We start from the raw sequence: 72089 nt of genomic DNA, 5'->3' as shown, positions 1-72089 counted from the left end.
AGTGACCGCAAGAAGAAACAGAGCATGACAGGGGCTGGATTATACTGCCAGAAAGGGCAGGCTCATCGCACACTTGTTGGCCCGCCTCTACTGCAAAGCCTAACCAACAACACAAGACAGCAAAGGCCCACGGCTCATAAACACTTTCCTAGGGACAGTCAGCATTTCTAAGATATCAACATAAAATGCAGAGTTTGCCTGGAAAGCATACAAATCTATCAGCTTTGAGTCAACATGTTAACAATTTTTATATGTGACAGCATAACCAAGCATTGGTATGCGGGCTCTGTCCTGAGACAGAGAGGGTCTGTGTCCATGCTGACCCACAAGCCTGCTCTCTTCCTCCTCCACGAGGCTAGGATGGGGGCAGCTACGGCCAGCATTGGCTGGGTGCATTCCTGGCTCCCTTGGCAAAAATCAGAGTCCTGTCCTGGGATTTTTAAAACTGGAAGTGAAAAAAGGAATCTTTACCGTCCCACAGGCAGCAGAGGAGGGATGGTCACAGCTGTTGTGCTTCCCACAAGGAGTAAATCGGTCTGACACAGAAGGTAAGAAAGGTGAGGGAGAGCATAGGAGAGCGTAGGGAGAGCTCTCAGATGCTCCGTCCTAGTGGCTCCTGAGGCCCAGATCCAGCCCTGACCAGTCACAAGTTACGTTCAACAGTAGATATTGTGGGGTAACAAATTCCCCCTTTGCCTAACCTTGTTTAGTTAAGTTTCTAACACTTGTCACCAAGAGAAGTCCTAACTCCTACAGAGGAAGTGTGAAACGTGAATTTAGAAAATCTACACTTTATTTCCAGGGTCATCTCCTCTGAAGTAGACACGCCATGCATTCCTGCAGGGGACACTGTTTTCTCCCCTTTCAAAACCAGCAGGCTGATGGCTCCTTCCCAGAGGCTCGGACCATCAGCTTTCTATGGTTTTAAAGAAAAAGCTGAGAATTTCAAAATTCCTCCTTTGGGGAAAAGCTGCAATTTCTTTAAGAACAGAAAAAGGGAACACCTGGGTGGCTCAGTCAGTTAGGCATCCAGCTCTTGATTTGGGCTCAGGTCGTGATCTCAGGGTCGTGAGATGAAGCTCCCACATTGGGGCTCCCTGCTCAGCAGGGGGTCTGCTTGAGAGTCGTTTGCCCACCCCCACCGACTCTCTTGCACTCTTTCTAAAATCAATAAATAAAGGGGGCGCCTGGGTGGCTCAGTGGGTTAAGCCGCTGCCTTTGGCTCAGGTCATGATCTCAGGTCCTGGGATCGAGTCCCGCATGGGGCTCTCTGCTCAGCAGGGAGCCTGCTTCCTCCTCTCTCTCTCTCTGCCTGCCTCTCCAACTACTTGTGATTTCTCTCTGTCAAATAAATAAAAAAAAATCTTTAAAAAAATCAATAAATAAATCTTAAAAAAAAAAAAAGAATGGAAAAAAGGAATGCATTTTAACTCTATCAGCTGATGAGTGCAGGTCCTTAAGGAAAGAGCAGGTCTTCTGGCTGTTGTCCACATGACATCACAATGTCACACCTAAACATTTAGAAATGGAAAGGAAAGGGCATTTATGGAACATGAGGCACGTTTTATAAAATAATCATTACAATCACAGATAAGAATTCTAGTCCATTTTGTAATGGAGCTGAGAAATACTATGATTTTAACTATTTTCTGATCCTTTGCCCATATCTTTTGTTTTATCATTCAAGCATCCATGGGGATTTTCTTTATGGATAGGACTAATATCCATAGAAAGAAAGAAGAAAATTCTTGCTGTTTGGGTTCAAAGACAGATTTTTTAAAAAGTTTATAGTAGATATCAGACTTTCCAATGTGAGAGCCAAGCACTTGAATGATTTTTGTCTTTCTAATTCTAAATTCTTTTTTCCAAGTTAAGGGCCAAAGATAAGAATACCTAGAGTCTAGACTTTATTCTATAAATCAGGGGTCAGCAAGCTATGGCCTGCAGGGGTAAAGCTCTTATAAATAAAGTTTTATTGAAACAGTCACACCCATTTCTTAATGAATTGTCTATAACTACTTTTGCACTACAACAGCAGAGTTGAGTGATTGCAACAGAGACTGGAATGCAAAGCCTAAAATCGTTACTTACTATCTGGCCCTTTTCAGAAAGTTTGTTGACCTCTGCATAAACCATAGAAAGGAGGAAGAATATAAGAAGAGTTGGTGTTTTCTCCTCCACAAAAGAGATAAGGGTTTGACCTGCAGGAGGAAGAAGAAATTTAAGGATGGGTACTAGAGCTTAGAGACTTCTGGGTCATGTGGATGGGGCACAGAGCCCACCATCCTGAGCTAAAGTCCAAAAGAGGGAGTAGGAAATAAAAACCATAGATTGACTTGGGAGCAGAGAGCAGAGAAACTTTTGGCTACAGGGGATCCCATGAAGGGTCTGCGGTCAGCCTCAATACTGAATGGTCTATACGAGTTTCCAGAAGTTTCCTGTGTCTCCTAAAAAGGGCTGGATGTGGGGGCGCCTGGGTGGCTCAGTGGGTTAGGCTGCTGCCTTCAGCTTGGGTCATGATCTCAGGGTCCTGGGATCGAGTCCCGCGTCAGGCTCTCTGCTCAGCGGGGAGCCTGCTTCCTCCTCTCTCTCTCTGCCTGCCTCTCTGCCTACTTGTAATCTCTCCCTGTCAAATAAATAAATAAAATCTTAAAAAAAAAAAAAAAAAAGAGCTGGATGTGACTGAGAGGGCTGCTAGCCTGGATGAAGTAAGTCTCTCAGTTATGACATGGGAATGCCTTCAACATTCCCTGGACCATACATGCTGGACCATACATGCTGGAGACCCCAGCAGGACTGAAGCATCCTTGGAGACTGAACCAATATCCAAATGCTATCAAGGATAGAGGATGTTACATGTCTTGGATGTGTCACACTTAATGCCAGGGTAATTCTTGGAGCTCCTAATTCACCCTCAAAACTCAGATTACTCCTTGGACAGAAAGAGATAGAAGATGGCATCGTTGTTTTAAGTTGTCTCCAAGAAGTGCTGAATGGTTCCCAAAAAGTGTCTTCCAGGCAGCCCACTCTCACTACTAGCAATATCTTTTAGCTCGTCTGTCCGAAGTTCTGCCCCAATGAAGTGTCATCAGCATTAGAAGAATAATATTGGTGTCTAAGACAGGACTGTCCCACAGAGCTTTCTGCTGTAGTGGAAATTTTTATATCGCACTGTCCAATAGGGCAGCCACGGACCACTTATGGCTACTGAGTGCTTAAAGTATGGCTGTGCAAGTGAAGGACAGATTTTTTTAAACTTGCATTTAATATTTATTAATTTATGTTACAGCCTAAATAGCTACAGTTCAGGTCTAAGAGATTAGATCATTTTCCAGGTCAAAAGGAAAAGGAGTCACTGAAGAAATCCAGTTTGAGCGCTCGTGGACATGGTGATGTCTGTTCTCTAGTCCCTCCAGTTTGGTCCCTGGATTAAATTCCTTGAGTGTTCCTGGCATGTTCTCACACAGAATACAGATTAGAGAACCCAAAGGAAGAAGCAAAACACAGATTGTTTGAGATGAGATGCCTCAAGCGCTTGTATTTTGGTCCTCACAGGCCATCTGGAGCTGGCGTGGGAAGATGGACAAAGAGATCTGAGATGAGGACAAAACACAGATCAAAAAAAGAAAGGCCAGGTGAGAAGAAAAGGTAGAGGGGCAAGGCAGGGCTGGGCGAGCATATAGCGTCCCAGGCTCCCCAGCACTCTCAAAACCCTCCCCAGACGCCTGCATACCCAGCTGCATTTGGGCTGCCCTCATCCCTTCTTTCCTCCCCGTCCACGCCTGTAATTATTGACACCAGGTGCACTGCTCCCCCCCCCATCTCCTTTATCGTTCACAGAACCCCGAGTGGAAATTTGCCGCCTCCATGGAAGTTTCTTTTTGAAAGCAGAATACACTGGGTATGATGTTACATCACCAAGAATCCTTAGACAATAGAAAAGGAAATGGAATTTACCCAGGCAACAAAGGAGTCTGCGGCTCACTTCTCTTTAGGCCTCCACGACACTGTGGGGTTGACCGCAGGGCTCTGGGAGAACGGAGACTGCTCAGAACAGGAAGGGGCTTGTGGCAAGAGGAGCTCCTGGGGTTGGTGCTGAGTAGCTCCGAGATGCCACATTGAGATTAAGGCAAGGAAGCCAAAGGCTGTGGTTTAGCGACTCAACAGATCACCGGGGAAGGCCACAGAGTAGTTAGAAGGCTCGATTGGAAGGCTTACTTCCCGGTCTCCAGCCCTGGCTTGACCAGTTAGCAGTGGAGCACCCTGGTAGAAGTCAGGCACCTTCTCTAAGCCTCAACTGTTCGTCGGAGTGAGAGTGAGAGGACAATTATGATGCCTCTGCCATGTGTTGTTTTAAGGACTGAAAGGAGCTGCCGCAGGAGAAGCACTTAGCACACTACCTGACAGAATCCGCACACGGTGGCGGCAGCCATGGGGTGCTGCTAGTTTGATGTGCTTTGCCCAGCTCCGTGCAGAGCAGTCCCGAGACAGAGGCCACGTTTTGGGGGGCATCTCCCTCTAAGCCTGGCATGTTCAGTATCTTAAAGAAGAGAGTGATGCCCACGGCTGGTCTCTGGCTTCTACGGGCCTCTGTGCCAGGGAAGGCAGACTGACAGGGACTCCTTCCTCCTCTCAGCCCTTTCCCTGGCTCAGAGGACCGACCGACTGCTCCAAACTGAGAGGTTGGGGAGTGCGCTCCAGGGAACTAAAAGAGAGAAGAAAAGAGCCATTAGTAAATAACTTCCATCTTGGATGACAGAGGGAGGAAGAAATTACAGATTGTGACTCAAATACAAGGGACTCTAAGCTGTGTGTTCAGTGTGTCTCCCTGCTTTGGGGCTTCCCAGGAGCAGGAGAAGGAGGTACAAACCCCAAGGGTCTCGGGTAGCATCTCCAGCCTTTTCCAGACCAATGCGTTTTCTAAGAAGCCCATTCTGAGGGATTTTAAAATCTTACTTTGGTGACCAGGTTTCCTTACCACCCCTCCCCATCAGCTTTTCTGTGGACTAGGTTGTCTTTGAGGGCTCTACGGGAATACCTGTTCTCCCGGCATCTTCCTTGCTCTGAGAGAGACTTAGGAAGAATTTAGCAAGGCAAAGATTTAGAAATAAGGTGGAGTAGCGACGTGGGACACGTGGGAAGGAGCAGCCATGAGGAAGGAGCAGACGTCCGCTCCCAGAGGAGAAGCCTGGCGGTCACCAGCGCCCCCCCCCCCCCCGTATTTATCCCAATACACCAACTCTCCCACCCCCGTTCCTGAACTAGCCTGTGAGACTTCATCTGAACCACTGGCATCAACCGGAAAGACTGCCTGCCCTCCATTTAAAAAAACAAATAATCATGGCTCACAAGTTAGAAATTAGGCCAACTTTAGTCATAGGGATATAATTCATATTCACAGCCCTTGAAGAACTGCCTACAGGGGCAGTCACTTTGGATGGCTGCTAGCCCACCTCCCCTCCTCCCCACCCCCTCACCCCAACCTCCCAGTTCCTCACAGCCCGAGACCACAGTGCTGGCTTCTGTGCTTCCCAAAGGCTGAGAACCTGCCGAAATCTATTTCAAAGGTGATTTTTCAAAAGTCGTGCTTATGTGGTGATCTTGAGTTTTTGTGGTGAAAGCATTAATACTTGGCCAATTTAAATGTAAGACCCAAATGGACTTTACAAGCAGTGTCTGCCGTGCTCCATGAAATGTTCCTTCTTACTCATTCAACTAAACTCACACCGACCTGGGAAGCATGCATCTGAAACCCAGAGCTCACCCTGCCTGCAAAGCAGTAGATGGGAACCCCCATGTGAACCTTTATCCTGCCAGTGGGGAACCACAGGGCTGGCTCTGTAAGGGCAGGGGACACCCAGGGAGACACAGGCACTTGCTGTTCAGAAGGAACCTCCAGCCAGCTCCTGTGGTTTATGGCTTTGAGGAAGTTGAATGTGGCCCAACAAACCTGGCAGAAATTTATCCCAATACACAAACTCCAAGACAGACCTCGGAGCTGTGCCCACAAAAGGAGGGTGCCCGCTATCGTGCTGACAAGCCAGGGGCAGGGTGTGGGGACTACAGAACCGTATGCACTCGAAGCTTCCTCAAGTCCCAGGTGAGCATCTCCCATTAGCCCTGTCTAGTGTCCCCCCCACCTCAGCGCAGCTCTGAGGCAAGAGTTAGGAGCTTTCTGGAATAAGAGTGGCAGCCCCTGTGCTCTCTGCCTCTGTCCAGTTCTCTCCCACATGCAAAAGTAGCTGCACCCCCACAGACTGGCTGTGCCTGCTCCCCAGCCATTGCTGGTCCCGCAGAACAGGGTGGGACACAAGCACATGCCTGGGAGGCTCCAGGATAGGGTTGCATCTGCTGGTTCCCTAGTATAGTAACAGCTGTCACTTACTGAATTGTCATTGACCTGTGTGCTTAGAGGTAGCCAACATCACGCACCCATGGCATGCTGCATCCTTCCCCTCCCCCCGTTCATTCATAAATGTGAGCAGCCTCCATCACTGTTTCTCGATGACAAGAAGCAAGCCGTTCTCCCATCTTTCTCTCCCACAGAGATCAGCTCAGGGACTGGCATGTACCATTGGAAAAGTTATGTAAAATCCTCGCCTCGTACTCTGGATGTCATCTCCCGGGTGCCTGCCGTTCTCACAGAAGATCTTGCCTTACCCCCTGTGACTCTGCTGCCCTGTGTCAGGGGTTGGCACCGAGTGGAAGGCCTCTTAACTCGCAGGTTGGCCATGGGCTTGGAGGGGCTGGCCCAGAGAGGGGGCCCAGCCTGCTCCGCCCCTTGAGAACGGATGCTGACTAGCCAGCCCATCAGAGCCTCTCCTGGGGTATCTGGAGGAAAGGAGCTCATCAGTTGGTGGTAGCAAGAGCAGTAGAAATAAGTTGAGTCTCATGTGTAGTGGAATCCTGCAAGTGAATGACAACAGCTGCCCACGTCTCAGGGGCTGGAGCTGGGATGTCGTTGGATGGTGTAATCCTGAGGCTTGGTCTAGCTAAAATTAAATTCTATGCCTGGGAACATGTGGACTCTTCCACAACCACCACCCGAACTTATAAATGCTATAAAAGAGTTTGGGACTATAAGCTGAAATGAAAAATAACCAGAAAGTCAGGATGAGCCCATGCACTGTCCAGTGCCAGCACCTGCTCTCTTCCTGCCCTTCCTCACCCAGCTCCGTGGTCTCATGTGGCTTACTGGACTGGGATCTCTGAGCACACAGGCCACTATACCCAGACTATGGGTCACCGCCTTGTTCTCCAGAGGGGCTGTGGGCTGAAAAGTCCAACTGCCTGACTGTTGTATTTCTGGTTGGCCAGGGAGCAGCAGTCCCAGGGTGGGGTAGATCTAGCTTGGGGTCTACTGTTCCCATGTAGTGCCGAACAATGGCCTTCCAACCGGTAGGTGCTTTTTGTCAATTTCTAGGTGATATTTTTTCCCAGGGTGCACTGCTTTTTTCTATCCTCATTATAGTTTACTTCTCTCTGGATTAACAGGGGAATTGGGTATTCTCAGTAAATCTACATATATCCATACACATCCACATAGGGTGAAACATGTTTACATGATGGGCATTACCAACAAATATAATGTGATAACCAACAATAATAACTACATTCTAGAAAATAAGCATTGGGTTCAGCTAATACCATGACCAGCTAATAACATAACATCATTTTTTTTTTTTTTGCCATGAAGTGAAATATATTGGTCCAAACACATACGCATCGCAAACATGTATTGCCAATTGTCCACAGAAATCATGGCTGTATTAATCTACATTCGAGAGTTATAAGTTCATTTGTTCTCATACACTGACCAACACAGGATCTTATTCTTTCTTGTTTTTGCCCATCTGAGAGGTGACAAAGAGCACCTGTGTAGCAGCCATTAAGTTGTTCTTTTCTTAATGGGTAGTAGTTGTATCAGTCATTGTCTAGTCAGGGAAACAGAAAATTTACTACAGCTTTCCAGTCCATCTCCTATAATCGGTATGAAGTAACATAGAAAGGAAACAAAATCTGCTGACAAAGGAGAAATGTAGTCGAAGGGATTGGAGGCCTAGCACCACAAGGTGGAGTTGGAAAGAACAGATCTGGAGCCGAGACTTGACTTTAGCTTCAGATCAGCATATTTCCGGGGTGCCTGGGTGGCTCAGTGGTTAAAGTCTCTGCCTTCAGCTCAGGTCATGATCGCAGGGTCTTGGAATCGAGCCCCGCATCGAGCTCTCTGCTCAGCGGGGAGCCTGCTTCCTTCTCTCTCTCTGCCTTCTTCTCTGCCTACTTGTGATCTCTGTCTGTCAAAAAAAAAAAATCAGCATATTTCCATCATCACTGGAAGCTCATATTTCTCCTGTGAATTTCCTATCCATAGACAATGCATGTACTGCTTTTGCATCGTCTTTTATTTAAAATTCATGTATAAGTGACATGCAACATTACGTTAGTTTCAGGCGTACAATGTAGGGATTTGGTTGTTATCTTTAAAATCTCCTTTCCCAACTCCCTGTGGATCTAAGGACATCCCGCCTGAATGCAATTAGAGGAAATAAAATGTCATGGAAGTTCTATTGGGATTTTTTATATAAATATTGCTCAGAAGACAGTGGTTCCTGAAAGTTCTGATCACAGGTTGGTGCATACAGGCTAGGACTCTGAAGTGTCGGGTTGCCAAGAAGCAAAGGACTTCAGGTTCTACTCAAGATGGAGTATTGGGGACCAGATTTATCGTTCCACATGAAATAATTAAGGACATTGACAAAATATACGCAACAAAGGTTTTCAGGACATTGGACAATTGGGCGGTAAACCATGGGGATCCCTGAGGAAGAGAAACATAAAACATGAGCCCGAGAGCACCAGCTCGTTGCCTGGGAAGAGGCTTCCTCACACAGAGGGGGAATGGGGTGGAGCCTGGTGATCCCTTCTCATTGGGCAGAGTTTGGGGTGGGGGAGCTCAGGCTCCAGGGTTCTCAGGAGAGAGTGTCTGAGAAAGTTGACAAGAAAGGGCTCTAGAGAGCAGCAGAGGCTCCTCAAGTCTCCAGCCTCCAGTCTCCCGCAAGTCTCACAGGCATGTAAGGAAAGCACACACAGCACCCAGCACCCTGCACTGTGTATTCTGCATATACCACATTTCAGGAACCACTGTCTTCTGAGCAACTGAATTTGACTTTGGTATAGAGAATTTAAAAAGTATCACCCTCTATTTGATGAATGGAGATGACTAGGTCATGATAAATTTCCCTTTTGCACTGGCTCCTAGAAAGTCCCAATCCAAGCAAAGGCTCCATGCCACGCATTCTATATACTAGCCTTACTCCAGGCTTCGTCTTACTTTTGCCGTTCTTACTTCCCGTCTTAGTTGGGGCTGCCATACAAACATACCACACATTGAGGGGCTGATACAGGACAGAACCGCATTGCTCACTGTTGTGGAGCTTGGAAGTCCGAAGCCAAGGTGCCACAGTGGTTGGGTTCTGCCGAGGGCCCTGTTGTGGGGTGCAAACTGCCAGCTTCCTGTATCTTCACACGGTAGAAAGAGAGCCAGCCTGCTCTCTGGCCTCTTCTCATGAGGGCATGAATCCTACTTCTGCAGGCTCCACCCTTGTGACCTAATCACCTCTTAAAGTCCCACCTCCAAATACCAGGACGTTGGAGATTAGGGTTTCAGCCTATGTATTTTTATATACGAACATATGAGACACTTGAACATTTAGCCCATTGGATTTTCCCTCATCCCCAATCTTCCTCTTAGAGTCATTGGTTTATTTCTGGAAACTACCGTTTTAGAATAAGGCACAAACAAATAGTCAAATCAGGGCTCATGTTTTGAGAAAAAAAAATTCTAGTTTTGACTTTTAGAAAAGCCAGTGAGACAAAGACTAGCAACGAAACTCTGTCTAAAATGGTTAGGGCTGATGGAAAACAGTAGAAATCTACAAGATGTAAGAGAGGGAATAAAATACTTAAAAGGAGGTGAAGAATGACGTAATGTGCTCTCTGAGGTAAGTGCTTTTAGCAACACATTATCAATGTCCAGTCTGCTCTCCAGGGTACATTATCTAGACTCAAGACCAAACGCAGGGTGGGGTGAGGGGCAAAGCTTGGGGAAGGGTGACGCTCAGAGATGGAGCAGGCATCATGGTGGGAAGGCCAAGCTCAGGACTGGAGCAGGAGCCCATGATGGGCTGACGCTCACAATAAGGAACTCGAGGATCTGGTGAGAATATGCTGGGGACACGTATGAATTTTTATTTTATTTTTTTCAAAGATTTTATTTATTATCACTTCTCGGCCTTTTGGCTAAGATCAAGTATAAAGATTTTATTTATTCATTTGACAGAGATCACAAGTAGTCAGAGAGAGAAAGAGTAGGAAGCAGGCTCCCTGTTGAGCAGAGAGCCTGATGCGGGGCTCCATCCCAGGACCCCGGAATCATGACCTGAGCCAAAGTCAGATGCTTTAACCCACTGAGCCACCCAGGCGCCCCGTGTATGAATTTTTAAAAAGCTAATAGAAAGAAAAAGGAAAGCCTTTCCTCATGGTAAAATATACAAAGTATGGAGTTATAAAATCAGTTGATGCTAAAACTGGTGGGCGGAGTTAGATGAGGAATAGACTATTTATATGGTCTCAGATAATCTCCCCACCGATTACACATTTATTACAAAGGGAAAGTCGGGACCTTCACAGCGGAGAAAACCAAAAGATACCACCTTAACTGAGTGATCTAAACCTAGTAATGAGAAAACACCAGAAAAACCCAAGTTGATGGATATTCTCAGAACAACTGTCTTCTATTCCTCAAAAGTGGCAAAGTCACTCAAGACAAAGGCAGGCTGAGGAACCGTTCCGCAGTGAGGATGTGAAAGCAACAAGACTACGGACGGCCATGCGGGATCCCAGGTTGAGCCCTGGGGTGGGAAGAGCTAGAAAGACATTTTGGATTAAGTGATGAAATTCAAATGTAGACTGTGGGTTAAAGAACTGTATTTTATGAATGTGATATTAACTGGTGGAGAGAACTGGCCTGCGATTCTGTAAGAAAATGTTCTCGTTCTCAGGAAACACACACTGAAGTATGCAGAGGTGGAGAAGTGCAGTGTTTGCGACGAAGTCTTGGTCGGTTCAGAGAACGGTATTGTCGCTACAACAAAGAGTGATGCCACTGTTTGCCCACACACTCTTGCCAGTTGTTGGTTAAATTCACCAGTTAGTATGGTAGCTACTGAAGGCGAGGACTCAAGAGTAGATTATCACAGAGATTTCCTGCACTTGGTACAGTAACTGATGACACTTTGTGCTGTCTCCCTCTAGGGACAAGCTAATGCATTTTTTTTCTTTTCATTCCATTCAATTAGCCAACATATAATACATCATTAGTTTTTGATGTAGTGTTCAATGATTGATTAGTTGTGCATAACACCCAGTGCTCTTCACATCCCCTGCCCTCTTTAATGCCCATCACCCAGTTACCCCAGCCCCCATCCTCCTCCCTTCCAGCAACCCTCAGTTTGTTTCCTATAGTTAAGAGTCATTTATGGTTTTCCTTTCTAAAATGTTCTCAGGGGAGGCAGTTGTTGCTGGTCCTAGGACTGCACTTCCGAGAGAATCACCACCAGATTAAATCAAGTGTGGTAATTCCTTCTTCTTTGGCCCCTGGTTGATTCAGATCTGGCTAGACTACTGCATGGAAGCCCCTCCCCCTCTGTTTCTCCCCCTAGGAAGCCAAGATGCCTCAGTGCGTGGTGGCAGCCACTTTGTGACCACGAGGGGAGTCACAACTCAGTGAAGCTGATGCTGTAGACTGCTGAGAAGGAAAATGAAATGAACCCTCCTCTCTGTTTTTATCTTATTTTCTTTTTCCTTCCCTTCCTATATGTTCATGTGTTTTGTTTCTTAAATTCCACATATGAGTGAAATCATACGGTATTTGTCTTTCTCTCACTTATTTTGCTTAGCACAATACCCTCTATTTCCATCCATGTCGTTGCAACTAGCAAGACTCCATATTTTTGATAGCTGAGTAATCTTTTAAACAAATGGTTTTGGGAAAACTGGAGGTCCATATGCAAAAGGATGAATTTGGACCCTTATCTTATGCCATATATAAGAATTAACTAAAAATGGATCAAAGACCTAAATTTAGTAACTATACAGCCCTTAGAATAAAACAGTTGAAAATCTTCATGGCCTTGGGTCAGGAAATGATTTCATAGGTATGTCACCAAAAGCACAGGCAATAAAAGAAAAAGTAAATCAGGCTTCTCAAAATTAAAAACTGCGCATCAAAAGACACCATCACAGAATGGGAAGAAATATTTGCAAATCGCCTATCTCATAAGAAATTAATATCCAGAATACATAAAGAATTCCTACAACTCAACACACCAATAAAGCCAAACAACCCAGTTAAACAATGGGCAAAGGTTAAACTAGACACTTCTCCAAAAAAGATACACAGGTAGCTAGCACAGAGGAAAATGCTCACCATCACTTGCCATCAGGGAAATGTACACCCACAGCAGTGAGACACCAGCAAGCCCATCAGGACAGCTGTTACGCAAACAAAGAAACAAGTGCTGATGAGGGTGTGGAGAGCTGGAACCCTCGTACATTGCTGATGGGGATGTAACATTGTGCAGCTGCTATGGGAAACCATCTTTCAGCTCCTCAATAAGTTGGACACAGAGTTACAATATGACTGAGCAATTCTACCTCTAGATACATACCTGAAAGAATTGAGAACGTGGATTCAAATTTGTACACCTATGCTCATAGCAGCATTATTCACAATAGCTAAAAGGAGAGAAAAAAAGAAAACCTGCCCACCAATGTATAAATGGTTAAACTGTGTATACACATTGTAGGAATAATAGCCATAAAAGAGAGGGGTGCCTGGGTGGCTCAGTTGTTAAGTGTCTGCCTTTGGCTCAGATCATGATCCCAGGGTTCTAGGATTGAGCCCCACATCAGGCTCCTTGCTCAGTGGGGAGCCTGCTTCTCCCTTTCCCACTCCCCTGCTTGTGTTCCCTCTCTGGCTGTCTCTCTGTCAAATAAATAAATAAAATCTTTTAAAAAAAATCCGTAAAAAAGAATGAAATTCTGATACATGTCAGAACATGGATGAAACATGAAAACATGATGCTAAGTGAAATAAGTCACACAAATAGACAAGTAGTGTATGATTTCATGTATATAAAATATCTAGCTTAGGTAAATTTCTAGAGATAATAAAGTAGAATAGAAGTTGCTAAGGTCTGAGGGGAGGAGACAATGGGAAGTTCTTGCTCAGGATACCAGGTTTCTGTTTGGGGTGATGAAAGCCCTCTGGAGATGGGAGGTGGCCATAGTTCAACAACACTGCGAATGTACTTAATGCACTGAATTGTACCCTAAAAATGGTAATTTTGTTATGTACATGTTGCAAGAAAGAAATTATGTCAAGATAATAAAGCAGGTGAGATCTTCCCTGAGAAGTAAATTCAGGTGGCTAACGACCAAAGATGTGTGGAAAAAGTTCTTGGTTTTTATGAGACTCTTAATCTTGGGAAACAAACGGAGGGTAGCTGGAGGGGAGTGGGGGAGGCATGTGGTGGCTGAGTGATGGATATTGGGGAGGGTCTGTGCTATGGGGAGTGCTGTGAATTGTGTAAAACTGATGAATCACAGACCTATACCCCTGGGGCAAATAATACATTATATGTTAATTTTTTTAAATTCTGGGGTTCCCTCCCCCCCCCAGCTTGAGGTTTGTTTTTGTTTTTGTTTTTTTACAGGTTGCTATAAATCATGGTTGGAGGTAAGTCTAGTATATCTTAATTATTAATATTCCTCAGTTTATACAATAATACACACACACTAGAATTTCTACTTGATTTGTCTTTTCCCCGAATCACAAGAAAATGATTGGAAAGATCGTCACCAAAGTCAGAGATTTAAGTTAGTTTAAGTTAAACTAGTGGTTCTGTGGGCCGCCTCAAATTCACTCCGATGCTCCCAGAAGCGCCGGGGAGAGGCGCGGTCATTACCTGCGGAGGAGACTGCGGCCGTGGCCGGGAGGTGCTGGCCGGGGGCGCGCGGTGCGCGCGGGCGGTTTCCCCGGGGGCAGACTACGAGTCTCAGGGCGGAGACTCCAAGGGCAGCTGATGGCAGAGGGGAGGCCGCTGGCCGGGGCGGCTGAAGCCTGTGTCGGGGTTAGCGACAGCAGGGGCGTCTTTATTTCTTTTTTTTTTTTTTTTTTTAAGATTTTATTTTTTTTATTTATTTGACAGAGAGAAATCACAAGTAGATGGAGAGGCAGGCAGAGAGAGAGAGAAGCAGGCTCCCTGCCGAGCAGAGAGCCCGATGCGGGACTCGATCCCAGGACCCTGAGATCATGACCTGAGCCGAAGGCAGCGGCTTAACCCACTGAGCCACCCAGGCGCCCCGGGGCGTCTTTATTTCATTCCAGCCGGCGACGGAGGGCGGGGCGGCTGGCGCCGCGGGAAGGCGTACCCTCCGGGCAGCAGGCAGAGCCCACGTCGGTGGGTTTGGCTTTTGTGTTGTTTTTCGCTCCCCACTGGGATTCAGAGACTGTCTCCTCCGAAGAATCACCTTCACGAAGACAAAACGTAGGACTGGTGACCCCATGTCCTGGCCACCGCCGGCACGGGTGACTGTCTTCGAGTGGAAGGGAGGGGGCGTGGGGAGGGAAGCCTGACAAAACTAGGCCTCTCGCAAGGTGTACCCCCAAATTGTCAAAGTCACGATGAGCGGGCCTGGGCAACCGCTTCCGAAGCAGCTCCAAAACACAGAGTAATTGCACATCTTCAGGGAGTCGCCTCGGAAGTGAGTTGCCGATGAATTAGAGTCTGTATTTTTTTTTTTAAGATTTTTTTTCTTTTTTAATTTGACAGAGAGATCACAAGCAGGCACAGAGAGAGGGGGAAGCAGCCTCCCTGCTGAGCAGAGAGCCCGTGCGGGGCTCGATCCCAGCACCCCGGGATCACGACCTGAGCCGAAGGCCGAGTCTTAACCCGCTGAGCCACCCAGGCGCCCTGGAGGCTGTTTTAGAAAGTGTTTTTTAAAATTAGTAAGTGTGCTATCCATTGTTAAAACGTGAAAAATGACGAGCCGTCAGACGCTTCCCGGCCCTCCGCGGCCTCCGTGACTCTGGGCTCGGGGGTGGCGGTGGCGGAGGGCAGCCGCCGCGCAGCTGCAGCAAACAGGAAACCTCCAAGAGCCTTTAACGCGGTCCCCGCCTCTCGGCTCCCACGCACTTGCCTCTGAGCCCACAGTTCCAGTTCGTCCCCGGCTCGCGGCCCGCGCTGGCGGCGGAATAGCGAGGCGGGTCGGGGGCAGGATTGGGGGGTGGGGGCTCGGCTCGGGTCGCCGCCGTCGTTCACGCGGCCGCAGTCCTGCCAGAGCCGCTCCAAGGCTTCTCTACAGCCCGTGTCTAATCCGGCGGCTCCAGAACATCCTGGGGGGGGGGGGGGGAGGACGCAGCAGATAAACCTTCCGACTGGGCAATCAGCCCAAGTGACGGACAGACGGTTAGGTCCGGGGCAGCACCGCGCTGGTGGCCTATGAGGGGTGGGGGGGCCCCAGCACGTGTGCCTGGGGTGAAGCTGATTTGACATAAACAATGCCCTATTCCTGATGCAGACTTACTGAAAAGCTCTTCTCAGGAAGCAAAGGACACGAAAAGCAGGCCTTCTTAAGTAACGTCTCTTTAACCCTCTCTCATTCCCCGTCGGGGGTCCGGGCGCGGGAAGTCCCTGCAAACCGGGTATCCTCACCCGCCTCGGCTGACCTTTGCGTTCCGTTGCTCATCGGTTTCCTCTGCTTGGAAACCTTCCTGTTCAGCTCTGGTCTATGCAAATCTGACCTCCCCCTTAAGGTCAGGTGTTTCACTTCATCCCCAAAGATGCAGGAACGTTGACCTCTCATAATTATGAGCACTTACAACATGGAATCATCCCACGTGGTCCCAGCCTCTCAATGGCCGGCACTGGTCTCGGAGTGCACAGCTCAAAATAAGACCACCTCTCCCTGAGCATAAAGACCAATCTCATTTTCTGCAGGCACAGACACACCCACAGGCTTATTTATCCAAGTGCATATTGTGCACCCAACACTTTTTTTTTTTTTTTTTTAGATTTTATTTATTTATTTGACAGAGAGATCACAGGTAGGCAGAGAGGCAGGCAGAGAGGCAGGCAGAGAGAGAGAGGTGGAAGCAGGCCCCCTGCTGAGCAGAGAGCCCGACGCGGGACTCGATCCCAGGACTGAGATCATGACCTGAGCCGAAGGCAGCGGCCCAACCCACTGAGCCACCCAGGCGCCCCACCCAACACTTTTTATGGTTATTCACGAATATTCTGGTTTGTTCCTTTCAGGTCTCCTAACGTTAGATGTGACTTGCTTTGGCCAATGAAACCATCCAAGTGGAGGGAACAGTAAAGCAAGTTCCCCTAAGACCCCAGGATTTGAGTGAGACAGGCATGTTCTGGGGACAGCCAGAACAGTATGGGAGACGCAAAGCAAAGGAGGTGTGTCCTAGAGGTCTCAGGGACTGCATCACATAGGGGGGTTTGTAGGCGGCTGTGAAGGGCTTTGGCTATTACTGAGTGAAACTGGAGCCATCTCAGGAATTTGAACCAAGGATCTGAGGGGCAAGGGAGAGTGCAGGCATTCCCTGGGGATGGCGGTGGAGCCTTCCCTGATAAAAGATTTTTTAATTTTCCAGATCATTCTGTCTTGTAGACAAGTTAGAATCAGTGCTTCAGAGAAGCCAGGGGACCAATTAATAGAAGGGAAACCTACAATCCTTATCTAAAACTTCATTTTTATTGCGTTCCTAATCCAACCTATAACTGACAGTTGACAATTGACATTGGGTCATCCCCTGCTTCCCATTACATAAGGCCTTTGGAGGGACATACTGGAGGGAGACCAGAGATGCCTAATCTGCCAAGCAGGGATGCATATTGACTGCTATAAATCATAAGGATTTATGGAGGCTAAATTGATTGATTCTGTTTTTAATTTCAGTAAAGTAGAATTCTCTTAACTTAAAAAAAGAAAACCTGATACGTTCTCACTTTAGAACCTCTTTTTCTTGCCCTTAGTATGTATCACCTTTCCTTCCCCTCCTCTGTATTCCCTTTTCCTCTTCCTCTATTGCCAAAAAGAATTCTGCCGATTTCATTAAATGACCTCAAGTTGCAGTCTAAGAAAATCATAGATTCTAAGATTAAAAAGTACAATGATTTCCACATAGAGCAAATTTTTATACCTGAACAAATGATTTTTGAACAAAAGGGTTTGACTTTCAGCCTAAGAAACTAAAATATCAAGACAGTTCCAACAGATTTAGAGAACCAACTACATGATCTTCAAAAACCGCTACTGCCTTCTCATCTCAAATCATGGAGACATGGAGACTCGCCCTCCAGGAAGTTTCCTTCTTGGAGCCCTGCTCCTCCTGAGGTGAAGTTTTTACTGACACTGTAGTTCTGTCATATGCCAAATTCATCTGGTCATGAAGCAGCAAACCTCTCTGAAGGTCAAGTTGAACCAGTAACACTAGGGACAGGCACTTGGAGTGGACCTTGAACAAGGTTATTTATATATGCCTATGTAACACCCTTATAATCACATTGTCATTAAAAAGTCCAACCTAGAAATATTGAGGAAATCAGGACAGAGCACAATGCAAACCCTTAGGATAGGAGAAGACAGAGAATTCAACACCCTCAGACTTTAAAAAAAAAAAAAACATTTACTTAAATCCTAAAGCGAATGTAGTCTAGCAACTTACATATTTAAAACAAAACCAAGGGAAAAACCAAGGCAAGCATTCTGATTTCAGACATAAAAGTAAATACTAAGGAAGAAGGACACCAAGCAAGCTTCCTTTCTGGGATCTAGGCACATTAGCCATTTTGTTGCCCTTATTAAATACTAACACCTCTGTCTTTTTATTTTGTTAAGGATGATTGCAGCAAAGTCTGTTAAAATACATCAAGAAAAGTGGACAATTATAAAAGTTGAATTTACATCAGATACATGAAGACTTAATAGCAGGTTAAAAAGTCACTTCTTATGTGCTTCTACTACCATCAAATCACTTGAACATTATAGTTGTTTTGTTAGGAATGTTTTGGAGACTTTTAGTTAAAATCACTTTCATTAGTAAGCAGTTAAAAGACCAATGGCTAAAATAATTTTTAAAAAGCTCTGCTCTTGGGGTACCTGGGTGGCTCAGTGGGTTAAAGCCTCTGCCTTTGGCTCAGGTCATGATCCCAGGGTCCTGGGATCCAGCCCTGCATTGGCTCTCTGCTCAGCAGGGAGCCTGCTTCCTCTTCTCTCTGCCTGCCTCTCTGCCTACTTGTGATCTGTCTGTCAAATAAATAAAATCTTTAAGAAAAAAAAAAAGTTCTGCTCGTATAATGATATATAGTGAATCTTTGTTTTCTTCATTAAATAGAATCAAATATACACTGAAGATCATTATACAGAAAATTTAAAAGACAATCCTTAGAATGGTTTCAGTATGCTAATGTGAGGTACACATAGAACCCATGGGATCTAGAACAGTCACAAACTCTTTTGGCAAAACTTTGATTTTTTAAACACTAAACAATTTGAGTTGACAGCAAAACAAACACAAATAGCAAAATACAATACAAAAAGGATCTTGAGGAAGGACACAGCATGGCTACAATCAAAGTCAGAATTTGACTGTTACCTAGTTAGAGCCCTCCTACATCTATAAGAATAATTTTCAGAGACCTCAGTGATGCCTCAGTCAAACTGAGTTGGATCCATAATCTCAAAACCCTTAGTATTTGAAAGAAAATCTCCACTCACCTCAGTGTGGTGTCATTCCAATCTTAAAAATCACTTTCCCATCTTTCTTTATGCTACATTATAATCCAGCATTAACATTTGACATAAGCTATGCCCTATTGCTTATGATTATTATTATTTCCTTTCTGGGTCAGCTGCTGAATTAACATTTCCTGTACCGATGTCCAAGCAAGTTGATCTAATGCTAGAGCATCTAGAGGGGGCTTTATGAAAAGCCAAAATGACAAAGAATAACTAATTTAAAATAAAAACATATCTTTAATTTCAAAGTAGGAATTATAAAGTTGGTATTGTATTTATCAAGCTTCATATATGCAAATTTCCTATATGCATGATTTTTCTTTAAACCTGTCATCCAGTCCTAGGGGTCAATTCTAAGGAGACACGATTAAACTGAAATAACGAGAGAGGTATTGATTTGCAATCTGATCATTCAAGAACTAGCCTCAGAAACTATGAAATTGAACCAAATAAAATTGCCATTTTTTGTAGATCAAAAATGGTCAAATGAGAAACTTGAAATCAGAAATTTCAATTAGAGGGATGCCCGGGTGGCTCAGTTGGTTAATCGTCCAGCTCTTGATTTCGGCTCAGGTCATGATCTCAGGTTGTGGGATTGAGCCCCTTGTGTCAGGGCTCTGTGCTCAGCATGGAGTCTGCTTGTCTCTCTCCCTCTGCTCCCTCCACTCTTACTCACTCTCTCTCTCTCTAAAAAGTTAGTAAAATTTTTAAAAAATAAAAAAAAGAAATTTCAATTATAAATTTCACTGGTTCAAACCTTAACATCTGGAAAAACTCTTTGTACCTATAAGGAAAGCCACAGAGAAAGTACTTTGGTCTGGGACACCCAAGCCAGTACCTAAACTATAAGCAGAGGAGGACACATGTGCAGTATGTTTAGCTAATTTACTATCTAGGTAATGGTATAACTATTAACATGAAACACAGTCTTTTAAGAAGCTTTTTAGATACTCTGTATCACCTTTTATAAGGTATCCGAGAAATTACTATGAATCTCATTTAGACAACAGGCAGCAGCGGAGCACAAATCCCTTCCCTATCTCTGGTAAATGGGTGGTTTTGTGGCAAGTAAATGAAATCCTATGGACGGCATGCAAAATAAGTTTTTCTGGGGTAGTTCATTTAAGAATAGATTTTCAACTAGAATCAAAACTTATGGGAATTTCCATCTAAGCAATTAAGTGATAACAAGGGAAGAGTACCCCAATATTAGTTTCTTGGTAAGTAATCACTTAAAGGGAAAAAATATTTGAAATAAACCATTTTTAATTAAAAATAAAAAACCCTATTTTCAATGTTTAAAAGAATAATTACAAAAAACAAAAACCGTTCTCCAAGATACAGAACTACACTTTGACAGGTGAACAGGCACTAGTTACATGTGAGCCAAATAAATTCTTATTTGCCTCAACTTTATTTCCAAGGCTTGTTACCTTCAATGTTTTCATTACACATTTTATAACAAAAATTGGCTTCTGCAGTTTATAGAACTTCACTTAAATCACCAACTCAATGTACTTTAAAATCCCTCTAATTCAATTATGCAAGCCTACAAAATAAGTCACACTTTCAGACATGAACACAGGTAATACAACAAAGTATTAGAATTAGCAGAAGCAGTATCACACACACACTCAGACACACCCACAATCCCCACTATGAAGTGAGCACTACACCAGGGACACTAAATGGTTAAGTTTGAGACTGTTCCCAATTCCCAATTCTCCAAAGGAGTAAGAAATCTTTATCATAAGAAGATAGATGGAAATGTTCTTGCCGAAGGACTTCAGGCTTCTTTGTTTCTGGAATGTTTTTATGAAAATAACCATCAATTGCAACTGACTTCCTAGAATCAAGCAGGGACAAGTCTAGTTCAAATTATGACTATCAGTTCTATCTTCTTTAGCCAATAAACCAAATTGAACAAAAATTCTCCTAAGGTATCCTCCTAACTTCAAAATTCCGTTTCTAGGCAGAACACAAATGCTGCCTGCAGTATCAAACAATCACCAACACACACACACGTTATGCAATTGCCTGTTTATTTAGTGGCACCAGTTTTGCAAACTAGAAATTATTTCTACTTTTCATCTCACATACAATCTGCAATCATTCACAGGCTGAATGCAATTTCTTCAACAGACTTAAAAACAGAGAGTACATTCTTAAAGTTAGAACTGAATCCACATGTTTTCTTTGGACCAGGAAAATGGTACATAATACAAAATATACATTTATGGAATTTCTTTAGAAGTTTGGATCACAGAAACGCAAACAGTGCGTGAGTTAACTGTGGAGAATTTTGTTATACACTGTTTAGGAAAAATATTTCTGCAGTTGTATTAGTTTTACATTTATAGATTTAAAAAATGAATATATATATGTATATATATATATATATATAATGCAACATGCTTTAACATGTACATGGTCTCTCCACTCATAACATTTATACAAATTAAGTGAAATAAACCAACTACCAATAGTGAAACCAACTACCGTTGGGCCGAATTACTACAAACAAGATACTTTCCTGCAGGTATATGCTGTTGCCTTAATCAATGGCTAACCAAGTAAGACAATGGTTTGTGTTTCAAAATTTCCACAAATGGAAATTAAGTAAGCTGTAACGGGAACATCCAATTTTGGCAACAAATGCAACAACCTAATGATTTTTTTCATGGTGGTTGTATTTTAGTGAAATCCCATTAATTCTGTACATTAATGGCTGTATGTTACATCTTATCTTACGACTGAAGTGAATTCAACATTTAATGAACTCTAAGACAAGGGAGCTCAAAACCTGAGTGAGATCTGACAGTTAAACGTGTTGTGAATATACTGTATTTGCATGACACAGGTCAGAAACATTACAAATTTCCATTTTTTATCTCTTTTCTGTTGAGATTCAAGTGGCGTAGAGTGATGTTATCCTCTAAAACCAGTCTAAGTACTCTATTTTATTCACCTTTAATCACTCACTTTCTCCCAAAATATCTTTTAAAAGGGTATTTTCATAGTCAGCTCTAGACTAGGCTCCCATCTACCTCTTCCATCTTTTAAAAAGTGAAACACTTTCTTAAAATAGATTCAAATTATTTTGATTCCCTTGAAATTTTTATGGGCTTTGCAGGAAAAAGGCTGATGAACCACTGCAATATTGTCAACTTTGGGGAAGTAATGTACATTATGTGAATTTTCCTGGGTAAGGAAGTTCCTAGGATTCATCAATTTCAAAGAGCCTGGAAACCTAAAAAGTTAAGAACCAAAAAAAAAAAAAAGTTAAGAACCACTGCTAAAATGAGTTTGTACCCACCACTGTACCTAATTATTAGTAATTTTGTTCTGCAGCTACCCTATCCCCTAAACAAATCTTACTTCAGATAGTACCATACAAACACAAATGTTACTCTATGTCCTTTACTGGATCAGAAGGAAAAGCGGGGTGGGGAGGGGAGGCAAAGAAAGGAAAAACATTCAACTTTTCTAAACATTTAATTCAGTAAGAAAGCTAACAGAAAACAGAGTTTTGGAGCAATTAAAGAACAAAAAGATTGGGTTTTGTGGTGAATAAACATTACATTTATTTTTCTCGGTTAAATTGAAGCAGCAGTAATTTTTACCATTATCTCCCTTGCTGGAAAAATCAAATGATCTGAGGAAGTAAAGGTTGATTGTTGCTGGTTTATGTGATGCAACAGTTCTTAATGATATACAGCTAGGCTCAAGAAGACCTTCCAACTGCTTTTAAAATAATTAAGAGTGATCTTCTGTGTCTTCCTCACTGGCATCTCCCCACCCCTCCATCTCCCAAGTTTTCTCATTTTTGGCTCACTTTAGATAGTGTCTATTGGCCTTGGTGAGGTAATGCACCCAAGAAAATGGAATAGGCCTGCTTAAAGAGAGTGAGAGAAATAGAGACACAGAACCATCACCAAGAGGATAGCAGAGGAAATCAAGAAATATTTCATGCTAGGTGAGGGGGGAAAAAAGTCACTTTTTGTTGTATCAATTCAAGCAATATTTTCCCCCATCTAACAGGTTGTCAACTTCTGTTTAAATATATCTGAGCTTTTCTAGTTGGTGCACTCCTACGTGCTGGTAATATAATCAGGAAAATTTAAGAGCAGAGGCCCCTAAGTTAACATATAAAGCAGGTAAAAGGGAAAGAATATATGTAAAGCTGAACAGAAGTAGAAATGTTCATTTGACAACAAAGTGGAACTAAATGGCTCTCTTCACTTCTGTATGGCATTCTGATTATCAATAATAACACTTGAGACTTATTATTCTGACCAACAAAATAATACAGTAATTTAGTCCCAACATTTAGAAAATGTATTCTTAAATATTTCAAGCATATTCTAAAGTAATGTATAACTTAAAATACAATCCAAAACTCATGGCACATTATCAAAAGAAATAAAGTAAAATTAGGCTTCTAAAGTTTCAAACTATAAAAAAGTCATCCTATGACTAAAAGAAAAACTAATCAGAAGACTCAATTACACTCAATTACAAAATGGTCATCTCACCAGCAATATCTGCAAGCAAAAGTATGAAACTCTTCAAGGTTCCTTCAAAGAAAAGCCTTAAAAAGAGGAACATTTATGTTCTGAAATATTTACATATTTTCTACTATGAAAGCCTAACATAATACTGTACAAATAACAAAACATCATAGGCTTTCACCTCTAATTCAACTTTATGAATTAAAAGTATACACCATGAAATTCAAAATGAAAAAAAGAAATCCTGTAACCAATTTTGTCAGTTCTTTCAGAAATCACACACTGAATTCCCGTATGAATTTGTCCAATAAAGATGGGCAGTGAAATTATTTATAAAAACTAAAACACACAGTAATCATTTGACTAAAACTAGTTATTAACACTGGCAGTGTTTTTAAAAAAAACAATTTTTTCTTAAATAAGATAAATTTAGCTATATATATATTTTTTTTCCTTTTTTTCTTTTGAATGCCTTAAACTCAAAATCCACCAGTATTTCCCGGGTTGGAGAATTCTAAGAACTCCATGACCTATTTCTCTGACTGCTGTCAGCAGGAGGAGTAAAGGCCATTTGTTGAAGGCAGTTAAGCATAATGAATAGAATTGAGCCTCCTCCATCCAATTTTATTACTATGCTAACCAAAATTTTCTTCTGAATGAGATTTCTAACTTTGAGGAAAATAAACGGAAGAGTTTTCAAGTGAATAATGGAAGTACAAATGAGCTGGTTAGGGCAGAGGCCCGCCTTATTCAGGAAACTTATCTGGCAGAGAGTAGTAGGAGGGCTGTAGCTATTTTTTTGGATGTGTGATTCAGTTACAACATTAACATACATTAGATTATAAATCGTACTCAAATGTAAACTCCTTGAGGGCAAGGACCTCTTCATGTCTTTATAGTTCCAAGATACTTGGCCTAGAACAATGTTTTACAGATAACTCTCAATACATCTTGTGGAAAAGATGGATTAGCGGAACCAATATGTGGCCAAATGGATGGTCACTAAAAGTGTTGGTATAATTCAGATTATTTGAATTACGTACTTGATTTAGTCTTTAATCCAAATTTCTTAATGTGGTTAAAAAAAAACAAGTGGCTGGAGCAGTACACTAATTGCATAGTACTCTAGAAGCAAGCATTATTAATAAAAAATGTTTGAAATACTTCTAAAGCTAAATTAAGAAAAATACCACTTGGATTTTTTGAAAGTTAATGCTAATATTGAGAACTGCTTCTGTTATCTGTAAAAGTATATTCCTGAAGAAAGTGGAAATTAAGAGAGTTTACTTTGCTAAAACAATAAGAGATTAGTAAAATTTTTTAATGTTAGGGTAACAAGAGTCTACACAAAATGAATTTCCCATTAAAAGCAGCAAATTGAGTTCATCCTATGAAAACACTTAAACAAAAGTACATTTTGAACGGTATATTATCATACAAGAACTTTCACCCTCCAAAGGAAATAACATAAAACGGATCAAAAACTTTTTGAGGCATTGCCCTGAGATGCTAATTAGCATACAAAAGGGGGTTGGGAGGGCAAGAACTTAAGTGGTACAAAAATGAAGTGCACAACAGAGGTGCAAAAGTGCCTTTTGAAAGTGTGGTTGGTTCCCACCCCCCACCCTTACCCCCAGGAATCAAGAACACACACAGTCTGCAATTATAATGTACACTTCCTTTTTTACAATGAAAAATTATAAATAGTATGGCAATGCTAACTCATGTGGAAAAGATTTAGTCTTCTCAGAGAACACTTCATAGTTTTCTCTCACTTCCAAGCTTCAGTTCAGTACTATTAATTTTAACAAGGAATATCTTAACCTCCTATTTAAAAATTCCCAAATAAAAAAACAACTCTAAATATGCTGTTATGTTTTGAAATATAGCTTTCCATCACATATTTTTATACTCGTGACTTATAATTTTGCATCTCAAAACCTAATTCATGGTTTTGAAATTTCTAGAACTAAAAAACTCAGTCTACTTTAAGTCCTAAGGAGCTGGCTTCTTACACTAGAAATTTAGTTGTCAGCGCTAGTAGGTCTAGGAATCACTCTCCACCAGCAGCAGCACTGCGATCCGCTGACCCCACATGGAGGTGGCCTCCCAAGCCATAACAGAACATCTCATACTTCGCACTCTACCACAGATTTAGACACTGAGCATTTATTTGTAAGTTTGGAAATGGTTCTATAATTCCAACTGTTACGAATTTCTAAAGATAAATAGTATGTGTTTTTCTTTATTCATGCTGGATTGAGTTATAAATTAAATACAATTAAATACATTGAATCGCCTCACAAATAAGAGGGATAATGGAAAGGTTTTGCTGGTATGTAACTACTTAAATCTGAGACACTTCACATTACCTTGCCCACTACTCCCCTAACTTTACATTAGTTTTAAGGCTATATATACAAATATGTATATTTCCAAGTTAGGGAAAAAAACAAATATAACAAAATTGATTATACTACTTTTTATACACAGTTTCGATTTTGTGTTCAATGTTGTACTGTAATCTTACATGTTAATAGTTTTCTAGTGGGGAATCTGCCTACTGAATGATTAAATTACACAGTAATAAATACAATATCCAACCTAGACAGACAAAAATACAGAAGGGCACAAAACAGTAGTCTTTTCTGCGTGACAGATTTAAAAACTTACTTTCACATGCTTAATCAGAGGAATTTAAGCCTAAATTAAATTAGGTTATTTTTATATCTACAATTCTTTAAGCTTTGAAAGTTATTTTTAAAGGCCAACAGCTAAATATTAGCAACATGCTATATTTCAAATCACAAATACATCTTAACTACTTGGATTCTAAAGACATGGGCCAGTTAAGAATCACAGGCAAACACACACACACACACACACACACACACACACACACACACACATCCCTACACACACCCCCACTACAGAGTGTTAGATTGTCAAGCTCTGACAATTATTTTAATTAAACAGTAGGCAAATTCAAGCTGATCTACATCTTAATGAAAAATAAGCAGCCAGAAAGAAATCCATTAAAAAAACACATTAAGAAACAACCACAGACTTAAATCTCGTAGTCTTTGTAACGGAAGGGAAACAGTTCCATCCGTGCCTTGAGTAACAGTATTTCCTGATTAAAAGAGACTAACATCTTTCCCCATGAGAAACTTCTCATCTACAATGGCATGGTGTTTTAAAAGGGCGGGGTAGAGGAGGAATTACACATACATGATTACATTTCTTGTTTGTTAAATCAAGCTTTATTGATAAAATGGAATTCAGAATCCCTTACCAGGAACAGCAGCAGGCCCAGCCAATCATGAGAGCAAAAACGTGGCAGTCTCCAGTTAGGTGTAGGAAGCTGCTGCTTATCAATTAGTAATTCAATGTAAGGACTTTTAAAAGAGGTGCAAAGAATCAAGGCATTTTAGCCCCAAGATTGATACTCTTATGAATATACTGTATTACCTGCAATACTCCTGGCAACAAGGTGAGAACCTAAAAGACAGTTAAATGAAGGGACCAGCTTATCAACAGTGCCAACCCCACTGCCAAGACAGTTTTCGGTTAACTCCCTGGATGTTCGGCTTTGTAGGATTTTGGAATTCTTCTCCATAATCGTGTGCACATTTGAGCATCTAGCTGACATGGCTGCTGCTCTCCCTGTCCCGACCCCAAGTCCAAACACAACATGACTTAAAAGGACTATGTATCTGTTGCATCACACAACAAGCCAAACATTTTTTGCAACGTTGATAGTGATTTAAAGCAGTTCATAATTAAATATGAGCATTTTGTACAAGGACAATTATACTTTACAAAAAACAAAATCATACAACAAAAATTGCTGGAGTCTGATTTACAACATGAATTATGGTTTGAAATCACGTTTACATAAGTCTCAAATTTACAAAAAAAAAAAAAAAAAAAAAAAAAAAAATCAGTCCTGGGCTAGCTGTTGTACTGCTGAGTTCTCTGGTGTGATCCATTCTCACCCACGTCATACGTCCTTCTTTAAAGTTGAGGATGGATGCTTTAAAGGTTCAAGGAAGTTGAGCTGTACTCTCCTTTGGAGGTGAAGGTAAACTCCATGGCTAAATGAGCAGTTTTACCACATGTCATCAGTTGATGTAGAGTCCTTCATAAAAGGAAACAGAGCAGAACAAGGAACTACATTAAAGCTGAAAGGTGCCAAATTACTTTCCGGATAATGCAGAAAGGTAAACTTTTGTAAAGTTCACAGTTAGACTGCACGTGCTTTTTAAAGTGTATGTGTGTGTGTGTGTTTGTGTATGAAATATCAGTATTCAATCTGCTCAAAAAACTGTTAGCCCTTTGTTTTGTTTTGGAATAAAATATTTTAAATACAATTTTACCATGAGGTTGACCAAATGTATTTCTAAACCAGTATAATTACTAAAAAAAAAAAATTATTTTCTTCAATTAAAACCCAATTTACCTCCAGAACACTACTTTATAAACTTTTACTACATAAGAGATTAAGGCTTCAAGTAATATGAGATTTGAGGAGGTGTCATAATGCAATTTCTATCTCAGAGCTGTGCCCAAATGATGGTAAGTTAGCACTGTTCTGTAAACACCACACTACAACTGAATTCTAACCTGGAAATTTAACTTGAGAATAGGACATTCTAATGTCTTTTTATAGTAGAATTCTCTACTTCAGCATTTAAATTAAGTATGTGTTTCAGGGTTCTGAAAGTATTTCCAAACATAAAAACTACGAAGTGGAGCTGAGCATTCTGAAGTTCCATTGCAGCTGTTTATAAAACTCAGAATAATTCAAGATTCTGAGCAGAGGTATCATTTCCACCTTCAAAAAAAATCACTTAGTGGAGGCAAACCTTCTGAAGCTGATTGCTCATAGAGGCTTTTAAGAAACAAGAAGAATTCAAAGGACTTTCTTCTTTTCTGAGAGGTGGCCACTCACCATGATTATGTCCCTAGTCACTAGAACTGTGGTGCAGCCAGAGCTCAGAGCAATCGATCAGGGGTGTGTAAGAGAATGGGTACAGTGAACAGCTCTGCAGAAACAGGTAGGAAGGATATGCATTTAGAGTGGAAGGAAAGGGAAAGCACACGCAGCCAAAATGTTACTTACAGTGTCATCATTTTTGTAAGGATTCAGTCTATTGTAAACGGCTTCAATTACATTCCGCCTAAATTTAAAAAAAAATGCAGAAAGTTAATTCTTTAGAACACAGAACTTTAATAATTCAAAGTTAGGTGCTCATTAAAATGTCAAAGATAATCTTAGAATTATTTTAATTCTGTTTCTTACTGTCAATAGGTATCCTCACTTTATTATATATAATAAATTATTATAAGATATTTGAGACCCAGTGTTAAACTAGAGGTGAATTTACTCTAAATATAACATTCTACCAGCCCAATTAACAGAAGACTAAAAGTCATGGTTTAAAAAAAAAAAACCAGTCTATATATGGTCTACTTCATTTGAACTGGCTTATGTGGTTATGAGTCAGCAATGATGATGCAGTTTTAAGATCGAATACTAATCTATATTCTTTTTAAGAACTGAACATTAGTTTTGAAGTAGAAGTTTATTTCAACAACTGTTGTGATAAAATAATTTAGATAAATTTTACATTTAAATTTGTTTTTTTGTAATGTCCCCTTTAAAAAACTCTATTAAAGCTAAAATGTCAAATATGACATTTCCCTGCCAAGTCTAGGACATTCTGAATAACATTTTATTAAAACAATCTGTAGTGTTATTTGTAAGTTATAGCCTCCCCTACTTCCAAAATAGATTTGAAGCAATTTCATAGACAGTCATTTCACAGGTCATACTGATGAAAAGATTTCTAAGAAATAAAACCTTCAAACAGGAATTTTAACAATTACTAGAGAAATGATTATAAACAACATAGTAGGGAACCATTATATGGATATCAGAGGTAAAAATGTTTGAATCGTAAATTTTTTTTTTGAATTATAAAATTTCTTAAAGTCTCCACTTTGGTTTATAAAGATGTAAAGCTTAATATCTGACAAAAATTAGTCCAGTTCTAAGAACTGAAATGCACACATAAGGAGGCAAAAAATACACCCTCCTATCTTCCCTCATAACAAAATCCAACCAACCAGGAATCAACAACCAAAAACACTGGGAAAATCAGAGATGTAGAAAAATGGCCTAGATGGAAGAAGAGAAAGAGGCTCATCCCTGGGGTACTCAAATTTGACTGACAAAACCAAATTAAAATAGTAGCAATAAAAACAACAATCAGAATTTTGTAGTACTGCGTCATTTAGCTTCAAAAATTGTTTCACTGTGTTAATTTATTATCCTATAACCCAAGCCTTCGCTAAAGACAGTCTTTAGTATAATGAGTTACACATAATGACATTCTGACACCTATTCTAAATGTGCATCATGTATCATTAATAGTGAAGAACACTGAACCACAGGCTAAACATTTTGAAGACATTAAACATTTTGAAAACATCAGAAATTAGGTTAAGTACACATCTGATCAATGAACACCTTACATTTTTATGTACTGAGATAAATTATTAAGAGTACTCAGAATGTAACTTACTTGCTTGCCAATTCACCCCCTGGTGGGAGGCTGGGGATGTTCTCACTTGCTAATGTGCGCATCACATGGACTAAGTCAGGGACGCCTTCCCCCTGCTTCTTTATGATTTCTGGGGATCAGAAGTACTTTTTTTGTAAGTGTTGTCCAAATTTAATTTAAAAAAAAAACTGAAACAAAGATAACTTAGGTTTTTAAAGATGGCATTTACCACATCTGAGATTTTCTAAGCTGGTATTAGAAAAAAAAAATCAAGTTGACCTTTGAAAATTTATGACAAAGGGATGCAAAAAAATGATACAACAAATGAGATGCTTTCCAGAATAACTTCAAAGAATGAAAATAAACAGGATAAAAATGTGAAAAAAATTTCATGTTAAAATCAATGTATTACATGATCAAGGATATGGGTATACAAATGAGAATATTCTTAAAATGCCAAACTAGTTACTTTTGAGGAGGTCAACTCCTCTCTTTAGACTAGAAAGAAACATGTTTCCTGAATTTTGCACAAATTAAAAAAAAAAAATAACCAATTTCAAAATTTGAATGAAAAAAAAAAAAACTCCTTTAAGTATAAAGGAATTTTTTGATTATATACTAACCAAATCATTTTTACCTATGTTTATATTCGCAAAGTGATACTTAAGTAGCATGTGCAGGTTAGGTTATATGACTGAATACCACTCACAGCTTAATTTTTGTCTGAAATATCTTTAGCAGTAAATAGATACATTACACTTAAAATTAATTTCAAAACATCCAGTTATTAAATGGGGATAGTGATATGATCTGCAGTGTTGCCACAGAGATGCGTACTGTCTTTCATACCACAGAACACCAACAATTATGTACAACCAACTTAAAGAATTCTCAAACTGTCAAGTATAAGAAGTCTTTACTTGGAGTTTTAGCATATTTCCTCTAAATGCAAGATCATAACAAAGGTATTTGTAATTTAAAAGTTCAAGTTTTGCTCAATTATCTGTTTTTAAGTGTTTATACTAAGAAATTCTCTTTGTCATCATTAGGGCAAGAAAATTATCATTCTAGTTCTCAAATTGTAAATACCTTTGAAAATTACAATGCATATAAAGATCTTCCATCCTTCGATCAAGTCTCAAAATATCAATTCCTCATTAAAGCCACATATTAAAAGACAGACACTGCTACCCATATTTCTTTAAATGGCTCAAATTGTCCTTTTGGAATTAAGGCCAAATTTTACCATGATTTTTTTTTTTTTTGGTATTTTTTTTTAAAAAAACAGTCTTAAATCGAACAAAAAGCAAGGATCTCAGATTTGGTTTGCCAAGTTCCTTTATTGTATAATCTTTAACATCTAGTATTTCTACATGGTTCTAATGCTGGATATCTGCTATACAAAAATAAAGGGTTTTGATGTTTACCTAAGCTGCACAATTTCACAATCTAAAGCTGTAATACACTTAACATACAGTCTCTGCTAAGCCAATACAATTATTGGATAGATAACTAAATACAACAGAAATGAACACTGATGAAAAATTTAATCAATGAGAGTATCAGGTCTAAAAAACATTACCTTGATTCATCTATATTTGATGTATCTTACATCTCCTTTATTAAAATATATATTAGGGTATTTTAATTGTGAAGAAAATTACAGGAAGACAAACTCTTTAAAAAAATTAATGTAAGGCTTTAAAAACAGTATTTTCTATTCCACATGGGACAACACATTTAAACTGTCTTACCATTAACACTACACTAGCATTGTTTCTTTTGCTTTTAAAAAGGAAAACAAGATGAATTTAATGAAATATTTCTTTAACTGCTCTTGGACTGTACATTAATTAGAACTGCAAAAAGACTGAATGCTTTTACTGAAGAATATATGTATAGAAGATCTGTTTCCCATACTCACATATAAACACATTCTGCTCTTCCCTACTCCCCTCCACACCGCATCTGTGGGATCCTATCAGTTATCTCCAAATTAGCAACTTTAAAGCTTGGGTAGTCAACAGAAAAGATTTTAAAAGTATATATGTACAGGTACAATCTTAAACTGGCTTAGATGGACCACGACCTTAAGAGATGTAGTTTAAATTATGAGCTGAGTCTTTTTAATCGCAACCCTAGAGAGTCAAGTATTTTGAAGGGCACAGGTAATAGGAGAGCTAAAAAGGCAAACTCTTTTCTGTGGCATGGACAAAGAAGCCAGAAGTATTCAAAGCAAATAAAAGGAGGTTTAGTAGATCACAGCAATTTTGAAGCCAAGTATTTAAACAAATAAAGAAAAAAAAGAAAGAAATGTTCAGTGCCTGTTCTGGAAGCTGAATGTAGTGTTTTTTATGTAAAACAACTTTTGCAATGTAAATAGTTACATTCTATGTTTTAAAATATAGTAGGAATTTTAATTAACATAGTATTTATTTTCTAGTTGCAGTCTTATCAAACCTACCTCAATAAAGAATATGAAATTTGATTTGTGACATAATAATCTCAGACTGAATGATACAAGTATAATATTTCAACATATCAAAAATATTGAGATTGATGTAAACTCTGTTCAGGTAGCAATTCTTCCTTGATAAAAAGCAATATAAAGCTTAATATTGTAACATAAAATTATGTATCTAAAGCAATTATTTAGAACTGCACCAAAAACTTAGAGAGTGTACACTAAAGAGAAAAGCTGTAATTCATTTCTAAAATGTGATCCTGCTTCATAGTAAATAAAACTAAATTACTTCTTCATTAAATCAGTAAGAAAACATATACCTAAGTTACTTTTTTTTTTAACCCAAGTTACTTTAAAGTGCCAATAAACCACATACCAATTTATCCCAATACATATTCTTACTGTTTCATTTTTCCACTAGCCAGCAGTCTGAACCAATGTGATATGACTTGGTAGCATTCTAAGTATTTTACTGTATTATAAATAAGTAACATATCAAAATGATTTTTAAATATAAAAATTCCAAGAGCCTTGGGTAATAGTGAGAAAACAAACTTAGTGAATAGTATGTCCAATGAGTGAAATACTAACAGTTCACACACATACTAGATATATCACTATCAAGTGGGGGAGAGCAATAAAAACAAAATAGCAGCTCTAGATAGTACCGAAAGTCAAAAACAATCATGATTCTAATAGCAGACTGATTATAATTGATATCAAACAGTAAAATGGGAGAAAACAAAATTAAAGTGCATATTAATTTTAATAATGCAGGCACAGCAGGATATAATAGTGTGTAGGTCAATGCTTACATGCTATTAGATCTTTAACGTGCAAATTCATGACATTAGGAGCCCAAAATGCATTTTAACGCTATCATAGGCATGTCAAGCTTTTCTGCTTAAAAGAAACTGCATAATCTATAAGTTTACTGCATATATGCAGCCAAATGGAATTCTCTGGGGAGACTTAGCATTTAAAGCAGTAGCTTCGTAAAAGGTCATCTGTATTTTTTCAAATATTTAAAGGCATTACACTTGAGAGTTACAAACATCTTTCTAGTTGTCTCAAAGTAATTTGCAGAATTATGACAAATATATTCCTGAAATTCCCAACTTATTTCTTGCTTTAATTCAGCATTTGTATTTCTGCCAAGTAGAAACCTACTGTATCTTCTATTCAGGTCTATGTTGTCTTGGTGAGGAAGTTTATGGCTTAGTCAAGAAGCCTTGAAAACAGTTTTAAACAAATTTTTAAAAGCTGTGGCACATGGAAGTTCCTAATAACCTAATAAGTTATTAAAAAAAATCCTAAAGACCTTAAATTCATACACATAGCTTTACACAGAAAGATGGTATTCAGATTATCACCATCATAAATAAACTGTTTATAATTAAATAAACCACAAATCAGACTTTCCTGGCATAAAACTACACATGCCAGTGAATCCATCAAGAATTTTAAAGCATACAAACACTTTTTAGCCTTTTTAAACAAAAGTATCCTGAACAGAATGTACAGGGTCACACTAGTTCTTATTTCTACTATAACTGTAATAGGACAATCAAAAACATCTGAACAGTTACTACAGAAATGCCCTTTCCCACTTTTGTACACTAAACACTAGATGTCAAAGGCATGTAAAGACCTAAATGCTAAAATACTAAAGTTTGATTGTGTTGAGGTTTTTCTTTAATAAAGCTACTTATTTTTTGTTAAATGATCCACCTTCTACTCTGCTTTCCAGGTACTTGTCCAATTCTGCCTCCTTCTTCACTGCTTCTGGTGATACTTTGGGTGCATTTGGAAAACAGATCAATATCACACTCATGTTGTCTCGACTTCCCTGGGAAGAAAAAAGTTGGAGAAATATTACGCTTTCTTCTTGTTCTTTAAAGCCCTGAAAACTTTTACAGCCATGACAATTTTAACTATACTTGTTCTAGTAATGACACATATATATACATATACATACATATATATATATACATATACTAGGAGGAAAAAATATGCATATGTGGAAAGGCACCCCCCCCCAAACACATACAGTGTATATGGTATACAGAATAACCAACACTCCAAAAGATAGGAGAAGCACTACAAGTTAACCTCCATTGTAACAATCATTTTATTTTTAAATGCTATAAAACAAAAATACTACCAAACATTTACTGGTTGCCTACTTAATTAATTTGAAGATACCTAACACAAATACACACACACACACACACTCTCTCTCTCTCTCTCTCACTCAATCAACAAAACAGAAAATTCCAGAGGATTTGACCTATAGTTACATGTATACTCAACAAATTTATATTTAAAATAAATTTGGAAGCCAATTAATTTGCTTCATAATAAATATAAATACGGAATTAGTAGTAAAACTAAATATATATAATTTAAAAACCAGTTTTTTAACTTTCATAATTTAAAAAAATGGCTTAACTTTTAGGAAGTACATTCATTTTCAAAGACACCTATTCAAAATGCTGTAATTAAAATACTTGAATCAATGTTAGCCTCCTCATATTCCCCTCCCTATTAGGAATTAGAGTTAACTTTTACATGTTATGTATTTGATTCCTCAATATGGGAAAACTGACCTTATACTTTAAGTTTAAGCAAACCATACAAAGAATTTAATATCAAAAAGAATCTTGGAGAAAAACAGTATAAAATGTGGCAAGTGATAGGGTACTGAATAATTTTTTAAAATGGAGAATGCAGACAAGATAAAGTATTAGCTGAGTCAAAACTGACTAGCGTCTGAACATGACAATTCTCTCCAAGAAAAGAGCTTTTAATCTAGCCAACAACTATTTAGTTCTCAAGAGCTACACAATAAGGCCAATAAATAGATACTACTTTTATGCACACTAAAAGGGACAAAGAGAGGTACCACTATTCAGCTCTCCTCAAATTCAGCAATCAACAGTTTGCACTATTAAGTCATTGCTCTATTGGTTTTTTTAAGCCTATGTGCTGGATGTTACATAAACTTGATTTGTTACATAAACCTGATTTCTAAGTATGATCAGATTTTTAATTAAGATTTTAAGTAGAGCTGGCAGTATGCTTATAACACTACAAAGAACAGTAAGATGACTCTATTTCTGCACGTTGAGAGAAAATCAAATATGCAGTCTCAGAAGAGTTTTACAAAATCAACATTTGTTAGAGGAAAGGAAAGAAAATCAAAGAACAAGTTAATGAACAGTATGGACAAAAAATTTCTCAGTAGTCCTATGAGTTAGCTACTGTCAGCTCCATTCAACAGCTGTGAGAGGTCAAACAATTTGTCAGAGACTGTGGAGTACAAAAGAGACAGAGGTAAGCCTGACTCAAGGCCTGCCTCTTCAGTCTGCTTCCTCTTGCTTCAACTTTCACATCTGTAAGATAAAGGGGCTAAGCTGGCTCATCTACGTACATGACCCCTTTGATCATCCCAACAACCCCATGAGACAGCGGATAACATCTCTTACCTTTTTTACAATTACAGAAACTGATTTTCCAGACAGCTTAAATAGCTTACCTGAAGTCATACTCAGTCTCATACCAAGTTCTTCTGACTCCACGTTCAAGGCTATTTTTATTACATCAAACCAAGTGATCACTAAATTCTCTTTGTTGCTGCTACAGATTGATTAGACTATAGTCTCAAAGTACTTCCATGAATGTATGGTGACATCATGTGATAAAAATAAAATATTAGAATTCTAAAATACTTTTTATTTATTAGACACAAAGGCCTAACCCTCCCCCATGCCTTTCCTTTTAAGACATGCACTCTGATATAATCTTTCTGCCTTTGATAATCTCCCACAATATTAAAAAGCTGAGGTAGTCATGGTTACTAAAAGACCATTTAGATTATAATTCTTGCATATTGGGTAATTTCTTTCTAAAAAAAAGTCCCTAAATTTTCATAATTGGTAAAGAGTATCCTACAATTTTGTGCCAACAATTTATGTCTGAGAACTACAGTTTCTATAATGATTAAATACTAGAGTAATAGTTAAGATAACATAAAACCATTTTTATCTCTTAAAAAAAAGTCTAACTACCTTATACAAACAGGTGTCGACTACTTCATTGCAAACTTTCTCAAGGTCATCAGTGACTTCAAGTCTGGATCTTACAAAATCACAGAGCTCTTCATTTCCCATAACATCCCAAATACCATCACATGCAAGGATAATGAACTGATCATCTTCTTCAGATCTTTCAATATCATGGACTTCAGGCTCTGGTGAGACAAGCTGCTCTGTAGGACCTTTTCCGTGGACACATTTGTAATCAAAGTCCCCGAGGGCCCTCGATACAGCCAGAGAGCCATTCACACGCTGAATCATGACAGAACCACCTGCATTCTGAATTCGTTCTTTTTCCAGCGGATTACTTGGTTTGTGATCTTGTGTGAAGAAGTGAACTTTCCTGTTTCTACAAAGTAAACCTCTCGAGTCTCCACAGTTAATGAAATAAGTATGTTGAGGAGAAATTAAGACACCCACAGCTGTTGACCCACTTCTATCTGCACCATGTTTCTTCTCTGACATAACTCTCATGTGTTCATCAATCTCCAGAAAACCTGTTCTGATTCCATTCTTTACATTTTCCACAGAAGGTGCTCCTGCAGACCCTTTAAAATCCTGGTTATTGGTGATGTGATCTAACAAATGCTCACAGCAGTATTTGGCAACCTGAGAACCAGCATGCCCATCATACACAGCAAAGAATGACCATGTTTCAAGTCCACTTGGCAAACCGATCACAGCCGTATGTGCATCCTCCATTTCAACTCGCCAACCTTGCATGCTGCTTAGCCCATACCGCAACCCATTACCCTGCCCCTGGGCGTTATGTTTTTCCATCTTTGGCTTGTCTAAAAATGCTCCCATTATGTCTTGATATTCTAGGTCTGCAAAAGAAGAGAAACAGGAAAGTTAATAACTATCTTATAGACAAAATACAGATCCAACAATATTTTTAAGAGTGAAGAAGATACAAAGAAAGCTTTAAATAAGAAGTCACAACTCTTATGAGCAGACACTCCTTATGTTGTTGACTTGGAACCTAGAGATTAGTAAGGAAGAACTGGAAAAGAGGCTGATCAGGCACAGGTTAGAATGAACAACAGGCAGAGAGAACTAAAGCATCAGAATAAATTTGCTGACCTGACACTCCCCCACCAGGCACAACCACTTGAGGCAGAAAGGAGACTGGCAGTGGTCATCAGCTTACATGAACTAGGCCAAGTGTTTCAAGATGCAAGGAGTATGTGAATCTCTCAGGGAATCTCAGACCTAAATTATATGTGTATGCTAATCCAGAAAAAGCCCAATGAATTCATAACATATCAAAAGCCTACTAATTCAAACATCTTGGTTGAACATTTAGGATTTTCCAGTTTTATTCTGAACTACCTAGAGTTTTATTGCTACTACATGAACCCTCTTAAAAAGTAAAAAATGACCTACTCAATGATCCAAATTTGCACACTCATTCCTTTAAGCCTTTGCTCATGTCAGTCCCCTTAACTGGAATCCCCTGTCCCTCCTCCTTACTTACAGAAAATGTATAACCATCCTTTAAAGTCTAGTTCAAATTCTACATTCTCCACAGGTTTTTTTTTTCTCTGACAAAGCCATTAAGTTATTAAATTATCACAAGGAGTACAACCTCAATTATCAAGTTGCAAAGCAATTATACATAAATACAAGTGCTTATTACATATAACAAAACCAGCCTATTGTAATCTACTGATGCCCTATTACTTTAGCAGTTATAACATGTATATTTATTATTAGTATATGCTATGACCATTTGGTATTACAGTAAAGGAGACTAGAGGGCCTAGAAACAGCCATGTGGACAAGGATTAGCTAATGTAATCCTTTCCCAATAATCAAAAGCTAAAAACTCTGGTCTGAAATGGGCCCACACAACGCAGGGGGACAGTTGGTTAGAACTTAGGTTGACCTTTACTTGAGCAACAGCCTAGGAATGTAGAGACGTGGGGTACAAATCATCAAATAAGTCACAACTGAACTCAAACCAAACTGAAAGAAGGTAGAATTAAATTTAATGGAGGTAAAATGGGAAGGCAAAATAGGGCTTAGGTAACAGTACCTAGGTAAATCAGGATGCAGTTATGACACGAAGGGATTGATGATGCTAGTGAGGCTAAGCTTTGAGAAGAAGCTGGGACAGAAACGGTTAAGAAAAACCCCTTAGGAAGGTCATAGTGTCCCAGTAGCCTTTCCCCCCCTTCTTCTCCTACCAGGGCCAAACCTATATACAGGAGATAAGTCTGGCTGATGTGATAAAACAATCTCACAATATAACAATATCACAACAATGTGATGTGATAAAACAATCTCCTGCCGAGTACTCCTTTGTCCCCTATTACAATTTCACTAATGAAGGTAAATAAGAAAAACTAGTCATCATTTACTCCTTATGGCAGTATTCATCAGATTACCAGATACCAAGTTGATATACATTATTATGACAAGAGTGCTTTGACTGGACAAAGGAATAACATAATGATAATAACTTAATAGCAGACAATGTTTAATAAGTCTAAATCATTCATTCTGAACAACTCTCTAAAGTGAGTAATAATATCTTCAATTTGTAGATGAATCTCACTGAGACTTAAGAATGGCCAAAGTAACTCAACTGAAAAATTTAGAGGAATCAAGACTCTAATTCAAGCCTCTCTGAATCTAATGCACCATTTACTGCTAAGGCAATGGTTTTGATCATGGATATACAAAAGGATTATTTATGGACTTTTTGAAAAATTACATTAACAAATCAGAATTTCCAGGGTAGGGTTGGAACCAAGGCACCTGCATATCTGCAAAAAAGATTAGATGAGATGCCTAGATAAGTACATCTAGATGGCAATATGATGACTGAGCCATTGTGAAGTTAAGTCATCTGCTGAAGGTCAACAGCAATTTGCCTCATCTCTGTACCTCAATTCCTTCAGCTAGGCTAAAGGGGAAGAAGAGAGATAGAGTTAAGATGCTTGATAATGCATTGTCTGTACAATGAAAATATTTATACTTACCTCTGAATGTTGCTTCAAGATTTAAATGAGGTAGGCAAAAATAAGGTATTCTGCGAACTATTTAATTATTACTACATTCATACATATATAGTTACATTAGATTCTGGTATTACCTAAGAGGGAATTTACTTTCTTTTGAAGAAAAGCTCAGTAGCTATTTTACAGATGTACATATAAAACTACCAAATAAGTAATTATTTGAAGACAGGGTAAAATTTCTAAAAGCAAAACCCAAACTTGTGAAAAATATATATTAGAAATGTGAAAATGTAACATACCAAGCCAGCCATCTGATAAAATTTTAGGTCCAGCCCACAGCAAATATAAAAATATGCATCAAGGACAAATTAGTAATTTAGTGGTTGGACTTTCACATAGTGAAAATAGACAATTCCGAAATCTTACCTCCTGGGATTCTGAGTAATTTGTAGAATCCTAGTGAAGCAGCCAACAATAGCTACATAAATATAGCAGATGGTTATGTAAATATAATACCAGAAATTACTTACTTATAAATACTATGTTTACACAGTCATCTTCCAGAAGTGGACTATTAATTATGTAGTCAAATTATTAAATTGGCATCTATCTATAAATAGTAAATCCCAAGGGGTTTAATTTGCCCAAGAAAGCTTAATCTAGTTTCTGAGAGGAATTCTAGTTCTTGCATTGTGTAAAATCTCCTCTGAGCACATGCTGGATGGATCTCACCACAACACTAGCTTATCAGTTGATCTGAACTTTTCTCAAAACAAAATACTATGACAATCACAAGACTGAACTCCTCTTTGATATAACCAGAAACTTTGGAGAACACTTTTTGTCTCTGAAAACCAAACTAACTCCTAAATTGAAAAATTCTAAGGCTGGGTCAGGAAGTCATTCATTAAAATTCAGCCATTGGCTTTTATTAAGCAAAACTGATGTCATAATCATAGCAGAAAATCTTAAACCTGTTATTTGGTTTAATCTGCTTATAAATCTCCCCAATAAAAGATCTATATATTCAACAAATTAGCCCAGAAATAAGAGTTACTCAAGTAACAGTTTGAGCAGTCTCCTAGTAAAAAAAAAAAAAAAAAAAAAAAATGAGGAATAAAACCACGTAAGGCTTTTTTCTGTTTACCTATGGGGACACAAGCTAATATAGAACTCCTCCAGGGTCCACAAACAAAGGACAAAATAAGACATGTAAACAAAGTGGAGAAATTATATTTTAAAGATTAGGGAGAATTGGGGGGGACTATATACAAGAGAGACTAGGAACTCCTTGGGAAAGAGGGGGAAAATGGAACAATACACAACAGTGTACACAATATGGCAAATTCAAGTCATGTGCAGTGGGATGTGAGATGTAAACTCTTCACTGCTACCAAATATTCAGCATATTCTACACGTCCCACTAATGCTTACATGTGAATAGACTTTGTCAAACATGAAGACAAACGTTCACCTGACCTCTAAAATGCACATTTATTGAACGATAGGATTTATAAGTCTTTTTTTTTTTTTTTTTAAGATTTGCTTGATACAGAGAGTGAGCTAGCAAGAGAGACAGCTAGCAAGAGAGCACAAGCAGAGGGAGAAGCAGGCTCCCTGCCGAGCAAGGAGCCCCATGTGGGCTGGAGTCCTGGGATCACGTCCTGAGCTGAAGGCTGACTGAACCACCCAGGTGCCCCCTGAATGATAGGATTTAACAAAGATACTGCAGAGCTGGGGTTCAGTGAAGAAACACAGACCCCTTGTGGCTGAATCTCTGCAAAGGATAAGTTAGAATACACAAACTACTTTGGACTTCCCAAGCTTTAAGACATAGTAATTCATAAATTATATTTTGTAAGGCAGCCACATCATAGTTATTTATGGTAATGACAAATAAGTGCATCGACAAAACTTTATACCAATTTCAAAAAGGAAAAAGGCTAATCTTTGGGTAATTTTTCTCTCATTTGAGTCTGGAATTTCTCATTGACCTTTTTTTTTTTTTAAAAAAATGATTATACAGGGGAACCTGGGTTGCGCAATTGGTGAAGAATCTGACTTGATTTCAGCTCAGGTCATGATCTCAGGGTCCTGACATTGAGCCCTGCGCTTAAGATGCTCTCTCTCCCTCTTCCCTTGCCATCCTCTCTCTCTTAAAAAAAAAAAAAAAAAAAAAAAAAAAAAAAAAAAAAAAAAAAATTACACGTATTTATATTTACAAATTTAATTTTGATTAACTTGTAAAACACATCAGAGCCAAAATGTAGAAATGGTCTAAATCTATTTTACAAATGAGAAAGCACACATTTGCTGAAGGTCACAAAGCTGGTTCTACAGTAAAAGCTGAGAATAGGAACCTATGTTTCTGGAACTTTACTGCATTCTATAAATCCTGTCCTGTGTACTTACTTGCAAATGAAGTTAACGGGAATCTAAAAACAGGCTTTTTAAAGGCCACACATAAGTAGGGAAGACTGTCACAGAACTATGCTGAAACTCCCTTAAGTGCCATTTTTTCCTCTGCCTACTCTAACTTCTTTTCTAAATTTCTATACTGCCAAAGATAAAGAATGAAAAAGAAGGAAAGGTAAAGAGAAAAGGGAAAAAAGCAATAAATCTAAACTTTGTTTTTTTGTCTGGGTCTGAGGAAAAACCAGAGTGCACAATTTCTTGCAAAGCTAATCTCAAATACTCAAGGGCTAAATAAAATGTAATAATGAGCAAAGAAAACTAAGAGGATATATTTTTAAAGGTTCAGAAAATATGGGGGAGAAGGGGACACACACCTCAGTATTCATTACCTCCACACTAGAAACAACCCATTAAGATACGAGATGACACTCAATGAATGAAACTACAGGCTGTCAACTTTAAATAACTAACTAACTAAATAAAGGCACTCTAAAAGTAGTACATGGAAATGAGAAAACAATTATTGAACTAAAAATTATAACAGAGAGAATGAATAGCCTACTGGATACCATGGGGGGGGGGATCAAACCAATAAATGCGATCACCTCAAGGAATTCTTTTAGAACTCAGGTCTTTCTTCATCTTGTTAATTCCAACATAAAAACCCACCCACATCTGTATCCATCCTATCGCCATACCTTTTTGTTATAAAAGAGGACTCTCTGTGCTCTCACTTAACATAAATCCCTCTACTAGAGCTTTGAGGCACATGCTTCAAAGAAATCTTATACTACTTAACATGTCTTCTCTGGAACTTTACACTATTATCCTCTTCTTTATATTTAACCTCTCCTTTTCAATTGGAGTACAATTTTTAAAGACACTCAGATGTTAACCATTACTAATTAAGTCTTTATGTAACTCCTTCTCTTGTAGCTACCCTTCTGGTTTTCCCTTCCCTTTGGAGTCAAACTTCTTAAACACACGTGTTTATGCTCTACACTGCTGCATGGCCATTCCACCAAAATAAGCTCCTCCAAGTTGCTTAATCCACTGGACTTTTTAGTCCTCGTTTCATTGCTTACAACAGCATTTGACATTCACTCTTCCAAATTCCCACTGGCTTTTCAAGATGCTACACACTCTCAGCTTTCCTCCTGCCCCTGGCTTTTCCGTCCTTGTTCCCTTTGCAGGCCCATCTCCATCTTCCAGCCATTAAACACCGACATTCAAGGCTTAGACCTAAGCCCTTTTCTCACTTTATGTTAGCTTCCAAACTACTATTCATGTGTATGGAGGAAAGGGAACTGGATGGTATTTTAAAATACACAAGGACTCTAAGTATACACTCATAATTTTTTAATAAGAAATCCAGCCGAGCAAACATTTACTCACTGTGTTTTAAAACTAAGTTCATCTCTACGACTTGTCATTTGTTTAACTCTTAAATAACCTGCTTCTTAAAAATAATCTAAAAAACAAAATCCCATATATAAAGTAAAAAGAAGTTGGGAAATTGCCCACTTATCCAATTTAATACTACGAAGACATCCCCTTTATGTGTATAAATACAAATACCTTTCGTAAGATTAAACTAAAAAGTTAGAGATGTATCCAATATATGACTTTGGACAAATCCTTTAACTTCTAACTCTCGAGATTCCTTGATAAACAAACAAGAATGATTAGCCACTTTCAGAACAATTACTTTGTTCTGAGAAATGCACAAGCAAGAAGCCTAAAGTTCTAAGAGTAACTAGGTAAATGGCATCAGTAAATAATACTTCAGTCTAAAATCATGTTGATGAATTCCACTTAAAAATACTATTCTTAATACCAAGATAAAAATTATGAGATAAAATTATTTTACAACAGAAGAGTCAACTTGGAGAGAATGAAAAAAAGAAAAAACCAGCTACCAACTAGGACCACAAGCTGATAGCCTGAATTTGATCTTCACATACATTTTTAGCCTCTGCCCCTGAACAGGGGCATTCTTCAGTGCCCCTACTACTCCTTATGGACCACATGGCATCTGAGTTGGCATCATTTGATAAAGAGGACAACACATACAATCCATGAGGATTTACTCTAATCTGATTTTTAATGAAGTGGCCATCTCATCTCAAAGTAGCAAAACAAAATGATACCTATAAAAGGCTGAATAATGGCTTCAAAGATACCAGGTCCAAATCCTATAAAGATCACCTTATTTGGAAAGAGTCTTTGCAGGCATGGTTAGTTAAGAAACTTGCAATGAGGGGATTATTTTGGATTATATATTGGGGCCCTTAAATGCAATCTCAAGCACCCCTGAAAAAGAGGCAGAGGAAGAATTCTCACAGAGAAGTGAAGATAAAGCAAAGAGATTTAAAGATGCTAGCCCTTGAAGATTACAGTGACATACAGCTACCAGCCAAAGAATGTTGCACTCTTCCTAAAGCCTCCAGAGTGAACACACTCCTGCCAACACCTTGACTTTGGCCCAGTGAAACTAATTTTGGACTTATGCCCTCTAGAATGGTAAGAGAATAAATGCATATGACAAATAAGAACCTAGAATATAAAAAGTATTAATAGAGCTAAGGAAAGAAATTTTAATAGATTAAAAATCATTGGAATGTTTTAAATAGCATGAAAAACAATCATGAGTAAAAAACCTATAGAAAACATTCTGCAAGGGGTAAAATTTAAAATAAAAGAAAAATCATCCAATATGCAGATAGGAATAAAGAGATAAAAGTGAGTAGATTAAAGATATAAACAATGCAGATGCAACAATTTAATTCGTATACCATAAAAAGAAAATTAAATAATGGAGGAAAAAATAGAACTTCCAAGAAAAAATAAATTAATCCAAAACTGAGTGAAAAGCTGAACTGATGATTGAAAGTGTTCATCAAGCAATAATTTTAGTAAAAAATCATCAATACCAAAGTACTCATAGTGAATTTCAAGAATACAAGAATTTAGAAAAATGAAGCATGCCAAAAAATAAAAACAAAAATCAGCCTGGCCTCAAACTTCTTTGTCACATGATACGCAATAATGAAGTGATGGCTATAGACGTTGAGAGTAAAGAGGGATATTCCCAGAATTCCATATATGTGAAGGTAACAGAAAAGACAGCATCAACTATGCCAACACTAAAAAAGTATCATCCAAGGGCGCCTGGGTGGCTCAGTCAGTTAAGTGGCCAACTCTTGATTTCGGCTCAGGTCATGATCTTTGGGTCCTGGGATAAAAGCCCGATGTCCGGCTACAAGCTTAGCCGAAGAGTCTGCTTGTGGATTCGCTCTCCTCCTCCCTCTGACCCTCTCCACGCTCAAGCTCTCTATTGCTCTCTTGCTCTAACAAATAGATCTTTTAAAAATATTTTAAAAAGTATCACCCATGTACCATTCACGGAAAACCTATTTAAAGGAAGATTAAAGCTGGGGTGCCGGGGTGCCAGGGCGGCTCAGTTGCCTTGCCCCATATCCGGCTCCCTGCTCAGTGAAGAGTTTGCTTCTCCCTCTCCCTCCCTGCCTGCTGCCCCCCCCCACCCCCCGCTCAGGCTCTTGCAGGTGTGTTCTCTCTGTCTCTCTCAAATAAACAAAATCTTAAAAAAAAAAAAAAAAAGATTAAAAATGTACAGTGTCCAGTATTGGCAAAGGAGTAAAAAAAATATGCTTCTCATAGGTAGGAGACTAAACTGCCACCTTTCTAAAGGATATATGTAGGACACACATTAATTTTAAATATTGACTTCCATTTAAATAATTTTCTATACTCACATTCTGAAGTGCCCTTCTATTCCAAAAGTATTTTTAAAATAAATGGACTATAAAACAAAATTAAGAAGACCAAACCACCTGCTAAAGATAAACTCTTAAAATACAAAGCTTTTTGTGAAGCTAAAAACTACAGGAGCCTCCTGGATGGAACTAACAGAGATGGGTAAGAGTCTACATCCTGCAGGGATAGTAACAGAAATTAAAAATGCTCTGTGCAAAGCTGGGATAGAACTCAAACTCACTGAAACTCATGCCTGGGGTGAAGGGTGTCTGCTGCCTATAAAAGGAGCAGGAAAAAGCTACTTATTAACCATAACCTGGAGCTATCGTTTAGATGAAATTAGGTGCCCAGTGAGCAGAAGAGTATAGATAGCTCTTTTAGTTTGTGTCTTTTCTTGGAGCCATAAACCTGAACCTGATCTTATCAAGAATCAGGAACCACACCTCCAAAGTAAGACACGCTTTCAGACTGGGAACCCCAGGGTCAAGATGTAGACATGCAAAAACATGGATAAGAAGGGTGAAAACAAAGAAAACAAAACAAAAAACTTCAATTTAATAAGAGAACACAAAACCAAAGTCCAAAACACATGAGGGAAAAAAAAAAAAAAAAAAAAACTGTGATGGACAGCCAACAAAATCAACAATTGTAGGAATTCAAACTAGAAAGAAAAACAACTATCTGAAAATAAAATATGTGTTTAGGATCCTTCCAAAATTAAAAAAGACAATAGACTTGAAGAGGAAAAACATTTAAAATAGTTAGAAATCAAACCAGAATAGGTGGCTATTAGAGACAGTGAGAACCTGAAAATGAGAAAAATATTCATTGAGAAATAAAAACTGAGACACATGAACTCTAGTTGGATAAAGTCAAGGGGCTAATTAATAAATTGAAAAATGATACTTAGGAACTGCCTAGAAAATAACACAGAGATTAAAAAGGAATACTGGAAAAGCAATATTCCAAAATATAGGGGTACTTGGCTGGCTCAGTGGGTAGAGAGTATGACTCTTGATCTTGGGGTTTTATGTTTGAATCCCACATTGGGGGTAGAGATTACTTAAAAATAAAAATCTTGGGGCAGGGGATGGGAGGTTGGGGGAGCCAGGTGGAGGGTATATTAAGGAGGTATTGCATGGAGCACTGGGTGTGGTGCAAAAACAATGAATTCTGTTATGCTGAAAATAAATAATAAACAAACAAACAAATAAATAAATAAAATCTTAAAAAAGAACAAAGAAAAATATAAAAGTTAAATTATTTCTAGAATGGAAGATAATGCATCTTTAGATCAATAGTATATTTCAAAGAGTACCTCCATATAGCACAACATATGCACACCTCCTAGGCATAGGGGAATGTGCTCAAGATATCAAGTATGGTGGAACAAATACTAATATTTATTCCATGATTAAAAAACAGGACTCTGGGGTGCCTGGGTGGCTCAGCCCTTAAGCAGCTGCCTTCAGTTCAGGTCCCTGGGATTGAGCCTGCATCAGGCTCCTTGTTCAAGCAGGAAGCCTGCCTCTCCCTCTCCAACTCCCCCAACTCCTGTTCCCTCTCTGGCTGTGTCTGTCAAATAAATAAATAAATAAAGCCTTAAAACACACACACACACATACACACACAAAAGCAGGAATCCGTCCTGCATATTATTTTACATATATTAACTTAATCACTGCTTACAAACCCATACAACCTCACAATGATACTGTCTCACTACATCTGTTTAGAACTTGTCCAAGGTCACAAGTAAATAGTGGTAACAGGACAAAGAAAATGAATCTTTTTAAAAACTGCTGGAGAGAAAAATTATGTACAAAGGCTTTACAACCAGGTAGAAACCAGACTTCTTAGAGATCCCAATTTCATAATACAATGAAATATACTAAAGGTATTAATAGGAAGCAGGGGGTTACCTATTAACCAAGAATTCTTTATTTGCTTAAGAAAAACAGAAAGTAATGTATAAAATATACTTTCAGATAAAAATTATAGACATTATAGGCCCTCCTGAAAAGATTACTAAAAGATGTACCTTAGCAAGAAGAAAGGTAATTCCAGGAATGAGATACAAGGAACAGTAAGGACAGTGAAATATTTGGTTGATTAAAGTAGGTATTAAATATAAAAAAGAAAATAAAACCTTTAGGCTACAAAATGAGTAATTGTACAGTTATACAGATGATGAAGGAATGTTGTGTTTAATCAAATATCAGCACACAGGAAAAAATCACCATATATACAAGGATACAAGCTGCAGTGAATAGGAGTAACATAACAAATACAAGATATAAAATAACTATGAAATGTTTAACAAGATTTTTCACACAAACACACACACACATACACACACCCCCGGAAAATGAGAAGAAATTATTTAAAAATATATTTTAGAGGAAACTGGGAAAGAATTAAATGCCACCTTTGGAAATTAAGAATTAAAAACATTGATATTAAAATTTCAAAGGATGACAACAGATTAGAAACAAATGCAATAAATGTAGTTCACTGAGTTGAAGAAATAAAAAAATAAAATTATGTTCACTTCAAAAAACTTACAACCCAAGGATGAGGGGGGTTAGGAGAAAAAGAAAATCAAATTCTCCAACAAGTTATGTAGCATCAATAGTCCACAGAAGTAACTCTAAGAAATGTTAAGAGTTGGACTTTGTAGTGCTTCTGAAAGTCCAAGAACTATTAACTAATCTTTCTGCTGACGACAACTCCCTAGAACATGGCTCTGGTAGTACAAGAGTTCTTTACATATTTATTTCACTGAGAGAATCAGAAAACACCGGTGAAACAATGGCACCTTACTCTATAAGATACAGCTTCATCTCATTTAACAAACGCTCCTCTGGTATCTCATTTTCTAAATATGCCTAAATCATAGCAATCTTTAAATTCATCTACCTTTGGTTAGAGGTAGGTATTTCTTTCCTATGGGGTCTGTTTGCAGCTCATAGGGCTAAGGCCTCTGGAATGGTGTTCCGATCTCCCTCAGGCCTAAAATATTTTCACAGGTTTCTCTAGTTAAATATTCTTGTAATAAAGCTCAATTTTATAGATGAGTCAGTTAAATCAACAACTACTCTTAAATTTCTTCTCCAAATATAAGCAACCTATAAGTTATGAAGATATATAGAGTTCTTTTTTTTTTTTTAAAGATTTTATTTATTTGACAGAGACAGAGAAAGCGAGAGAGCACACAGCAGGGGGAGTGGCAAGCAGAAGGAGAAGCAGGCTCCCCACTGAGCAAAGAGCCCAATAAGGGGCTGGATCCCAGAACCCTGGGATCATGACCTGATCTGAAGGCAGAAACTTAACTACTAAGCCACCCCAATACCCCTATAAAGTTCTTTTGAATAGAAATACTTATTATTAAAAAACCAAACAAACAAAAAACACATTTTGTAAACTTGGGTCCCAATACTAAAAACATTCACTTACGTCACATGATATTTTAAATGTTAAATAACGAATCTCATTGTTCTAAAGAAATTATCTTCATCACCTGCTCCTTTAGAAAGTTATATACAAAATATTATAGGCAATATTTCTGATAAGGGACTGATTATGGTGTTTTAAACCTATCATCCAAGATATAAAATACAAGTACAAACAGTTCCCATTAGTTTACATTCCCCTTCTCACAAATTTTGAGTTGGCACTTTTACTGATTGTACCTAAAATCCCACTAACAATTCTAGTTCAACCAGAAGGCCCCGATCTATCAAACTGAATTAGATTTTCTTTGGCAGCAGCATCTCTCAATTAGTGCCATTCCCCTGACTAATTCTAGATCCCTGAAATAGTCCACTGAGTATGGAGGCACCAGAATAGGTAGGATTCTACCCCTCCAATTTGAAAACCTCATTGCTATTTAAATCTGTGGGATTTGTCCAAAGTATTCCAAGGTGATAAGGGTTTCCCATGCTATCCTGGTTCAAACCTGAAGATCTTCAATCCCCCACCCCCCAACCAAAACCAATACATGACTATAGTTCAGCTTCAAAATTCCTATACAAAGTTCTGGAAAGAAACTATGTCAAGGGTACCAAACCTCCTTCACTGACATTATGACTAAAATTTGAAGTTCAGAATGGAGAATTTAAAAAAAAAAAATTCTTATCTTCTACTACATGGTAACATATCTGCCTTTTCTTTCTTCCCTCTAGGTCTTATTCTCTCCTAAGCAACCTCCAAGTTTCATTCTTCTGTTCACAAATTCGGTCTTCCTTGCAAATTTTATACCACTTCTATTCCTGTTCTCACCTAGAGAACTTTGTCCCTCCCCAACCTGATCAATCTCTTCTATTTTCCTGTTCTTGCCTTTCTCATCCTTGGGTTTAGGAGAGTTAGAAGGTAGAGTTCAGGGAAGTCAGCTGCTAGGGGAAACATTTCAGTTAATTCATGCAAGCCTGAGTTTGAAAGGTAAGCTACTAGAGCAACACTTCAGGGGAAGTGAAGGGACTAATGAGCAACCCACAGTAAAAAGCACTTCTGGATGAGGACTAATGGTACATATTCTTTGAACCTATAATATCAGTGAAGAGACTGATTCTTGGTTTAAATTTGGATACAGTCTTCCAATTACTGAATTACTTTTTCCTGGTCAGAGGAGGAGGAAACAACCATTATTTAAGCTATATAAGGAGGCCACATTATTCATCGTTGGTTATTTCATAAGATACACAAGAAGTTTATAATGGCTAGAAATCACTTGATCAAAAAGTTATTTAGATTGCATTTATATGAAATATCAAAAAAATGTATAGAGACAGAAAGTAGATGAGTGGCTGATAAGGGCTGGGGGAGAGGAGAATGGGGAATGACTGCTAATGAGTATAAGGTTTCTCTGGAGGTGATGTAAATGTTCTAAAATTAAATTGTGGTTAATGGTTGCACAATTCCGTGAACACACTAAAAATTACTGAGCAGCAAACTTAAAATGGATGAATTTTATACTATGTGAGTTATATCTCAATAAAGTCATTTAAAAATACTGCTATGGTTTTCTGTATTTTTATTCTGCATAAAAAGATTTTTTTTTTTTTCAAGATTTTATTTATTTATTTGACAGAGAGAGACACAGTGAGAGAGGAATACCAAGCAGGGAGCCCAAAGTAGGGCTCGATTCCAGGACCCCGAGACCGTGACCTGAGCCAAAGGCAGACACTTAACGACTGAGCCACCCAAGTGCCCCCATAAAAAGATTTTAAAAGATGACTACAGAATATATGGTCCAACACATAAAATACTATATTAAATTTTTTCAAAGATTACTGGAAAACTTCCTCTGCTGCCCAATATTTCTTCACCTTATAGCTTCAACCAAATACTGACTTCACTCTTCAAATTAAATATTTCTTCCAAATAATCAAATGAATTATAATGCAAAAGACTGTTACTGAGTTAAAAAATACCTAAATTCAAATGCCCTGAATTCAAACCTCAAAAATGAAATTTCAAAAAGCAAACCAAAAGCGACCAAGCAAACCAACCAAAATAGTCAGATACAGCTCTTCTATGCTAAATAGTATTTCCATGAAGTCCATGACAAAAGTCATTTTTTTCTACAAAACATCATTCAAAAATAAGTCTTTGCTGAATTAGGTAAAAACTTACAACTACCCAAACCACAGTGACCTTGTGCAGTAGTCTCAATTTCATATACTAAGCATAGACAGAGCTTGCCACTTTTGATGTTTCCTTCATGTTTAATGTATCAATATCTTCTAGACATGTACTGTGATATGAATTACATGCTATATAAGGTAGACTTTTTTTTACAAAGGTATGTAAGTTTTTTTACAAGTTTTTACAAAGGTATGTACTGCACAATTTTTTAAAAGTTCAACTTCAGGGTGCCTGGGTTGCTCAGTTGGTTGGGTGACTGCCTTCGGCTCAGGTCATGCATGATTTCGGAGTCTGGGGATCGAGTCCCCAGTTTGTTTCTCCCTCTGACCTTCTCCCCTCTCATGCTCTCTCTCACCGTCTCTCGTGAATAAATAAAATCTTAAAAAAAAAAAAAGTCAGAAGGACGTAATTGCCTGAAAAATATTTAAGCTCAGGGTGTTTGGGTGGCTCAGTGGGTTAAAGCCTCTGCCTTCAGCTCAGGTCATGATCCCAGGGTCCTGGGATGGAGCCCCACATGGGGCTCTCTGCCTGCCTCTCTGCCTACTTGTGATCTCTGTCTGTCAAATAAATATTTGTCTGTCAAATAAATTATTTTTAAAAAATTACTAAGCTCAATTTAGTTGGTGGGTTCTACTGACTATAAAAATTAGATACTGACCTATTATCACTAACCACTACAGTGTGAGCAAAACATTGAAAAGATGTGGAAAGCACAGAGCTATTTAGTTTTTAAAAAGTTTTCTAAGAATGTTCTATAGTATTCACAATCTCAATTTGCCTCATCTGTTAACTATTTCAAATTTCTGGGGTTTTTTGGTTTTGTTTTGTTTTTAAAGATTTTTATTTATTTATGTGAGAGACAGAGATCACAAGTAGGCAGAGAAAGGTGGAAGCAGAGAAGCCGGATTGGGGCTTGATCCCAGAACCCTGGGATCATGACCTGAGCCAAAGGCAGAGGCTTTGACCCACTGAGCCAACCAGGGGCCCCTCGAATTTCTGTTTTGAATAACTTGTCTAAAGAAGTGGATTCGATTTCCAGTTTGCTATTTTTTAAACCTTGCATATTTGAGGATTCTTGGGGAGGGTATGTGATTTGGTGAGTGCTGTGAAGTGTGTAAACCTAGTGATTCACAGACCTGTACCCCTGGGGATAAAAATATATGTTTATAAAAAAAAAAAAATTAAAAAAAAAAAAAAAAAAAACCCCTGCGTGACAGCACACTTTAAAATGGATGCTGGTAACCTGAAAGAGGGAGAAAATAAAACTTATTAAATATTTACGATGACAAAAGGTTTATTCAAAAACAAAATATGCAGCAGTTTTAAGTATTTTACACATATGAAATGTCACTGCTAGAAAAAAAAATAGTATTTGCCCCATGAGAAAAACTTCTATCCATACAATCTAACATTTTTCCAAAACAGATTCATTAACTGAGTCCACAAATTTTGATGAGATGCTTTGTGTATATGGAAAAGGGTATTGGGAAAGTAAAAGAAAAAAGTTTTGTTTTTTTTTTAAGTGAAAATTCCATCTTTCTGATAGCTTTATATACACACACACATACACACACATATATATGTATAAATCTAACTACCTCCTGTACTTGATGATCCACACTTCAAATGACATGACCTAAAATGAGTTTCTCAATTCCATATTACTTCTCCTACCCAGCTCCCTGTCTCAAGAAATAGATCTACCATTAGTCATAGCCTCGCAGAATCCTGTATTTTCACCCTTATCACAGTATATAAGACCCTGTGAATTCTTCCAATTTTTAGATTTTCAGATTCATGAGGGAAGGAATCATGTCTTTTCTATTCATATTACTTTGCGTATGGAGAGTAGGACAAAGGAATGATAGTAGGACAAAGGAAATGATAGCCATCATCATGACTTCTCTCTTGTCAACAGACTCAGGAGTTCTTTTCTACCCAGGAAAAAGTATTCCCATAGAAGAGGATCTGCAGACTAACTCTATCCTACCATTTCCATTTTGTTATTCTACAGAATGCATAGTTCTAATATTTAAGATCTCTACAGAAATATAATTGATTTCTAGTAAGAAAACATTAGACTCTAAAGCAAATGTGCAGCTTACCAATTAAAAATCTGATTCTCAGATTATGTTCATTAATGACTTAAAAGTTTCTTGACATCATTAGCTGACACTCTCATTACTGAAAAATGCCACATAAGATATATTAGAGATGACAAAAGAGAAAGATGTAGTTTTGACTAGAAGTTAGAGCCTATACATTTTCTTTCCCTAAGCTATTTATTTATTCATCTGATCATCCAATCAATAGTCACGAATGGGTAAATTTCTTAAAGTCTTTTCTATATGGGAAGCAAGGTATAAAGTAATTTAGGAATAATTTCTGAGAGCTAGGAAACCCACTTTCAATGTATTTTCAACAAAAATATCTTTAACTTAGTCTGGGAGTTTTACTATATATATATAACATGAATTGATCCCATAAGCACTTAAGGTGCTCCTTATTCTACTGACTGCAGCAAACTAGTACAAGATCACACCAGATGGCTGACTAGTTGTTACAGTACTTGCTTATACCATCAGGAAGCATTTACACAGAGAAAAATGAAGATGAGATATGGAGTAATAGAGGGTGTTAAGGTGTGGGCTGACAACAGAAAAAACCTGCCACTTCTAAGATTAGCCCCTAACATCCAAAACAGCCTTACTCTCAGCAAGGATAATAATCTACTGCTTTATAAAAAGTGAAAATTTTATTTACCATCTATTTATATTCTGAAGCATGATGACATACTGCAGAGATAGTTTTCTGAAGTCTGGTAAGTTTTGTAACTGTTTGCAAAACAAAAGCAACAACAACAAAAACAACTGTAGAGCTATTCCTTGCTTATCCTTATCATTAATATTTTCATTTCTGGAATTTGGTAAAGGAAGCTGTAACTTCTGTAGACATAATATCAAATTAAATGTAATTTTCTACCACTCGTGCTAAAGAAAAGGAGAAGTGCTAAGAAAAGGGGGGAAAAAAAGTCAAGGCATTTATTCAAAATCAGTAATGAATTACAGTCTTAAAAATAGCACAATAGTTTTTGAATAACATATTCTTTAAACAAAATAACGAAGCTACATACAGCCTGATTCAAAACAAAATACACACCAAAAAAAAAAAAAAACACCCCATTTATCTATATTCCTGCCCAAATGGTCATATCACAGATGAGTAAAAAGAACTAGGTTAAATATAAAATAGATTACCCATCACCTATGCTCTCATAACTTGCTACACTTTGGTTCACATTCAATTTTCTTTGTCATGTGTTCATCAGAAAATAAGCAAGCAGACTATAAGATTAAACAATAAGCTACTAAAAACAAATAAAACCCTATCCTTGCTTTCAAGCACTTTATTTTTAACAAATCTTAATATTGAAGTATTCCATTTATATTATAAATTCTATTTTAAGCCCAATTAGGTAGCCTGTATTTAAGACCATCTTCTTAAATTCACTAGGAATATGATTTGAATAAAGGACCGATGAAAGCAGTTGTCAGTGGGTTGCAAAGTAACAAATAAGTCTTAAGGCAAAACTGTGTATGACTTGTGGTAATAGCTGTATTATGCCCATATCTTATATTTTTCTGATATTACAAAATTTAATAGTTCTTCGTAAAAAGTTCTAAAGTTAATGGACATAACACATGACACTATACTTTTCAAATTTAGTATACCCTTCCACCTCAGACCTCAACTCAATCACAAGATTCACTCACAGGGTACAATGGAAATGTAGTCATAACCTTCATAACCAAAGATTTTCTAAACCATCATAACTGCCAACAGTTTCTCTCAGCAGGAGCAATAAAACTGCAGTGATCTATATATATAATAACAATGAAAAATTCAAGGACTGGAGTTCACTTTCTATTACCAGCTGTGAAGCTTCAGACAAATAACTTAACCTTTGTCTCAATTTCCTCATCTGCTAAGATCCAAGTAGTAATAGTATCTATCTCATATATAGAGATAGGAAGATTTAAGGAGACAGTAATTAAAATTTTTCTACAATAATACCTGGCTTACTGCTCAATGTTAGCTGTCATTGTTAGTAGCTAATGTTAATGTCAGAAAAACTTAAAAGGTGCACAAAGAATCAAATTTATGATTCTGGCCTCATTAGTATCATACTCCAATAAATGGATCTCAGCAACCAGACTGCTCATATAAAATTATCCATTTAAAAAGTCAATAAAGGAAATTTTAGCATGCATTTTCCAAATACTAGAATCCGTTTTAACAGTTTGATATGGCTTAAAATTTAGCTTTAAGGTTTTTATGAACATGGACTACTCATATATTAGATACTTGTTTTGGTTCAAATGAAATCAGGTGAGCATATCTCCCTTCTTTAATATAATGTCTCATTTCTGTGACTCCACAACTCCCATTTAAAAGGTTGTCTAGTTCATAATATCTGCAAACATAACTCTGGAAAGAGATAAAAGTCTATGGAATGTCCTATTAACCCTCAAAGTGAAAACACTGGAAATTAAAGTGAAACCTTTAGGTCTAGAATCAATCAACCTAATTTTCTATACCAGCATTAAGAACTCTGCCACATTTCTGATATGTATTAATCTTCAAATATCCAGGTTCAGCCAAAATAATATACAGGAAGAAAAGTCAGAAACCTCTGCTACCTGAAAGCTCTGAACTTTTCTACTACTTCCAACAACAATCACTTTCACTTGCAGGTAGATTTTGGCTACTATTTACAAAATATCTGAGTATCTACTATCCACAAGGCACAGTGGTAAATTCTGAGGATAATAAAAAGCTACTGTATCTTCCCCTTCAGAATTTTATAAGTTGAACACACAGTTATAATTAGAACACAAATACCTAGCAATAAAGCATACAACTAAAGTCATACAAGTAATACAATAGATACTGCCATAGAAGTACAAATGAAACACTATGATCAGAGAAGGCATCGTGAGAGAAAAAATATTATAAATGAGCTTTGATAGAGGGGAAAGCAAAAGCTAGAAAAAGAAGGGCAAGAATTCCAACCTACCAATTAGAATGAACAACAATCCACTGAGATAAAAGGACAAGGTATGTTCCAGACAGATATGGCAAAGTGTACTGGTTTGGTTGAAACTGATCTGTCCTGGGACGCCTGGATGGCTCGGCTGGCTAAGCACCTAACTTGTGATTCTGGTTCAGGTCCTGATCTAATGGGTCCCAAGACTAAGTCCCACCTCTGGCTAACACCCCCCCCCCACCCCCACCGTGTCTGCTTGAAATCCTCTCCCCCTGCCCCTCCCCCCCATACACTCTCCTCACTCTCCCCAAAGCAAATAAACAAATCTTTTAAAAAAGAGAGAGGGGCACCTGGGTGGCTCAGTGGGTTAAGCCTCTGCCTTTGGTTCAGGTCATGATCTCAGGGTCCTGCGACTGAGCCCCAAGTTGGGCTCTCTGCTCGGTGGGGACCCTGCTTCCCCCCAGTTTCTGCCTGTCTCTCTGCCTGCTTGTGAACTCTGTCAAATAAAATCTTTAAAAAAAAGAGAGCAAGAAATAGATCAATCTTCAAGTTCAATTATGGAAAGTGTCAAAACCCCAGCAAAGAATTCTAAACTTTATCCTAGATGAAAAGGGAACCACAAGTATTATCAAGCAGAGAAATAATATGATATGAACAGTTTTTTAGAAGGAGTTTGTGATGGTTTATTGAACGGGGAAGGGAGATGCTTTTACAAAGTAAAAGTGGAAAGACCAGCTGGAGTGCTAAAACCAATGGTTTGGGTATGAAGTGATTAAAATCTGTACTATTCTAATACAATTTTTCTAACTTAAACAACACAGGACCCACCTGTAAAGCCTTAATACTTTCTATATAAAGACTATTTTTTATAAGATCTGAATTACAATTTTGTTTTCTTACTTTCTCTTCCCCTTTCTCCATAACAGTATCTTCCTGCCCATTTCTAATCACAAACTGTAACTTCTCTTCAAAATACCAACCCTTGTCTTTCTTCACTTACTCATCATTCTAGTCTGAACATTCACCTTTGCTTTTATTACTCTTTATCCTCTATTTAACCATCTCTTCCCACCTAACAATTAACGACAAACCAATCACCTCTCTAGCTTCATACAGTCAAATAAAGCTGCTCAAACTCAACTTTCTCTTCCACTACCTCTTAATGTTTAACTTTTATTTATAAATTCTATATGCCTACAACTTTTGTAACTTTTAAAGTCTCTACCCAATCTCTTACAGTATGATTTCCAGGCTCACTGCTAAAACTGTACTCAAAGACTCACACTCTGTTGTTTCTATTCCTGAATCTCAAGATTTCACAAACTCAAAAGGAGCTACTATTTATTTAGTACTTTCTTCATGGTAGAAAACGTCAAGTATTTTACACAATCATTTCACTTAATCTTCAAGAATACCTTATAAGGGGCGCCTGGGTGGCTCAGTTGATTAAGCAACTGTCTTTGGCCCAGGTCATGATCCTGGAGTTTCAAGATCTAGTCCTGCATAGGTCTCCCTGCTCAGCAGGGAGTCTGCTTCTCTCTTTCATCCTTCCCCCTCTCCTGCGGTTTCCAATAAATAAAATCTTTAAAAAAAAAAAAAAAAAGAATACCTTATGAGAAAGGCTTTCCCATAAGACAGATAAATATGAGGCTTAGCGAAATTGAGGACCTTGTCCAAAATCACCCCACTAGGAAATTTTATCGCCTCCTCTCTAAAGCCTTTAATATATGTACTTAGAAACATTACTCTTAGTCCTTCATTAAGGACATCAACCATCTGAGAATTTAATATTGATTCCATTCCTCAATTTAAACAATGATAGTTGAAGACATAAAACCGTTTAGCTCGGCTGACTTCGGAAACTTAGGGAATGAGAAAATGAACTCCAGGAACTTCTTAAACTTTTTGGAATGTTTCAGAAGAGACTTTTTGGAATGTTTCAGAAACACTGGAAGGCTTAATTTATACATAAATTACATATAAAGACAATTTATACATAAATTTATAAGGTGTCTTTTAATTCTAGGAATCTGAATCCTAGTGTTAACATTCAGATTCTCAATTTTTGATTCCTAGGAACAAGGAGGATCATCTATTTAGGAAAAATTCACTCAGGAATGTTCTGAAAATAACTTCGTATCTACACAGTTCTGATCTTGGCATGTTAACTTAGATTCTCTGAGTCTTTATTTCTTCACTTGTAAAAAAGTAACATCATATACTTTAGAGGGTTGTGGGGAAAATTAAAGCCTGACAAATGGTTAATACACTGTGACTTTGGGGCGCCTGGGTGGCTCAGTTGCCTGGGTGGCTCCGTCGTTAAGTGTCTGCCTTTGGCTCTGGTCATGATCCCAGCATCCGGAGATCGATCCCCATACCGGGTCCCTGCTCCGTGGGAAGCCGCTTTTCCCTTTCCCATTCTCCCTGCTTTTGTTCCCTCTCTTGCTCTGTCGAAAAAGTAAAAACCTTAAAAAAATATATACACTTTCACTATGTCTTTATCTAGAAGTAGTTTGTTCTCATAGGATTTTAATTCAAATCTTATCACCTACAAAAATTCTTTCAATCCAGATCCTAAATGCGAATAGTAAGTACATAAACTTGGTCAATGGATTCCAAATAAACATTTAGCATTATAAAAACTCAAGCTCCCTCTCTTATTATTCAAGGAATGTTTAAGACATCTCTAATTTCGTAAACACAGTATCAGTAGTCTACTTTACTAATACACAATAAGATCTACCACTTTTCTCTCAGTTTTAAAAAAAAATTCTAAAGTCTACTACATTTTAGATAAAGGTATTCAGAAGCTCACCTCTCTTAATCGTTTCCTTTCTCTAGCTCCTTCTACTTGCCTCAGCAAAAGAAAAGCTAGGTAAAGAGATTATCTAGGTTGTACAGAGATAGCTAGGACATGCAAAGGTCAAAATCAGCAAGGAATAAATTCTGTAGATTCAATAAAATATGAAATTGTTACTTGTGTAATATGAAGTACATTTGAGAGCAAAAGAGGCTCCTGGGTGGCTCAGTGGGTTAGGCCTCTCTGCCTTTGGGCTAGGGATCAAGCCCTGGGGGCTCTCTGCTCAGCAGGGAGCCTGCTTCCCCTTCTCACTCTCTGCCTGCCTCTGCCTACTTGTGATCCCTCACTGTCAGATAAATAAAACCTTAAAAAAAAAAAAAAAAGCCAGCAAAAGAATATAATCAACCTTTTGATTTTTATATAAATTTAACCCAAGCTTCTTTTATATAAGGGTGGTTAATAATCCCAGCTAGAAATTCAGGGAATTTCTTGGCTAATAGCGCAATAATAAATGAAGTAACTGAATTTTAAAAATCTGTCACCAACATTATTCTAAATGAAAGAACACATTCTGGCATAAAGTTACCATCAAAGGTACAGGAGGGTGCAAATTTTATCTAGTTGCTTCACACCTTCCCCTCACCCAAGGTGCACATATTTCACAGGCCACATCTTGTTTTATGTTAACTTTTTAAAAAAAATATTTTATTTATTTATTTGACAGAGAAACACAGTGAGAGAGGGAACACAAGCAGGGGAGTGGGAGAGGGAGAAGCAGGCTACCCACTGAGCAGGGAGCCCCATGTAGGACTCTATCCTGGGACCCTGGGATTATTATGACTTAACTGACACAGCCATGCAGGAGCCCCACTTCTTTTTTTTTTTTTTTTAAAGATTTTATTTATTTATTTTACAGAGAGAGATCATAAGTAGACAGAGACGCAGGCAGAGAGAGAGAGAGAGAGGGAAGCAGGCTCTCCGCTGAACAGAGAGCCCGATGTGGGACTCGATCCCAGGACCCTGGGATCATGACCTGAGCCGAAGGCAGCGGCTCAACCCACTGAGCCACTCAGGCGCCCCAGGAGCCCCACTTCTTGTTTAACTCTTATAGGACTCCACTTCAGCCGACTTTCTTACTTGGCTGCCTCCCTTCTTTGATCTAAGGATGGAAAGTAATCCTTAGATTATTTTACAGTACCACTCAAGAGTCAGGTGCCTAGGCAAGAGTTAGATAATCATGGGGGGGGGGGGGAGTCATCAAAATATCACCCTCTAATTATCACAGATTTACACTTTAAGAAATTAATTCAGCTCTCATGGGTGAGCATTTCAGGGACAACAAGCTCCCTGTGGACATATCAGTCTTCAGTTTTAAATTATTAAATAAATCAGCATTCACAGCTGAGCCAAAATCAGCTCTACATTCTATTAGCTACTATAATAAATAGTGTTGGTATAATCTGAACAAATTCAAAGACTGTTGTAAGTTTTTGGTAACTGCTTAGCAATGTTTACCATGTGACAACATGATGTTGCTATAGAGTTCTTTGAAAAAAATTAGGCATTAGGAAACAAATTTTCAGACAAAGGTTTATTAACAAGTCAAGATAAGCAAGACCCAGCTTGAACTTACAGAAACATCTTCATAATGTGTTCATATAATGTCCTTCACATCAAACTATGAAAGGTCCTGTGTTTGTTCAAACCTGCAGTTTCACCTACCCTTTATTTCTTGTGGAATCCCCATCCTTCTTCCTCCCAAGAGTTTTTCTAGACTTCCCAATCCCAACAGAAAAATCAATAAAGCCTATCTACAGGAGTATCATCCCTAAAGATCAATTATCAACTTAAAATTCTTTTAAGACACTTACTTTTAAATAACATACAGATTTAGAATACTGAAACTTCTAAGTGCCTAACATATTCTAGGCATTTGGTCAAGGCATACTGAATAGACAGTGTTAACTGAGTTAAGAAAATTTAGTAACTGGCCATGCATTTGATAATACAGTATACCACTATGCTTTACTGATTTGTAAACTGAGACTCAAAGGGTTAAAAAGCACTTGTCCATGGACACAGATATTTTGGAGCACAGCCATGACTAAACAATTCTTATCTCCGAGTACAATGTTCCCTTCAACAGGTTATACTGTAATTATGGTCATCACTCTAGCCCTTCAAACCGAAATATAAAAAAATACAACCTGTGTTTAAAAAAAAAAAAAAAGAATGTCTAAAGAAATTTATGTAAATTTCCACCAAAAAAGAAAAAAAAAAAACCACCTTTTTAAAGCAGGCTCCATGCCCAGCATAGCCTCCAAGGAGGGGCTTGAACTCACAACACTGGAATAAAGAAAGACCTGAGCTGAGACCAAGAGTCAGAAGCTTAACCAACTGAGCCACTCAGGTGCCCCTAAAAAAGACATTTTAACGACTAGCATTCATTTTAACGACTAGCATTCAACCCTGTTACTTTGCAAATATATACTGAGGTAGCTAGCCAAACTTCCTGCTCTTATATACCTCTCCCATAACAAATTACTTCACTAATGTGAAAAATGTTTGATGATATGAAATCAAAAATGTCTTCAGTAACTTCTATGTGCACTTCTCATTACGGTTTCAATAATGTGTCACTGCAGCACCGTGCAGCTTAAAAGTAATCATCTCTACATGATTCAATGTTTATTCAGATATACAAGAGTCACACTTAAGAACAGAACTACAACATCAGGCAAGGAATGTTACTTTGTGCTTCAACTTATTTACTGACAAAGAAACATTAAAAACATTAAACCAAGGGTAACATCTATGATTAGAAAATAGGGGTGGGGTGGGTCACCACTTTCCTAATCATCTAATCTGTAAAGTGTTACAGAAATACAGTATTTGTAAAAGATCCAATATGTAAAAAATATAAAAGTTATAATAGTGAAATTGTTCCAGTTGAAGAGGAACTGGGGAGTAAGCCCTGCTGCCGAACTCCTATGAGCTCTGGAACCCCTATGGCTCAGCAGAGTACCATTTAAATAAATAAATACCCCCTTACTCTTCAGAGCTCTTTGCATCTAAAAACTGATTGTGTTTAAAATTCCACCATGCAAGTATGAAAAGATTAAGACTTCTTCCTCCAGAACAATTTTTGAAATTTTTAATTTCTTTCAATAATGTCAAAATCACCTACTCTGGGAAGTAATACCTATATCCCATTGATTTTTACAACTCCCATCACTCTCTCAATCACTTCTTAAAATTCATTATGCTCATTAGTGCAACCTGCAGAAAATTCAGGGGTGGGAATGGGGGCGGCGCATGTATTTCTTGGCTTGGACAACTTAAGTATGACCTTTGTGGATTTGTAAGTACCATGCGGTGCTTGAGAAGGGAGAAGGAAAAATACCTCAGGTGATGAAATTTTCAAAACGTATCTAAACTGCGGTTGGTAGAAGGCTCTCCACAGCCAGCTGTCTTTCAAGAGAATATTTAAATCTACAAGTAGAACAGAACCATACCTCAACCACCAAACTCTAAGAAGTTCATCACACAATTCACACAGCTAAAAATACAAGAAATCAGTGTGATTTACTTCAATGGATTTGTTCGATGCCTTAATAATGAATGGACTGGAGGTATCACCGACTTGAGTTCTTAAGGAGCCTCATTCTCAGCTCAGACCCCTGAAGCAAATCCTCCAGAATTTGGAGCCTCGAGGCCAAGTCCGGTCCAAAGGAAGCCTACCCCCTTCTTCCTCCAGGCCTCCCTCCCAGGGGTTGGAGCCCTTGGCCGCCCTGCGGGAGGGGGCGCCGCGACGCCCCACGCCTCGCTCGGGAAAAGTTCCGCCCGCCGTTCTCGGGCCAGGCTGCCCTGGGGCCCTCGCCCGCGCCGCGGCCACAAACACTTGCCGGGTGTCGGCGGCAGGAGGGTCGCGCCCCCTCCCCGCGCCGCCGCCGCCACCAACACCCCGCCCCCGCCTCCCCGCCGCCACCGCCCTCGCTGAGCGTTAACCCCTTGCGGCCCGCCGCCCGGCTTCGGGGAGGAGGCCGGGCCAGGGGGTGGAGTTGTCGTGTCTCCTCCCGGGAGCGCCCGGGCAGACGCCCGGCTTGTTTACAGGCCCCAGGCCCAGGCCTGGCCGCCACCGCCGCCGCGCAGGCCCGCCCGCCCGCCCGCCCTCGGCCCGAGCGTCGCGCTTACCCGGAGCAGCCGCGGGCGGGCAGGTCCCTGGTCGGCCAAGGCAGCGGCGGCGACGGCGCCCGGGGAGGGGGCTGGAAGGGGGTCACCGCGGCGGCTGCCGGCCAGGTCAGGCCGGGGGAGGGGGCGGAGGAGGGGAGGAGCCGGGCTGCGTCCGGGCCCCCGGCTCTCGGCGCCCTCGCGGCTCAGATCATCCGGGCGTTGGAGCGGGAGGCGGAGAGCGGGTCCCGGAGGAGGAGGAGGAAGAGCCGAAGACTCATCGCTTTCGCGCCCCACCTGCCTGGCGCCCCCCCCACCCCCCCTCCCCAACCACCCGTTCCGGCGCTGCAGCCGCGGGAGCACCCGAAGCTGCGGGCCGGGCCGGCGCCGAGACCACTGCTCCCTCGCTCCCGCGCGCGCTCCCGCCCCTAGCGCCGCCGCCGCCTTGAGCGCGTCCCCGCGCAGGCGCGCTCACGAAGGCGCCGTGCGGCCCCTCCCCGACTCCTCTGTCCGCCCCGCCCAGCGGGCTCGGCGGCCGCTACAGCTGCGGCGCGGCGGAGCAGCTGCAGAGACCCGGATGTCGTTGGGCAGGAACTGCGGCGAGGGCCAGCAGGCGGGGGAGGGGCAGCCGCAGATGACATCACTGCCCTACCCTGCTACTCTGGCCGCAGCCCCCTCGGCCCAAGGCCGAGGCCGAAGGGAACATCCGAATCCCGGTTCGGAACCGGGACTGGAGCTTTTATGCCCCCGGCTCGGGGGCTGGACAGGGTGCGTGATTGTAAGGAGTCCCGGACTTCGAGAGCTTCTCCAAACCCGGCAGTCCGTCGAGCGGGGACTCGGGAGCTCCCCCTAGGGCGTCGGCTCCTCCCGCCCCGGCGCTTCCACTTGTCTTAAATACACACCCCACTCCCTGCAAAGACGCGGTTCTCAGAACCTGGAAGACCGACCCCGTGCTTACGACCTCTCTCGGACGCAGTTGCGGCCTAGTTGCCGCACGGTGGCCGCGGCTAGAACGCACTGTTGCACCAGGCAGCCGCCAGACCCCCTCTCTTCCGGGGCCCCAGGCCTCTGGAGCCACCCTAGCCAGCGACCCCGGGAGCTTCACGCAGGTGCCCCTACCACACACCTCTCGTCCCGAAGGGCAACAACACCCTACCACCACCCACCCACACGCGAGTGCAACTGATACACGCACGGGGCACATGTTCTGAGTTTCTGGCACGTTTTCCATTCGTAGTTCATGGGATTCCACATTGTATTTATTTGCACATGTTAGTCACGTGATTCTGTCACAGGGGACCTCCAACGACCTCCTGCAAGGTTTAAGGAACACAAGATTTTCTTGAGAATAATCAGAAACGTAACAGCTGCTTCTAAAGAGTTAGAGATCAAGTGAACCTAATTGAAACTACATATGCAGGCGGCCAAAATCCAGTTTAGCTAGCTGGACTACAGAAAACCGACCCACGCTGTTTGCAGACGCCGGGATAGAATGACAACCCTAGGCGGCCAATGAATCGGAACTGGGAGCAGTACATCACCAGCACGATTTCCCATTGGATGGGGTGTCTTTCCCTCTCTCGTCAGAGACTTAACCTGTTCACGGACTTGACCTATACCACACTGGCTGCAAAAAAAAATTTAAAAGAAAAATCCGTGTTTTAAAAAATAGTCGCATAAAGAAAAACCCAAATAGTTCAGTGCAGGAGGCAAGTAATTTAAAAAGAACACCTGAAAATATTAGTCAAGTTGGGTTCTGGCCAATAAAGAGGTAAACTTGCGATGAGGCCTCTCTATTTTATCTCAGGAACTCACTGTAGCAATTTATACCCTGTTACTTTGTATATCCTAAAAGTACTTTGTTGCCCCAACTCTTAGATCAAAAGCAATTTGTTTATTCTTTCTGTCATTCAGCAAACACTTAGCTGTTTTTGAAGCTGTGAAAGCCATCTCCAATTTTTTCTGCATGACTTTTTTTGGAAGTTGTGTTCCTTTCACATTTAGGCCTGGAATCTGACAACAGGATAAAATAGTTTCACCAAACAGTGACTGGCTGGCCAATTCTTCGAGAAACCCAAAAATCAATCTACCCAATATCTATGGCGTTAGAATTTCTTAGAGTAAGAGGAAGATGGATCTTTTCCAGATATACAACATGAAAATAAAATTCATTTATGCACTTGGTCCCAGTATCATCTGAGGACACATTTCCTAATTACTTCTCCCTACGCTTGCCAAAATGAGGGAAATTAGATCAAAGATCTTTGAAACTGTGCCGTATTGAAATCCTTAATACTTAAGACAAGTAACAGCATGATTAGCATGCTGGTGGACTCATTACAATTGTGAAATTAAAGAGCCCAAGAGGCAACCACTATTTGAAGTGCCCTTGGAAAGCAAACTTTCTTATTCCTAAGGCAGAGCCTGGGTAGTCCATGAAAGTAGAGAGTAATAGAGAACTTGAAGGACTAGCTTATCTTTCTGCTTCCTTCCTTTAGGCTTCCATATCTTTGTCTCTCTGTTCTATACTTGTAAGAGAATCTGGGTCAATTATAGCAGAAAAGGCAGAAGGATAGAAAATAAGAGCATAAAGAGACTTTTAAGGAGGCTGCACAGTGTGCCACAGACTACTGATAAAGCTGTACCTTCCTACTATTTCTCATTTCTAGATACAGTTTGCAGGGACATTTTGGTATGAACTAGGAAATTCGTGGGTTATAAGGTAACATTTTCAAGTTTGGGACGAAGGTATCTTAATATTGTCTGAATAAATATGCTTGATATTATAACATTCCCTTCCTTATTATTATATTAAGTATTATGTTCCCAAAATGTTATGCTGTAGGCAAAACCCAACTATTTAGAAAGGAGAAAAGGACATTGAAAAAAGAGGGTTAAAATTTTTTTTGTTGTTTGAACTACAGGGGGACTCCTACCTGTATTTGCGTTGTTCAAAGTGAATTTCTGTGAAACCTCAGTGAGAACATATTCTCATAATTGTAATTTAGTAATTCTTACAGGTATATTGTAAAACTATCATGCTCTGCTTTGGAGTTATGTTTCAATCACCAAAGAGGAGGAGGATTTTCTGATAGACTGGCTTTCAAGTCCTGAATTTAACTGTGTGCTATCAGCTTAGTAATTGGGAGGCCTGGCGTGAGGAGGAGGCTGAGGTGAGGAAGCTTAATCTGGTTAGCTATACTCTCTCCTCTTTTCCTCGATAATCACAGTTAAAAGTGAAGGTTACATTACTTGTTACCAAATTGCTATTGTGAATCAATCCAGGAGGGTCACCCTTGAGACAGCCTGGCCTAGGCCTCTCAAAATAAATGTCAACAATATAAGTGATCCCTCCAGGGAGTACTGGAGAATTCCCCTCACCTGAGCCGTTCACCCTTTCACACTGAGGTCAGTCACTACTCAAGAGTCACAGAGCCAAGCAGAACAGAGTTTCAACTCTGCCAGCCTCCTCCACCTTCACTACCTGTTCCACGTGTCTTTTTCCCAAATATCCTCTTCATATGGCCTCCTCTTCTCTCTTTTTTCCTTATCACTCTTCTCCCTTTCTTCTGTTCTTTCTTAGTCCCCTTTGTCCTTCTTTTCCCCATTCTTCTTTTCTCACTTTTTCCTAGCTTAGTCCAAATTACAGCCTCTGCTACCCACTTTCTCCTGAAGTAGTACATTTCAGTGGATAGAGCCCCAAATTAATTTTGTTGGTGGGGGGTGTGCCCCCCACCCTGGCCCTCTTCCCTCCATCCTTCCCCCCCTCCCCCAACCATTTAGGGTCACGAGAAACTTAGGTCTTTAAAGTTCTGTCACAGAATGAAAAGGATTAGAAAATCCTGTCCTGTGTGACATCACTGAGGCAGCTCTGTCAGGTGGAGCAGATGGAAACTAGCAGCCTTGTATTGTCCCTGTGACGACTCCTGGACCTTTTAAGAGAAATGTGGGTCACCATGAACACCATAGGCCAAGTCCTAGGGAGTCTTCAGAGTAGGTCTCACCTCAAGAGAACTGTATATGGACAGCCCCATGACATTGGTGCAGGTCCTTTCAGGCAAATTCACTTGTTCAGCAGATAGTTATTGGATGCTGGGCTGGTCGTAGATAAGGACATGACTAGGCAAAAAGTCCCACCCTCAAGGAGTCGATATTATAATCAGGGATATAGATGAAGAAGCAAACAAATAAGGAAATTAAGATTATGATCAGTGCGGGCCGCCTGGGTGTCTCAGTTGGTTAAGCGTCTGTCTTTGGCTCAGGTCATGATCCCAGAGTCCTGGGATGGAGCCCCATTGGGCTCCCAGCTCAGTGGAAAGCCTGCTTCTCCCTCCCCCACTCCCCCTACTTGTGTTTCCTCTCTTGCTGTTTCTCTCTCTGTCAAATAAATAAAATCTTTAAAATAAAATAAACTTTAAAAAAAAGATTATGATCAGTGCTCTAAAGGACATAGATTGGGGACATGACTTGAAACAGGTGTTCAGACAAGCCCTTTGTACAAAGGAGTCAACTTTGCAAAGAATCAGGGAAAAGCTTTCTTGGCAGAGGGATCAACATGAGCAAAGGGTCTGATGTAGGATAGGCTTTGGCAGAAAAGTTGTCTACAGACCAAAGAGAAGTTCAGAAAATGCAAGGTATATATTTTATAAAGACGGTCACATTTAGAATTTCAACTTGGGATATTTGGGATACTTAATCCAATTCACTGTTAGGAAACCAGCTTGAGCAGAGAAGTATGGTCTATGCCAAATAACTTAGTGAATTGGTCTGGCCCCAAAAGCAAAGCAGCTTGAAAAATCAAAATTAAAAATTAAAGGACCTTTATCCGCTATTGAAAATAAAAAGCATTTTACAACCCGAGGGAGTGATCCCCTCAGACAACCCAACAGCAGCTAGAAATGGGTAAAAAGAATCCTTTTTCTTCCAAAATAGTTACTCTGAGCAGGGGAAGACTAACAAAAATTTGGACTTCTCAAGGACAATTTTTCTGGGTGTTTACTGTCTACTATAGACGTTAGAGAAGATCTCAAACCATATCTTTGAAAGCTACAACACATTTTCATCCTTAATGACGGTGGCCTGGTTGAGAACCAGTGATGAAATGAACACCATGATAAAGGCCTTTTCCTCTATCTGGCTGTGTTGTTTTCAAAGCACTGTCACTTAGGGCAGGCCATTTAATCCTCACAACATCCCTTATGGGTAGGCAGGGTAAGGACTGTTGCTCTCACCCTTTACAGAAGAGAAAATGGAGTGTCAGGTAGCAACAACACAGGGACACCAGAAGTAATCATTAGTACCCAGGTTTCTTCCCTGTCTGCTACAGATCATCTCTAGCATTTACACGTCACTAATAAAAGCAGCAAAGAGACTCCATGGGAAGCACATGGACTTCAAGCCAACAGTGGTGTATGGAACTGCCTTCTGCTAGCTCATGAGAGCCGACTATTAAATTTTCAGGAATTTTGGGGTGCCTGGGTGGCTCAGTGGGTTAAAGCCTCTGCCTTTGGCTCAGGTCATGATCCCAGAGTCCTGGGATCGAGCCCCACATTGGGCTCTCTGCTCAGTGGGGAGCCTGCTGCCTCTTCTCTCTCTGCCTGCCTCTCTGCCTACTTGTGATCTCTGTCTGTCAAATAAATAAATAAAATCTTAAAAAAATTTTTTTTCAGGAATTTTGCCAGCTGTTAAACAGAATAGTTATGAAAAATTAAATTATATAAAACTTCCAATTAAATAAAATTTAAACAAAGCTAATGTCTATTTAAAAACTCATCACTTCCAAACTATTTTAATGTATTTTATTATTATTTGTGCTCTTGAGGTTACTTACATATATTGTGCCTGTCTGGTGAAAATTCTCTATACCGTATTACTGCCCATTTCTTCTCAATGCTGTATTCAGTGACTTCACTTTGGTGGCTTGAAATTGGCTATGAAAGGAATATTTACACCATGGAAATCAGCAAGGGCCACAGACAGGGCTTGACTTAGGCTTCGTTAATTGTCTAGACTTAAGAAAGTGACAGAGAAACTGTTAAAGCAGATCCAACTTTAAAAAGTGTGTTGTATCTATAGCTGTGACATGGTGAATGGCACAGGACATCCAGTTCAGCAAAGGAGCCCTCACATCATTGACAAGTAAGTACCTATATACATGTTTGCTGTTTTAGTTTTATCGTAAATACTAACCAAGAGGCATGCCAGAATCACATTTGGAAAGCTGGCTGTTAAACATTTATCAGCATACCACTGGATCTGCATCTGCTATGACAATTGGGACACTTCCTGGCTCTGTGACCTTAAGTAAGTCACTTAGATCATTAGCCTCAGTTTCCTTCTCCATGTTCAAATCCCTTGAACATGGCAGGAGTTTAGGGGGACTGACCTGTGTGCAGTTGAAAATCAGCACATAACTTTTGTTCCCCCCCCAAAACTCAACTACCAATAGATTACAGTTGATCAGAAGTCTTACCAATAACATAAACAATTGATTAGCACATCTTTTATGTATTATACATATGTAAATTTGAGAAAAAAATGCTATTAAGAAGATCATAAGGAAGAGGAAATATATTTACAGTGCTGTACTGTAGAAAATCCATGAATAAGTGGACACATAGTTCAAACCCACATTGTTCAAAGGTCAATTGTATTTCCTCTCACTGTATTGTAAGATTTAGAATAGATGAGATGCCCTTGACCATCATATTCTTCTTCCTTCTCACTGGTAGATCCCTCTCTCACTACAGTTTGTATATGGATAATGCTCTCCCAGTCTCCCTCATAGCCTCGAGCACAGTGTCCCAATCCATGTGCCAGCACACACTAGTTTGTCCTGAATGGGTTAGCAATGTGACAAAGTATTGATCCCTTAAGCCCTTGGAATATTTGAGTGAGGATCAGCTGCTGCAACCTGAGACTGTCCTGTGTGGCCACAAGCAACCTCACTCAGGTACCCCTCTATGTCATAAAAATATTCTCTTTCTGTTTGTGTCATGATGTGAAAAAATTGAGAAGCATTGGCTTAAGGCATGTGTACATGATGCAGTTCTGACCAATGGAACTTGGGGAAAAGTCTTGGGAGATGGATCTGGGAAAGATTTTCCTCCCTAATAAGAAGAGTCACCCGAGAGACAATGCCTTCTTCAACCATATGCTGTTACATCTATGTATGAGCTGCAACTTCTGAGCCATCTTGCAAAGAACGAGTGTAACATGGAGAAGGTGAATAATGACAAAAGGTTGGTCCTGCACATTGTTGAACCATTGAGCCATCCCTGCAACACTTCGGAATTTATTTTGGGAGTGGATGATATTTCTCATTGTTGAAGCCACTTTTATTTTTGTAGTCAGTTATTTGTAGCTAAAAGCAACCAAATACAGCAGAACTGGTACATCCTTGACACCCAGTGAGTGCTCAGGAAGGTTAGCTAATTACCAAATTAGATCTTTTGCCTTTAGAAAATCTGATGAGGTGAGGTGTATACTTACCTTATCCCTTGATATTTGAAGGATTTGTTCTGTATGTAGATTCACTTTTAATCTTTATCTTGATTCTTTCTTAGAAGTGTTTTTAATTGGGTAGTAAAAACAGTAATTGAAAAATGAAGTCATTTTAGGTTTGAGAGCTATTGATTCAGAGACGTTGTTACGCATTTTCTTTTCTTGAAAGCTCTAGACAGACTAGAGCATTATCACATGAAAAAGGTGATAGAATCCCATCAGGTTCTGCAAAGTAGAACAAGAACCAATTCATGGGGATTACAGAGAGCACAATTCTAGTTCAATATGAGGGAAAGGGAATCAACAGGGACTAGAATATGCCAGGGTCTATACCAGGCCCCTTATGGGTGTTATTTAATTCTCACAACAACTTTGCAAACAAAGATCCTTCCCTTCTCTCTCTCTCACCCCCCCATTTTACAGAAAAGGAACCTAAGGCAGAGAAAAAGAGCTCTTTTGCAGACCTGAGACCGTGAGTCCAAAGTCACTGCTTTTTCAGTCCCAGAAGCTGACTGGGCCTTCTTGCGCTGTCTTTCTCTCTTCTTGAGGAAGTTTCCCATCCACGAAAAAAAGAACAAGTCCAAAAATGGTGCCCTTGCTGAAGATGTCTTGGAAAAATAAGTACACAGCACATCGAACAGCGAAATATTTCTCAAGCTCCATATAAAATCATCACTTATCTTAGAATTTTGTTTGCAGCTGTCACAAACTCCATTCTCCTGCCCTCTCCACTCATGAAAAATTTCTCTCCTCCTGTTTCCTAAAACTTTGTCCTTTCTTTTTGGCTGATTCTTTACAAATCCTACTTAGCAAGACAAAAACCAGCATAACAACCATTGACGGCCACCCTAGGGGTTTTTAGAAAGCACCCCGCCATTGGTACAAACATGGCAGAGGCCTCTTTGTAGAGAAGTAGCAGGTAGAAGGAAGAATTCAGATTAGCCTGAAGACTGACAGCTATAGAGCCTGCCAGGCGGGTCCATGGTAAGTGTGAGACCCGGGTCGGTATGACGACAGGCAGTAGCAAAAACTTCATTTTGTTTGAAGATATTCATAACAATCATTTTTAATATTTTAAACATGTTAAAGCCAAAGAGGATATTCCAAAGCCTATCTCTGCTGTTTATCCTGTGGACAAGTCATTAACCTCTCTCAGCCTTGGTTTCTTCATCAGGAACACAGGAATAATCAACATGCCACATGGCCCAATAGCAGTGGCGCAAGAAAATGTAACTGTGACTTTAAAGCACA

The 72089-nt window shown here is 39.4% G+C and overlaps 1 protein-coding gene and 1 long non-coding RNA gene across 4 annotated transcripts; both read right to left on the bottom strand.

The window, feature by feature from the left end:
• Positions 1-7351: 7351 nt before the first annotated feature.
• Positions 7352-14218, bottom strand: LOC131835362 (uncharacterized). The gene is made up of 3 exons (XR_009355152.1): positions 14028-14218; positions 12729-12795; positions 7352-8294 (listed from the first exon to the last, which is right to left on the bottom strand). It is a non-coding gene; the product is annotated as an uncharacterized LOC131835362 (long non-coding RNA).
• A 6680-nt stretch (positions 14219-20898) lies between these two features.
• PPM1A (protein phosphatase, Mg2+/Mn2+ dependent 1A) lies at positions 20899-67103 on the bottom strand. 3 transcript variants are annotated; one of them, XM_059182243.1, is made up of 6 exons: positions 63360-63793; positions 36488-37341; positions 34149-34266; positions 29975-30083; positions 28510-28567; positions 20899-27525 (listed from the first exon to the last, which is right to left on the bottom strand). In XM_059182243.1, exons 2-6 carry the CDS (start codon positions 37319-37321, stop codon positions 27496-27498), a joined length of 1149 nt encoding a protein of 382 aa, XP_059038226.1. In that variant the 5' UTR covers positions 37322-37341; positions 63360-63793; the 3' UTR covers positions 20899-27495. The 3 variants fall into 3 exon arrangements, with proteins under 3 accessions (XP_059038226.1, XP_059038227.1, XP_059038225.1); XM_059182244.1 differs by lacking the exon at positions 63360-63793 and adding an exon at positions 62569-62657; XM_059182242.1 differs by lacking the exons at positions 20899-27525; positions 28510-28567; positions 29975-30083; positions 63360-63793 and adding an exon at positions 66820-67103 and having other exon boundaries at positions 31274-34266.
• Positions 67104-72089: the final 4986 nt, after the last annotated feature.

Source organism: Mustela lutreola, chromosome 7 (assembly GCF_030435805.1).
Source record: "Mustela lutreola isolate mMusLut2 chromosome 7, mMusLut2.pri, whole genome shotgun sequence".
Lineage (NCBI taxonomy): Eukaryota > Metazoa > Chordata > Mammalia > Carnivora > Mustelidae > Mustela > Mustela lutreola.
The sequence above is the reverse complement of the archived record's forward strand: the minus strand, read 5'-3'. Positions and strand labels throughout refer to the sequence as shown.

What these genes read in the sequence shown, in the direction of transcription:
- PPM1A (XM_059182242.1), bottom strand. Translation starts at nt 67,018, where the DNA reads ATGTACTACTTCAGGAGAAAGTGGGTAGCAGAGGCTGTAATTTGGACT. An exon ending in GAAAAAGACACGTGGAACAG is followed by an intron (nt 37,342 to 66,819) that starts GTAGTGAAGGTG and finishes CTTCTTTTGCAG; the next exon opens with ACCTAGAATATCAAGACATA. An exon ending in TCGACACCTGTTTGTATAAG is followed by an intron (nt 34,267 to 36,487) that starts GTAGTTAGACTT and finishes TTTTCTTCCCAG; the next exon opens with GGAAGTCGAGACAACATGAG.